Source organism: Cibotium barometz, chromosome 53, assembly GCF_041138505.1.
Source record: "Cibotium barometz isolate CiBa-2024 chromosome 53, ASM4113850v1, whole genome shotgun sequence".
NCBI lineage: Eukaryota > Viridiplantae > Streptophyta > Polypodiopsida > Cyatheales > Cibotiaceae > Cibotium > Cibotium barometz.
The window spans coordinates 35078662-35148732 of NC_141098.1; the positions used below are offsets into that span (position 1 = coordinate 35078662).

The 70071-nt window shown below is 40.2% G+C and overlaps 2 protein-coding genes across 4 annotated transcripts; both read left to right on the forward strand.

The window, feature by feature from the left end:
• Nucleotides 1–43491: 43491 nt before the first annotated feature.
• LOC147608561 (L-type lectin-domain containing receptor kinase SIT1-like) lies at nt 43492–48794 on the forward strand. Its single transcript, XM_086789463.1, has 2 exons — nt 43492–43592; nt 47873–48794. The coding sequence occupies exons 1-2, from the start codon at nt 43492–43494 to the stop codon at nt 48792–48794; spliced, it is 1023 nt and encodes a 340-aa protein (XP_086645589.1).
• Nucleotides 47824–57219, forward strand: LOC147608562 (pentatricopeptide repeat-containing protein At1g06140, mitochondrial-like). 3 transcript variants are annotated; one of them, XM_086789066.1, is made up of 4 exons: nt 47897–48118; nt 48226–48826; nt 54620–54653; nt 54926–57219. In XM_086789066.1, exon 4 carries the CDS (start codon nt 54953–54955, stop codon nt 57116–57118), a length of 2166 nt encoding a protein of 721 aa, XP_086645192.1. In that variant the 5' UTR covers nt 47897–48118; nt 48226–48826; nt 54620–54653; nt 54926–54952; the 3' UTR covers nt 57119–57219. The 3 variants fall into 3 exon arrangements, with proteins under 3 accessions (XP_086645190.1, XP_086645191.1, XP_086645192.1); XM_086789064.1 differs by having other exon boundaries at nt 47824–48826; XM_086789065.1 differs by lacking the exon at nt 54620–54653 and having other exon boundaries at nt 47825–48826.
• Nucleotides 57220–70071: the final 12852 nt, after the last annotated feature.

Consider the following 70071-nt stretch of genomic DNA (forward strand, 5'->3'; position numbering starts at 1 on the left):
CAACTTCAAGAAGATGAGGAAGCTTGAGCACAACACAGTAGTGTATTATGAGTGCCAAAAATGAAAGATAACAAGCCCTAGAAGATAATGGGCGTATATACAATGCACGGGGGAAAAAACCTCCTAGTGAGGGAAAAAGTGCCCCGGCGGTCCTAAGTGTGTTCACACACATCACTACTATAATATGGTAACATTTATTTCAAATGAGAAAAACGGTCAGATTTATTCCACCGGCACCGCCCGTTTTCGCTGCGCTGATTTCGGATCTGGTCAACTGCATCACCTGCTTCTCTTCAAGCACTCCCTCTTCCGGCTGTTGTGTAATCTTCTAAGATGTGCTGGGTTATTGTGATGTCATTTGTCATTGTTGTTCTGATCTGTGCATTGTCAGCTTCTCTCGTTGTTGTTGTCTACGCTGCTATCTGCTGCCTACACTACTGTCTATTCTTTAGATGCTCACTCTCTCTCTTCATGCGGTGTGTGTTGCTCAGTTATTTCCTGAAATTTCTTAGCAAGTACCTCTGGTATGGCAGAGCAAGCGCTCGTCTATGGTTATGGACTCATATCTTGATGATGTTTGTTGTGCGCAGGTGCTGCCGTGGTGATCTCTCCTTGCCTTCTAACCGGTTGGCTGTATCTAAGCTTTTGCGCAAGAAGCTTACTCCTCTTCTGAGATAATGCAGATCTACTCGTTGTTGCACTGCTATCAGTGTCGTCCATGTTCTTCTTGTGCTGTGCTTTTCCACCACTGCTAGCACTCTTCTTCTCTCTCTGCTATGAGCTATGGAGAACACCGCTTCTTTCTAATGACAGTGAGCTGGCTTTTGATGTGCAATGCGGGAACAAGAGCAAAAGCTCTCTCTACTTCTTTGAAATGAATGCAATGGACAACACCTAAGGAAACCCTAATGATGCAAAGACTAATGCAATAATTTTGCTATTCCTTCTTCTCAATGGCACTTCCTTTTGCGGGCACCATATTGAAGAGAAATGGCAAAACAACTAAACTAAGCTAAGCCATAGCCTACCAGGCTCTGATACCATGTTGGAAATCATGGATCTATGGCTAGGCTAGCCTATGGAGGCTCAAACATAATGCTAAACATGATTATAAACAAATGACAAAAAGCAATACAAAGCAACACACGATGCACTTACTTGACCAAGAGATTGTGTACTTGAGAATGAGTTGTTGTGTTACATTACATTGAAATGACCCTTTATATAGGTCCAAGTACCATATGGGCTTTGCCTTTGCATGTGGGATAACTCCTAGCCTTCACCACATTCATCCACATCCCTTTGACCTTGTCTATGATATGACATAGATCACTTTTTCTAACAAACACAACCTGAAATCATATTGGCAACCCGTTATCCAAGCATAAAACAAAGGCTAACACAAACTAAGGTACTCCTAGGAAATACATCTTGAAACGAATCAAGTATCTTCTATAATTCTTTACTTTCAACACACTTAATTCATTGACATCCATGGAAGGTATGAGAAATGAAGAAAGTGGGATCAATACACAATGGAAAGCGGTATACAAAGGATCCATCTGACATACCTCTCCTTTTTTAGCCTCCCAATGGCTTCCTCTATGTATTCAACAAACAGATCATCTCTAAGTAGAAGGTTATTAACTCTCAATTTCCTAGTAGTAGGAAACGGAGTCGATTCATCCCCTCATTCATTGCTTCTTCCCAATGTTTGTTTCCTTCAGTTGTGCATACCTTTGTGGCTCAGGTGTCTTCTTGATATTTTTCATCAAGGAAAAATGGCTTTTTTGCGTTAATCATCATTAAGCAGGCTTCCGCATAGTAGTCATGTTACGATTTGGCCACCCAATCGGTCCACCCTTGCTTTCTCATTATGTATGTACATTAGCTTGGCGTCCATCATCCATAGCAGTTGCATATGCCGGGGATTGATGCCACTCATGTGATACTGTGGACTTGGCTTTCTGTTGGGACTTGTGCGGTGAAGTTGTGCCTGTGTGTACATGCTCGGAAATGCCAGGAGGATTGGTGTTCCATTGGGTCTAGTATCTCGTGTACTTGCCTAGAGCACGTATAGTTTCATGAACATGGATTGTCCATACCAATGCTGCATTGCATAGCATCTTTATGTGCTTGGTTGCACTTGAATTTACATACTGTTTTCATGCTTGCCTGACCAATGTGTAGTTCGGGGTAAGGGGACGCCCGCCCGTCGTGAACCTTGTGTGTGAAACTGTTTGTTGACATGGTTATGTGATATGTGACAGGTGGTAAGTATTGGTCATAAACCTAGCCTTAGGAATCAGCATTAATTTATAAGTGAGTATGCACACACTTCATTAAGTTTTAGGAGGCGACCAAATTATGACCAGCCCTGTGTTCGCACACACTGATGTCCCGAGGTGAACAAAACCCAATGCCCACCGCCCATACCTTATTCTCTTTATACAAAGGGAGAAACCAACCATGAGTCCATCCAAGCTTACACCACAAGTCACTTGTTCTAACTACTTGACACCTGGAGTGGACATCTCACCATCTCTCTTCCCTCTCTCTCTCTCTCTAGAAGTAGGCGGCCCCTTCTTGAGGCCTTTTTAGCTGTATTTTTTGCATTGAGTGATCCTTTGACTGTTGGTCATTGAGATATTTCTTGATGGATCAGTTTTTCTCAGTTAGGATGACTCATATGGTCGATTATTCGAGTGTCCTACATTCTTGAGTAGTCGTGATTATGTTCTTGAGGATGTATACTACATTGACATCGGCACAAATGATAATGATGATGATGTATAACACCCACATACCTATGTTGATGTATCGTTGCTCACATACACATGATGATATTGATGTATCACACACACATACACATGATGATAGTGATACATGTGCACATGTTGCAATGACACATATGCACATGATGATGATGTATGTGATAGTGATAGTGAGACTGATGTGTGTCAGTCAGATCATGTGGGCATGATCTTGATGGGAGGGATGGTAGCGAGCATTGTGATTGATGATACACCTATGTCTACCTACCTTCCAGTGGATCTAGTGATGCATTAGGAGATAGTGACGTATTAGACTATCATGGGGATTAGCTCTTGATTAGTGATGCATCCATTGCAGTGTGTGAGATTCGGGATGATGATACTTCACATGTTAATGTTAATGAGCATACGATAGTGCATGAGGAGCATAGACCTGAGTTTCTAGTGCTAGATGAGTCAAGGTACTGTTTTAGCTCCTCTATTTCGGGTGATATCTATGATTCTATCTCTACTCATAGTTCTCATAGCATACGTGGTGGCATTTACTTGGGTTTAGTGCATATACTTGGGCAGTCATGCATTGTATATGAGCATAGTGATGATTTTGTTGAGGTGAGGGTTCGTAGGAGAGAGAGGATTATGCATATAGGTCTAGAGAGCTTTGCATTTGATCTAGACATCTCTTTAGTTCCTATATTGTTGGAGATAGATTTATCATGGGATATAGGTCACATACAAGCATCATGGATGGAGATAGACCATGTTTTTGAGGATGACCTTGGAGGCCTCGGAGATGTTGAGAAATGTGGTGCCAAAGTGCATAAGGAAGAGGTTGGGAGAGTGAGTAACGTACAAGGTCATCTAGCAAGCTGCCACATCATCAAAGCTAATTTATCCCGCATGAGCTCTCAAGCAACTTAGTAGCCACCTCATATAAAAGGGGCACCTTCAAGCAATGTAAACATAAGCAACTCATCTCAAGCAATATCAAGTAAGTCCATTTGGTTGCATATCGTGTTAGTCTCTTTTAATTAACTTTCATTTTTCATTCATGTTCTTTTAATCATGTTGTGTTTGCTATAATCCACCTTAGCCTAGTGTAGCCTTAATACATGTTTCTCAACATGGTATCAGAGCTAGGCCAGCTAGACTTGGCTAGGTGAATAGGTTAGACTTGCATTATTCTAGGTTGATAGGCTGCATTAGATCTCTCTCCTAGTGGTCTCCAAAAGAAGGACTGCTACACAAGGACATGGATGGTCATGAAAACATGAGAGGTTTTGCACTTGCATTTTAAGCGTTAGGGTAATCAAGAGAAGAAAGAGAGAGACAAGTAAAGGATCTTGCTGCTCATCATCAAATAGCTAAGAAGAAAGGAAGAAGTAGATGTTTTGTTCTAAAGAAATAGATGTTTTGTGCTGATTCATCAGCAGCTAACAAGCACTCGCTAGCAAGCTAGAAAAACAAAATAAGAGAGAAGTAGCTTCAAAGTGAATTGGGCCACAACAACCAGTGTGACTGTAAGAGAGAGCAGCAAACATGAAAAATAAACACCAAGAGTGGTGTCAACTTGGTAGCCTTAATCGTGGAGGTTAGGAGTTGTGCAAAGAAGTGAAGCACAAAACCAATGTGGTAAACTTCTATATAGCAGTTGTAGTGGTGGCGACAACCCCTACTACTACGGAAGAGCAACTATTAGAAAAGGAGGCCTCCAATGCCAAGTGCCTGTTTACTATCGACGCCAAGTGCCAGTTTACTGTAGCATATTTATTGTGGCTACACTAGATAACATAGGCACAAAAACTTGTTAGACAGAGAGAAAGAGGAAAGAGTGGGATCTCATGCTCGCAAGCAAGAAATTGGTGTGTGGCTAGCAGACGTCGATAGCCACACAAACACTCATCCCTCGTCGATGGTCACATAACGAGGATAAAAGGTCAAATTCCTTATTTTTTAAGAAAAAAGAGTGAAAAAAAAACATTCGTTAAAGGTTTTTAAAACAAAAGCTTTCCCCTAAGGGCATGGTCACATGGTCACATGGTCACATGAGCTACCACACAATGAGCCATCTAGGAAAGCATTTCACATGAGCTACCACAAAATGTATGAATCTACCATGGGTGTTGATAAGATGTGAGCCTTACACACCAATGTGTTGGACACAACACATGCATTAATGATTTCAGCATGGTTGTCGTCATAATTCATGACTGTGCTCCAAGCCAAAATTGCATGGAAGAGAAGAAGGAAGAAGACGACATGCTTTGGTGCCCATGTACTCAATTTGTAATCACACATTTTCTTGCATTGAAATTAGTGTGATCCGCATGAATATTGCATGTCCTAGTGACGCATATTTTATTTCCATGTTTTGTAGTAGGATTAGACACTGGCCATGCAGGCTAAGGCCTTCCCGTAAAAATATTTCATTTGTGTTCGCATTTTTTGGGGTCCTAGACACTGTCATCATAGAGACTCAAGAAGCTCATGGTAAGACCACCCCTTGCATGACATAATGTCACATCAGTGTGTACGAAAAAGAAACCAAGGCACAATGAAGAGGGAAATATCAAAATGAAAAAGAAGAAAAGAATTCAAGAAGAAAAAGCAAAAGAGATGCAGAAAAGAATGAAGCAACAAAGAAGCTACCAATCACTACCCAACTCTTAAACAAACATTTGTTGTAAAAAATCCTACTTCTTACAAAAAGTGCTTGTAACCAGCCTCTGGGACCCATGCCATACCCAAACTCGAAATTTATCTCTCACCTCTAGAGCTAAAATAGCATTAAGGGGGGGAAGTGCCAAAGTCGCACATGAGCCAAAGTTGCTCACAGCACATAGGGGAATGTAGAAAGTAAAAAGTCAAACAACATTTTGTAACAACCGACATCCAACCACTTTGAGTAGCCCAAAGATTTGGCACCAAGGGGGGGTGTTAATAAATGTGGTGCCAAAGTGCATAAGGAGGAAGAGGTTGGGAGTGAGTAACGTACAAGATCATCTAGCAAGCTGCCACATCATCAAAGCTAATTTATCCCACATGAGCTCTCAAGCAACTTAGTAGCCACCTCATATAAAAGGGGCACCTTCAAGCAATGTAAACACAAGCAACTCATCTCAAGCAATATCTAGTAAGTCCATTTGGTTGCATATCTTGTTAATCTCTTTTAGTTAACTTTCATTTTTTGTTCATGTTCTTTTAATCATGTTTAGTGTTTGCTATAATCCACCTTAGCCTAGTCTAGCCTTAATACATGTTTCTCAACAATAGATGATGATTTAGGGGATGATACCATTTATCTTTTAGTTAACTTTCATTTTTTGTTCATGTTCTTTTAATCATGTTTAGTGTTTGCTATAATCCACCTTAGCCTAGTCTAGCCTTAATACATGTTTCTCAACAATAGATGATGATTTAGGGGATGATACCATTTATCTTTCATGTGAGGATACCTCTTCATTTTTCAGTGATGATTATGATGATGTTGATGATTATATTGATATCTTAGATCATCATACACACATAGAGGGTTTTGCACATGAGGAGGTAGTGCATGGTTTGGCTTATGTCCATATACCTATTGATGTAGTGGATCATGTTTTTGACATTTTGAGTGATGATACATGGGATGACAGCATTGGTTCACTCTTACCCTCGTATGATGCCGACCTTGAGATGTGTTCTTTTGGCTTCTACAGATGTCAATGCAATCCTCTTTCTTTAGAGCTAGGGCATTTATTTTTGGATGTAGTATATATCATTTGGGATGTAGTATATGTCATTTTGGGATGCATGGTCTCTAATTATATGGTACATTATGTGGATTTACATGCATCACATCCAGATTCTCACCTGAGTAGTTATTTGGACCATGGATTTAATGGTATTTTTGGTGGTCATTTCACTTTGAACGAGGATCTTGGTTACTTCCTTCTCGATCCACACATTTGTTCCATGATTAAATAGTCTACACTTTGGCTATCCATTTTACCAAGGCAGATTTATAGCTTCGTCCTACATGACCTACATGTCTATCCATTTTACCAAGGCAGATTTATAGCTTCGTCCTACATCACCTACATGTCTATCCATTTGATCCAGGAGGATTGTCCGGCCACAACACTGACATTTGATCCAGGAGGATTGGCTGGCCATGATAGTGGCTCTCTACGTTTTCCATTTGATCCAAGCAATTCGAGGGTCATTGCTTTGGAGCCTACATGGTTTGGATTTACATTCCATCTATGTGGTCACACTTGTGTGGATTACCTCATCTTCAGAGTGACACTAGTGTCTTTTCCATTTGATCCTAGAGGATACTCGACTAGCTTCATTAGTGGTTCCTTATCTTTTCCATTTGAACCAGATTATCATGGGACCATTGCCTTGGATTTTGCATGCCTCAGATTTCCTTCTGATCCAAGCAGTTGCATAGATAGCCTCATCATCAATGGGATCCCTTTATTTTCTCCATTTTATCCGGGGATTCAATATATGTATTGGTATTGGTGCTCTACGATGGTGACATTTGGTCATGTATTTGGTTCATTGTATATAGCCTTTGTATTTGCTTTGTGCATGACCATCCTTCAATTTCAAGGATGAAATCAGGGTTAGGAGGGGATGGTTTGTAACAAAGTGTTCTTAGGATGCACATGCACATGGGATGGGCCTAGGCACATGGGCTTAGGGTCATTTATATGTGGGATTAGGGCACATGGACCTTGGGACTATAAAAGGCATGTGCTCTAGGAGTATTGTACCCTTTGAACCTTTTGGATTTTGACATCCAGCTTGTGATACTCATTACACTTTGCTTTCCATATTGCTTAGTGTTAATCTCTCTAGCTTTTTCCTAATCCAAGCTAATTAGGATAATCGTAAGTTAATCTAGATGCACCTTTCTTTTAACACTTAACTGAGGTAGTGTAAACCATTGCAAGTTTACTGAGACATCCAAGCTCTCTAGTTAAAACTCTAAATAAGTCAAATTTCTCCAGTCGCATGTATCCAGGGCGAGGTCTTCTCAAGGCACATTCTTTTCAATAGTCTTGGGATCACACCTAATTTTCATAGGAGATCACAAATCTTTTTCCTCTAGAGTCTTCTAGGATTATCATGATTTTTGTCTAAAGTCCATTCTAGATTCTTTCTTGGCCATTTTTAGTTCAAGTTCATAACCTTAATGATTTTTTATTAAAGTCCTCCTACTTAAATTGGCAGAATATACAACATTGAATTTAACTAACTCTAATTACATGTTTTCCATTTTCTTCCTAGGGTTTGACTAATTTTCTTCACTAATATCTAGAGAGATAAACTGTGAAATTGAACAATGTGAAACAAGGTCTTTTATTCATCATTTCCTTCCAAAAATTAAGATGAGGATTTCCACATTTTCTTGAAAAATATTTTTTGCATCCATGTCCTTAATTAATGAGATAATTAATAGCTTTCTATGTCTTAAATCCTGCATAATTGTTAATCTAATTTACCAATTAAAATTAATTATTTTAAGTTACTTTAAAGTCTAATTTCTTTGTAATAATAATCCCTTTTGAACCCTAAAATATTTGTAATCTACATGTGCATTTGGATTTTATTTTGCTACAATTATAGATGTTGCCATATATATATAGGCAGTGATGTGTGTGAACACACTTAGGACCGCCGGGGCACTTTTTCCCTCTTTAGGAGGTTTTTTCCCCCGGCTTGTATATACGCCCATCCTTCTAGGGCTATCTGATCTTTTGTACATTGACACAATCTAATACACTTTGTGTTGTGTGCATTCTTGCTTCTTCTTCTTCAAGCTTTGTGTGCTTTCGTGCAACCCTAATTCCAACAATTGGTATCAGAGCAGGCATCGGCTCCCAGGGCTACACCGCCAGCACCCTCCGACTCACGTTCTCCGATTGAGGTGAGTATTCACGAGCGCTTGCAGGTCCCTATACTCTGCAAATAGGCCCGTGGGGCTTTGCGTTCTCAGAAATCGCATCTGAGGTCATTTCGGTCTCCGTTTTTGCATTGCAAGTTCTGCACAGGTGTTTTCGTCATTTTTTGCAAAAAATTTGACAGTGCAGTTTTTTGCAAAACAGGCATACGTATTCTATTGTGGACCGTGTTACATAGCACGAGTTGTTCTCTCTTCAGTCTTTGCTTCATTACAGGTAGCTTTTGCATCAGTTTCAGTCAGTGGCCATGGCTGATAACAACAATGATGTATTTCGCATGTTGTCTGCTGTGATGACAAATTGGATGGAGACAGCAACTACCCACTTTGGGCATACATGATGCAGCATGTTTTGGTTGCAAAAGGAGTGTGGAACATTGTGCAGGGTATGGATGTACGTCCAGGTTCTGTGGATGTAGGATCTGTTGAGGATGTTGCAGGTTCTAGCAGCTCTACTGTTGCTGCTGTTTTACCCACTGCTGAACAAGCTCGTTAGGATGGTAAAGATGCACAGGCTCATGCCTTGATTGCACTTTCTGTCAAACGGAACATCACCCCACATATTCGTTCAGCTAAAACAGCAAAACAGGCTTGGGATATTCTAGCTGGTTTGTATGCAGGTCGTAACGAGGCAAAAATCGCTTACCTGCGTAAAGAGCTAGAATTGAAGATTATGCAGGAAGATGATGACATGAATGTTTTTCTTGCTGAGATTAAAGATCTCAAAGAACAGTTGATTTCTGCAGGTGAGATTATTCTTGATCATTCTCTTGTGCAGACTGTTCTTGATGCTTTACCTGAGACATATCAGACTTTTGCTTCCACGTGGAGACTTCTTAATGAGGACAGACCTGATGCTGTCAAATATGATACTTTAGTCAATAAGCTCTTGCAAGAAGCGCAGTCCAGGCAAAATAGGGCCAGGCAGCGTGCAGTTGATCAAGCATTTATGGCTGCCCAGCAGCAGAGAAGAAGTGGTAAGGCAGCCCCTTCCACTGTTTCTTCTCCTATTAGTAGGTCTGCAACTTCTTCTACTTCCACAGGTGGCAACAATAAGTCTGAGAAGGCTCTTGATAAAGGCAAGAAAAAGACCAGTGCAACTATTGTAAGGCAAATGATCATGTCATTAAGAATTGCCCTAAGCTAAAGGCTAAAGAGGCAAAGAAGAAAGAGTCAAATGCAGCCACAATAGCGGATGCTTCTACAAATGCAGATTCTGCAAATGTTGTGCAGGATACAGAATGGGCGTTTAGCGTGTATTGCCAGTATGACCCATCTGTACATGATGCATGTTTGGCAGCTTCTGTTGACTCTCATGTTTGGTATTTTGACAGTGGTGCTACAAAGCACATTACCTCGCATCGTGATATGTTCACTTCTCTTGAGGCTGTCCCTAATGGGAATACTGTCACATGTGCCAATAATGCTTCTTACCCAGTGAAGGGCCTTGGTAAAATTATGCTTACTACTGCAAATGGCAGCGCTTTCACACTTTCAGATGCTTTGTATGTGCCAGGGATAAAGAAGAATCTATTGTCTGTCTCTGCGCTTGCTAGACTTGGATTTGTAATCAAATTTGTGGATGACAGATGTACTGTTCATGATTTGACTTCTGGTGATACGATTATTGTATCTGGCACCTTGTTTCGTGGGCTGTATAGGCTCAATTCTTATGACAAGTGTGTGGAAGATTCAGCAAATGCAGTTTCTGATGAAAAGGCAGTTTCAGATGCAAAACTATGGCATGCTCGTTTTGGTCATTTGAACTTTGCTAGTTTGCTGCATTTGCAGAAATTTGATATGGTTGCTTCATTGCCCCCTCTTGAGACACCATTGAAACATGTTTGTGAAGGCTGTATTTTGGGCAAAATGCAGCGTTCTGCGTTTCCAAAGGATGGTTCTGTGCGGGCCACTCGCAAATTGCAGCTTGTACATAGTGATGTATGTGGGCCTATGCAAACTCCATCATTTGGTAAACACTTGTACTTCGTGACTTTCATTGATGACTACTCAAGGCATGCATGGGTATATCCACTGAAGGCAAAGTCCGAAGTGTTATTGTGCTTCAAACAGTTTTTTCTTATGGTTGAAAATGTATCCAATTGTACTGTGGGCACCCTCCGTACTGATCGAGGGGGGGGAGTACATGTCTAAAGAGTTTGATGCATTTCTGGCTAGTCGTGGGATAAAACACCAATGTACAGTGCCGTATACCCCTCAGCAAAATGGTGTTGTTGAGAGGAAGAACAGGTCACTTATGGAGATGGCACGATGTATGGTCAAGAGCCAAGCTTTGCCACATGCATTTTGGCTTGAGGCTGTCATGTGTGCTGCATATGTACTCAACAGGTGTCCCACTAAGGCCTTGCAGTCTATTACTCCATACGAAGCTTGGCATGGCAGGAAGCCTTCTATTGGTCACTTGCGTGTCTTTGGTTGCTTGGCCTATGCTTTAGTGCCTGTGCAACAACGCAGAAAATTGGATGATAAGGCTGTTAAATGCATTTTTGTTGGTTACAGTGCTGAGAGCAAGGGTTACAGATTGTATCATCCGCAGTCAAAGCGTATCTTGATTAGTCGAGATGTTGTTTTTGTGGAAGATGCTATGCAGCCCTTGTTATCAAAGAGACAGGTGTGAGCTCACGGGATGTATTTGATACGTTGTTGCCTCTCTTTACAGGTCGGAATTCAAATGTAAGTCCTAATGAGGCAAATATTCAGCCTACGCAGATTTCAAATGACATCATAGATCAGCCTATTTCTGATGCAGATTTACAGGATGTAATTCATGAGGATAGGGCTGAAAATGAGTAGGCTAGAGGTATGCCTAAATGGCTGGTGCAAACCTTGCGTGATAGTAAGATTGATGCACCTATGTCTAGTCGTACTCGTTCAGGTTTTCAGCATGCCTCTTATACATCAGATTGTTATGCTTTGGCTGTGTCTAGTATGTGTGAAGAGAAAGAACCTCTTTCATTTGATGAGGCACAAAATTCAGAAAATTGGTTGGCTGCAATGCAAAGTGAATATGATGCCATAATGAAGAATGGTACATGGTCTTTGTGTGATTTGCCTATTGGTAAAAAGGCCATTGGATGTAAGTGGGTTTTTAAGTTGAAACGAAAGCCAGATGGCAGTGTTGATCGCTATAAGGCTAGACTTGTTGCAAAGGGTTATGCTCAAGAAAAGGGCATTGATTTTGATGAGACCTTTGCTCCCACTTGTCGTATGACTACCATTCGTAGCATTTGTGCATTGGCAGCTCATAATGGTTGGAATGTACATCAGCTGGACATAAAGACTGCGTTCTTAAATGGAGATTTGCATGAGGAGGTGTATGTATCGCAGCCTCGTGGTTTTGTTCAAAGAGGGCAGGAAAACAAAGTGTGCAGGTTAAAAAAGGCTTTATATGGTTTAAAGCAAGCTCCACGAGCTTGGTATGAAAAGATACATGCATATTTGACTGCACATGGGTTTCAGAATAGTCCAACAGAAAGCACTTTGTATGTTAAACGTGTAGATGGTGTACATCTAATCATTGCTCTCTATGTCGATGACATGCTGCTCACAGGACCAAATGAGAGTCATATTGCTGATTTTAAGGCTGATTTGAATGCCTCTTTTGAGATGTCAGATTTGGGGCATTTGCATCATTATTTGGGGATACAATTTAAGCAGTGTGATGGAGGTATTGCTTTGTGTCAGACAAAGTATATTGAGACATTGTTGCGGAGATTTGGCCTTGAAGACTGCAAGCCTATTGCTACTCCAATGGAGACAGGTTTGAAGTCGAGTCCTCATGATGCTGGAGATCACTTTGATGTCACACTCTATCAGACAGCTGTTGGTTGCCTCATTTATGTATGCATTACGAGGCCGGACATTCAGTTTGCAGTCTCACAGGTGAGCAGGTTTATGCATAGCCCAGGGTCTCAGCATTGGAAGGCAGTTAAACGCATCTTTCGCTACTTGAGTGGTACCATACATCTTGGGTTGTTTTATCCCAAGGGGGGATCGTTGCCGCCAGATTTACATGCTTTTTCGGACTCAGATTGGGCTGGTTGCTATGACCAAGAGTGTCCACAAGTGGTTTTTGTTTCATGCTCGGTAGCTCATGCATATCTTGGTTGAGCAAGAAGCAACCTACTGTGGCCACTTCTAGTTGTGAAGCTGAGTACAGGGCAGCTTTCACAGCTACGGTTGAGTGTGTGTGGCTCAGATGGCTTATGGTGCTGACTTGGGTGTTGGACGGGAGTCTGCCACCTCTATCTTCACTGACAGTCAGAGTGCATTGGCAGTTGCGAGAAACCCAGTTTTTCATGCTCGCACAAAGCACATTGAGGTGCATTATCACTATGTCAGGGAGAGACTCTCAGCAGGAGAGATCAGCTTGGCCTATGTGCCAACACAGGACAACCTCGCCGATCTTTTCACATAGGCGCTTCCTCGTGAGAAGTTCGAAGCTTTCCGCAAAGCTTTGGGCTTGCTTCCCTTTGTGGACTGATCTACTTCGGGCATGGCACTCCCCTATACATGAGTGCCAGCTCTCGTTCACACCATCACTCCCAGGGGGGATTTGTTGCCATATATATATAGGCAGTGATGTGTGTGAACACACTTAGGACCGTCGGGGCACTTTTTCCCTCTTTAGGAGGTTTTTTCCCCCTGCTTGTATATACGCCCATCCTTCTAGGGCTATCTGATCTTTTGTACATTGACACAATCTAATACACTTTGTGTTGTGTGCATTCTTGCTTCTTCTTCTTCAAGCTTTGTGTGCTTTCCTGCAACCCTAATTCCAACAATAGATTCAAACCTAGACTATTAATCCCAATCCTAAGGTTTGAACAATTCATCTTAGCCTAACCCTACCTTGGATTAATTTAAGTGCAAAATAAAACACAAATCCTATGATAATAATTCTTCAATAAATATAAGGCTAATGTATTAGATAAAGGTCAATTAATTTTATGTTATGGGATTCGTATAGAGACCTAATATTTTAATAAAATACTCAAGCCTTTATCTAATTTATATCCCCTTCAAGAAAAAGGGTTAATTTTGACTATTTAAGCCTTTCTTGTCACACCATAGCCTTAATAAAATCCTATCCTTTGGTGTTGATATAAAAAACCTACAGTGTTGTGTATCAATTAGACTAAGAATTATTCATCTATTTATTCAAATCGAATTAAAATGATCAAACCCACTCAAGAAACAGAAAAAATACCTCTTAGCCTAGCTTTGGGGGTTAGAGCAAAGCCCAAGAGTGCAGTAGATGTGCTACATAGCTTCCTAGAAGTAGATGAGTTTTGATGTAGCGTCTCAAGGTGCTATTATACTCCCTAATCTCATGTAGAAGTGAAAGTGAAGTACTCAACTACAAAGTAATGATTATGCTAGGTAAAACGCAAGTGTAGGCATTGAAATGATGCAAAAGTACTCTCTCTTGCTCAAAAAAATTTGTGTATTTCTAGAGGGTTAGAGGCTCTATTTATAGTTGAAAATGATGGATGGATAATCCACACACTCCTCTAGTTAACTCCTCACGGTTGTTGGTAGCCCACCATATTTTATATAACTAGAGCTAGCTATGTATGTAACCATTCAAATTTTCATAAAACTACTTCTACCTCATGCAACTAACTCTTACACTTAGTGAACTAGCCCTTCCCATGTATAGTTCACTTCAACAAATAGTCCCCACCATTATCTCTTTATTTAATTAATTTTCTTGGCCCCAAAATTTACCTTAGCTTATTGGCCTTACCTATTTAACCTTAGACAAATTATTGTACACATTCCTAATTAAAATTGCCAAGACAAATATTTTACACCCAAGCATAGGTTTAATTTTTAATGTGCATGGGGAATATTTTATTTATCATTTTATATTTTAGTTTGCTTATTGAAATTTATTACATTTTCTAAAGGCATCTTTTCTCTTTAACCTAATCAATGTGCTAGGGGTACACATCTACACATGAAGGATCTCAATAAAATTATGCACTCATTGCCTTAATCTAGTTTACTTAAAATTAATATGAATTACCACCGCCTTAAAATTATTCACTCGTCAACTTAATCTAGTTGCTTAAAATTAACCCTTATCATTTATCTGATTTTATTTTCTTAGCGTTTTGAGATTTTTTTATCAATGTGCACTTATCTCACTCTATATTTATAGTCTCTCTCTAAAATATGTACAATCATAAAAGCAATACCCCTTATTAATTTATCATATAGTAAGAGGTAGCTTATAGTATGTGAGCTTTGTATTGATGGATATGTTTTGAACCAACATGTTATGCAAAAACATGCCAAAGTAACAAATGAAAAGAACTAATGGAGTGAGGAGTATAGATCCTTCTTGACTAATAACACATGGAAGCCTATCCTACTCCTAAAAAAGGTGATATGAGAATTACTCTTGTTTACTCGGAATTATATTTCTTATTTTATATCGGGGACGCCCGTGTGTGCCATGCCTGTTGATACATATGTAATTTGATTTTTTATGGTTGCCTATATCTTATGACGACGCTAGGATTACTTGATGTGTTCAATTAATTGTTTAACTAACGTGGATTAGGTATGTGGATTGTGTCTATGAGTATAGGTACCAAAATGTGCGAGGGTACCGATTTAAGTGTTACATGGCATGAGATGTGTGAGGGTACCGATTAAGGTGTCGCACTCTACGATGGTACCAATTGAGGTGTCGTATGGATGGTGGATTGAGTGGTGGCGTGAAGATGGAGATCATTTTGCTAAATCATGTATTATAATTTCATAAATTATTTATAGCCTTTCATGTGGCTAGGTTATTTTACATGTAAAGGCCTATTAGTATTTATATTTGGGCAAAGGTTTTGATATGTATAAACCCTAGGAACCTTGATATGGTTATTAATATGTAAAGCAAAGCCCAAAAGTGGAAAAAGCAAGCCCAAAATTGTACGCGCCACTATTATTAACTCCTTGGGCTATTTTTATGGAATACAATTCTCTAAATTGTTGCCATATATATAGGCAGTGATGTGTGTGAACACACTTAGGACCGTCGGGGCACTTTTTCCCTCTTTAGGAGGTTTTTTCCCCCGGCTTGTATATACGCCCATTATTCTAGGGCTAACTTATCTTTGTACATTGACACAATCTAATACACTTTGTGTTGTGTGCATTCTTGCTTCTTCTTCTCCAAGCTTTGTGTGCTTTCCTGCAACCCTAATTCCAATAATTGGTATAGAGCAGGCATCGGCTCCCAGGGCTACGCCGCCAGCACCCTCCGACTCACATTCTCCGATTGAGGTGAGTTTTCACGAGAGCTTCCAGGTCCCTATACTCTGCAAATCATCTTGTAGGGCTTTGCGTTCTCAGAAATCACATCTGAGGTCGTTTGAGGCTCCGTTTTTGCATTTCAAGTTCTGCACAGGTGTTTTCGTCGTTTTCTGCAGAAATTTGGACAGTGTAGTTTTTTGCAAAACAGGCATACGTACTCTATTGTGGACCGTGCTACATAGCACGAGTTGTTTTCTGTTCAGTCTTTGCTTCATTACAGGTAGCTTTTGCATCAGTTTCAGTCAGTGGCCATGGCTGATAACAGCAATGATGTATTTCGCATGTTATATGCTGATGACAAATTGGATGGAGACAGCAACTACCCACTTTGGGCATACATGATGCAACATGTTTTGGTTGCAAAAGGAGTGTGGAATATTGTGCAGGGTATGGATGTACGTCCAGGTTCTGTGGATGTAGGATCTGTTGAGGATGTTGCAGGTTCTAGCAGCTCTACTGTTGCTGCTGTTTTACCCACTGCTGAACAAGCTCGTTTTGGGATGGTAAAGATGCACAAGCTCATGCCTTGATTGCACTTTCTGTCAAACGTAACATCACCCCACATATTTGTTCAGCTAAAACAGCAAAACAGGCTTGGGATATTCTAGCTGGTTTGTATGCAGGTCGTAACGAGGCAAAAATCGCTTACTTGCGTAAAGAGCTAGAATTGAAGATTATGCAAGAAGATGATGACATGAATGTTTTTCTTGCTAAGATTAAAGATCTCAAAGAACAGTTGATTTCTGTAGGTGAGATTATTCCTGATCATTCTCTTGTGCAGACTGTTCGTGATGCTTTACCTGAGACATATTAGACTTTTGCTTCCACGTGGAGACTTCTTAATGAGGACAGACCTGATGCTGTCAAGTATGATACTTTAGTCAACAAGCTCTTACAAGAAGCGCAGTCCAGGCAAAACAGGGCCAGGCAGCGTGCAGTTGATCAAGCATTTATTGCTGCCCAGCAGCAGAGAAGAAGTGGTAAGGCAGCCCCTTCCACTGTTTCTTCTCCTATTAGTAGGTCTGCAACTTCTTCTCCTTCCACAGGTAACAACAATAAGTCTGAGAAGGCTCTTGATAAAGGCAAGAAAAAGACCAGGTGCAACTATTGTAAGGCAAATGATCATGTCATTAAGAATTGCCCTAAGCTAAAGGCTAAAGGGGCAAGGAAGAAAGAGTCAAATGCAGCCACAATAGCGGATGCTTCTACAAATGCAGATTCTGCAAATGTTGTGCAGGATACAGAATGGGCGTTTAGCGTGTATTGCCAGTATGACCCATCTGTACATGATGCATGTTTGGCAGTTTCTGTTGACTCTCATGTTTGGTATTTTGACAGTGGTGCTACAAAGCACATTACCTTGCATCGTGATATGTTCACTTCTCTTGAGGCTGTCCCTAATGGGAATACTGTCACATGTGCCAACAATGCTTCTTACCCAGTGAAGGGCCTTGGTAAAATTATGCTTACTACTGCAAATGGCAGCGCTTTCACACTTTCAGATGCTTTGTATGTGCCAGGGATAAAGAAGAATCTATTGTCTGTCTCTGCGCTTGCTAGACTTGGATTTGTAATCAAATTTGTGGATGACAGATGTACTGTTCATGATTTGACTTCTGGTGATACGATTATTGTATCTGGCACCTTGTTTCGTGGGCTGTATAGGCTCAATTCTTATGACAAGTGTGTGGAAGATTCAGCAAATGCAGTTTCCGGGATGAAAAGGCAGTTTCAGATGCAAAACTATGGCATGCTCGTTTTGGTCATCTGAACTTTGCTAGTTTGTTGCGTTTGCAGAAATTTGATATGGTTGCTTCATTGCCCCCTCTTGAGGCACCATTGAAACATGTTTGTGAAGGCTGTATTTTGGGCAAAATGCAGCGTTCTGCGTTTCCAAAGGATGGTTCTGTGCAGGCCACTCGCAAATTGTAGCTTGTACATAGTGATGTATGTGGGCCTATGCAAACTCCGTCATTTGGTAAACACTTGTACTTCATGACTTTCATTGATGATTACTCAAGGCATGCATGGGTAAATCCACTGAAGGCAAAGTCCGAAGTGTTTTTGTGCTTCAAACAGTTTTTTCTTATGGTTGAAAATGTATCCAATTGTACTGTGGGCACCCTCCGTTCTGATCGAGGGGGGGAGTACTTGTCTAAAGAGTTTGATGCATTTCTGGCTAGTCGTGGGATAAAACACCAATGTACAGTGCTGTATACCCCTCAGCAAAATGGTGTTGCTGAGAGGAAGAACATGTCACTTATGGAGATGGCACGATGTATGGTCAAGAGCCAAGCTTTGCCACATGCGTTTTGGCTTGAGGCTGTCATGTGTGCTGCATATGTACTCAACAGGTGTCCCACTAAGGCCTTGCAGTCTATTACTCCATACGAAGCTTGGCATGGTAGGAAGCCTTCTATTGGTCACTTGCGTGTCTTTGGTTGCTTGGCCTATGCTTTAGTGCCTGTGCAACAACGCAGAAAATTGGATGATAAGGCTGTCAAATGCATCTTTGTTGGTTACAGTGCTGAAAGCAAGGGTTACAGACTGTATCATCCGTAGTCAAAGCGTATCTTGATTAGTCGAGATGTTATTTTTGTGGAAGATGCTGTGCAGCCCTTGTTATCATGTACCAAAGAGACAGGTGTGAGCTCACGGGATGTATTTGATACGTTGTTGCCTCTCTTTACAGGTGGGAATTCAAATGTAAGTCCTAATGAGGCAAATATTCAGCCTATGCAGATTTCAAACGACATCATAGATCAGCCTATTTCTGATGCAGATTTACAGGATGTAATTCATGAGGATAGGGCTGAAAATGAGCAGGGTAGAGGTATGCCTAAATGGCTGGTGCAAACCTTGCGTGATAGTAAGATTGATGCACCTATGACTAGTCGTACTCGTTCAGGTTTTCAGCATGCCTCTTATGCATCAGATTGTTATGCTTTGGCTGTGTCTAGTATGTGTGAAGAGGAAGAACCTCTTTCATTTGATGAGGCACAAAATTCAGAAAATTGGTTGGCTGCAATGCAAAGTGAATATGATGCTATAATGAAGAATGGTACATGGTCTTTGTGTGATTTGCCTATTGGTAAAAAGGCCATTGGATGTAAGTGGGTTTCTAAATTGAAACGAAAGCTAGATGGTAGTGTTGATCGCTATAAGGCTAGACTTGTTGCAAAGGGTTATGCTCAAGAAAAGGGCATTGATTTTGATGAGACCTTTGCTCCCACTTGTCGTATGACTACCATTCATAGCATTTGTGCATTGGCAACTCATAATGGTTGGAATGTACATCAGTTGGACATAAAGACTGCGTTCTTAAATGGAGATTTGCATGAGGAGGTGTATGTATCGCAGCCTCGTGGTTTTGTTCAAAGAGGGCAGGAAAACAAAGTGTGCAGGTTAAAAAAGGCTTTATATGGTTTAAAGCAAGCTCCACGGGCTTGGTATGAAAAGATACATGCATATTTGACTGCACATGGTTTTCAGAATAGTCCAACAGAAAGCACTTTGTATGTTAAACGTGTGGATGATGTACACTAATCATTGCTCTCTATGTCGATGACATGCTGCTCACAGGACCAAATGAGAGACATATTGCTGATTTTAAGGCTGATTTGAATGCCTCTTTTGAGATGTCAGATTTGGGGCATTTGCATCATTATTTGGGGATACAATTTAAGCAGTGTGATGGAGGTATTGCTTTGTGTCAGACAAAGTATATTGAGACATTGTTGCGGAGATTTGGCCTTGAAGACTGCAAGCCTATTGCTACTCCAATGGAGACTGGTTTGAAGTTGAGTCTTCATGATGCTGGAGATCACTTTGATGTCACACTCTATCAGACAGCTGTTGGTTGCCTCATTTATGTATGCATTACGAGGCCAGACATTCAGTTTGCAGTCTCACAGGTGAGCAGGTTTATGCATAGCCCAGGGTCTCAGCATTGGAAGGCAGTTAAACGCATCTTTCGCTACTTGAGTGGCACCATTCATCTTGGGTTGTTTTATCCCAAGGGGGGATCATTGCTGCCAGATTTACATGCTTTTTCGGACTCAGATTGGGCTGGTTGCCATGACACAAGAGTGTCCACAAGTGGTTTTTGTTTCATGCTCGGTAGCTCATGCATATCTTGGTTGAGCAGAAGCAACCTACTGTGGCCACTTCTAGTTGTGAAGCTGAGTACAGGGCAGCTTTCACAGCTACGGTTGAGTGTGTGTGGCTCAGACGGCTTATGGTGGCTGACTTGGGTGTTGGACAGAAGTGTGTCACCTCTATCTTCACTGACAGTCAGAGCGCATTGGCAGTTGCGAGAAACCCAGTTTTTCATGCTCGCACAAAGCACATTGAGGTGCATTATCACTATGTCAGGGAGAGACTCTCAGCAGGGAGAGATCAGCTTGACCTATGTGCCAACACAGGACAACCTCGCCGATCTTTTCACAAAGGCGCTTCCTCGTGAGAAGTTCGAAGCTTTCCGCAAAGCTTTGGGCTTGCTCCCCTTTGTGGATTGATCTACTTCGGGCATGGCACTCCCCTATACATGAGTGCCAGCTCTCGTTCACACCATCACTCCCAGGGGAGATTTGTTGCCATATATATAGGCAGTGATGTGTGTGAACACACTTAGGACCGTCGGGGCACTTTTTCCCTCTTTAGGAGGTTTTTTCCCCCGGCTTGTATATACGCCCATTATTCTAGGGCTAACTTATCTTTGTACATTGACACAATCTAATACACTTTGTGTTGTGTGCATTCTTGCTTCTTCTTCTCCAAGCTTTGTGTGCTTTCCTGCAACCCTAATTCCAACATAAATACTCAAGTCGTGGAAGTGGGAGCTACACGCTTGAGGGGGGAGATTGTACCTAGCATTGGTCTCTTGTGTGGTACCTTTTACTCTATCTCTTGTTGCAAATTTATTTCATGCATACTTTAGTCAATTTGTATTCAATTGAATGGTCATATTCTTTGTATTATTTGAGTTTTTTATTATTCTTCATCAAGTTTTTTAAGATCCCGTGGACAGTGGTATCAGAGCCTAGGCTACTTTGATTTGAAGAATAGGGAAAATTCGTTAAAATCCAAAGGGTAGAGTAGTGAAAGAATGAATAACCCATGGATAAAAGAATGGAATTTTTCTGAGTCCTTGGATGGAAATTGAGATCAAAGGGTATGGTTGAAAGAAGGCTTGCTTTTAACTATTGGACAACAAATCTCCATCAATAGTGAGTTTGTGGAAACCACAAAACCATTTTTTATCTCACTAATCCTCTTCGTAATCCATCTTTATGGATTTAATCAGCTCATTGAGGTGATCCTTGCTCTAGCTTCAGAATTGCAAAGCCTATCCTCAACTTAATTTGTATAATGGAGGGCTAATATAAATCCTACACCTTAGAGATTTTAAAATTATCCCTCTCGAAGAAAAACATATTACACCAATTTCAAGAGAGGGAGGAAGATTAAAGTCATATATAGATATATATATATATAATTCGATCGGACAGCAGTCTTTCTTCTTCCCCTCCATTCGGCAATGGAAAATAAGCACTATTTCTTTTTCTTTTCATTTTTTTTAAAGGAAAAGTGCACAGCGCTATTTTCAGTCCGTGTGGGGATACTTGTTTGAAGGCTTAAGTTAAGCTGTTAAAGCTTAATGATAATTTAGATATATATTTATATTTTAAAAAAGCCTTATGTTTATTAATGCTTGGCCACGCGGGCTAAATTTTTGCTGTGAAGAAAAGCCTTAATAAAAAGCTTTAGATTTAAAAAAATAACAAAATAAAAAAACTTTAGTTAAAGCTTTAATCTTAGAAGTTTTTATTTATCTACTCCTCGTTGGGAAGCTTTTACAAAAGCTTAAACAAACCATGACATCTTTCTAATATCAAAGCTTATATCTTTAAGCTTTTTTTAAATTAAAAAAATGTTCTATAATTATGTTATAGTTATAAGCTTATAAAAGTTTACAACTATCAAAAGTTATTTATATTTATATACATAAGATTTGAAAGCTTATAGCTCTTAAGCTCAAGATCTCTCAAAAACCAAGATGTCACCCTTGTCCAGGTCTCATAAATTTTCTTTGGTTGCATAATTAACCGTAGACTGTCTTGTTTAAAGTTTTCAAAAAGAAAGAAAGTTTGGTCAAATCTTTACTCCTTTGTCCTTTGTTTTATTAAATTGGCCACCTTTGGATTTTATCCCTTCCTTATTTTATCATCTTTCAGTGTTTTTTGACCACGTTTAATTTTGACCCAAATTACTTAGAGATTAAAGCATAGCATAAATAAAGAATTTAACTTAAATTTATATTTCTTGTTTACTCAATTTTCATATTCAAACCCTTTAAAACTTTTCTAGTTTATGTGATTGAAACATTTATGAGAACATTTTGTCATGAATTTGAGACGAAGCTTCTACTATATTGGCTTGGACTCTATTTTGACAATGGCCAATTAACCTTCGATCTGGCCACTCCTTTTGGCCCTTAGAGAAACCTCTGGACCTTACCTTTTGGTGGAGAAACTCATCGACCGTGAACCTCCTCCTTGGACTTTCCTTGATGGATGGGGACCTCTTATCTTATGGTCTTGTGGAATCAAATTCGACTATAAAGGTCATGGATTTTGACAACACAGCAGCCGTAACCCATAACGCTTTCCTAGATGCCTTATCCAAATTACACATTCTTTTCTTCTTTAATATGGTATCCAAAATTTGCATCCACATTCCCAATTACTTAGCATCATTCCTGATAATAGCCATTACCAATCTTATGAACACTTTTCCTCGTCACCTTTTTAGATTGTATGAGCAAGGCTCTTGGCACTCTTGGCTCTAGGCGAAAGATGTACACAAGTTTAATTTGTTTAACCTAGTTTTGAATTAAAGACTCTAGAGGATATGTTTTTATTCTTTATTAATCAAGATTGTTAAAATTATTGCTAGTTTTTCATGATATTCATGTTTATATTTATGCTTAAATTTTGGATGTATTGAAAAATCAATTCTGTATATTGTTTAATTACCATTTTCATTTTTGTCACCTCATGGAACAAATAAACATCATTTGGCAGATATAGCATAGAGGATGACTCATTAATATCTGATGAGAGGTTTATTACTCGACTTCATTACCTTAAAACCAAGTTACCACCCAAGAAAATAATTGTACCTGACCACATCCGCATTATTAGAGGATTGTAAAGTCATTATTCAACTTGTTAGTTACTTTTTTCCATTTTGGTATCAAATAGCTAGTAAACCATAGATTAAACATTAAATTTAGTTCAAATTTCATAACTTAATTTTTTAAGATAAAGAAAATTGTGTCAAAATTTAAGTCTCTGAGGGTTCTAGCCACTCCGTCTCAAACTTCTATTCTACAGGAGTAAAGGAGTGATATATGGAATTAATCTGGCGGTATGGGACATCAAATTCATTTCATATACTTACTCCAGACACATTTATGTCTTCTATCTTTTACCATATTATGTGTGTATGTGGAATGTGACTTTGTGGTATGGGACACTTAGACTCATTTCACATATATTCATTTAATTGGTTCATTGCATATTTGCATTCTATGTGTTGATCTAGTCTTCCACACCAATCATGAAGCCATCCTCTCATGGATTTATGCAACTAAGGATAGTTATAACCCCAGCAAGAGGTTGTATATTACTCTTGTTTACCACAGGAATTATATTTCTTATTTTATATCGTTTGGATACCATGGCATCAATATAAAAGCTCATTTATCCTAGGAATGGGGTGCTTATTTTTTATGGTTAATTAATTCAATCCCTAATAATCAATATATAGCCTAAGAGTTTCATCTTTCTTATTTTGGAAAATCATGAGCACACCTCATGGGGATACACACTGGGTCAAACAAAGCCCTGCTTCAAAAGTTACCTCAATTGTTCCTTGAGTGCAATTGCTTCTAGAATGGCCATCTTATATGCCCTCCTTGCAGTTGGCTGAGCTCCAAAGGTGTTAGCTCAATCTCACGAGTTGGAGGCATTTTAGTCAAGTCCTCATGAAATACATCATCATATTCACTTAACCATTTGGGTTCCTTGACATCAAATTCCTTGCCTCCTACAGGATTTAGCTTGACAACATAAATTGCATCCTTCTTCCTCAGTCCCTCCAATATCTTAGATGCCTTTACAAGTTCTAAGGTACGATATCCAGTTACTCCATTTCCTTACACCTTATTCTCATGAAGATCCATGGAAGAAATAGTTCCTTTAGCAATGGATGTCAGCATGATTTTGGGTAAGCCAATCTATCCTAAGAATTCCATCATATACTCCCAAAGGCAAACTTCTAAACTTACACTCTCTTCTGTTTCCATCTATTAACAACTAAATCATGTCCATCTCATAGCATGTGAAAAGAATTTTTCCACTAGCTAATTTCACTTACATTGGTTAACCTTGCTTTTGGTCAATTATATTAATATACACAAACATACAAGTGAAATGATGAATGAACAAGTGCTTCTTGAATCAACCAAAACCTTAAAATTCATACCTTGTTCTATAGAGATTACAAAAATTATTGATTTTGACCCTGACTCTCTCTTCTTCCTCATGGTCATAATGAATGCCTCTCTGTTCTTCCTCTTGGTTAGCAAACTGTAATGGCTTTAGCTACAATTGACTGGGTTGAAAATTGTCTTCTCTAATTTTCCCAACTGAGGGTCCTTAATTACTATGTACTAAGGCTGCAGATATCTCTAGCATCAAGATCTTGGGGCACTTTAAGCTAGAAAAGTGACAATAATAAGAGATTTTGAGCACTTTGAGCTAGAAAAGTGACACAACAATAAGAGAGTTCGAGTAATCACTCATCATCTGTCCCGGTTTGTTGGCATCTATAGCATTTGTGTTTCCTCTAAGTTGATTTTTTACAATTTTGATGGTAATTTGGAATAAGAATCATGTCCCGTAGGTCCTTTGGTTTTTGATCCTTGACTCTAATATTATCCCCCTTGGCTTGGGTAACCAAAATTTTTTATCAGGATCAAAGTTCTCTTTAGGGGAGGGGGCGACAAGGACTTTTATTGAGTTATCTCCTTTAGGAAAGGCCATGGTAAAGTCCTCGAAGTTCTCTCTAGGAGACGGTGGTAGCAAGGACTTCTATTGAGTTATCTCCTTTGGAAAAGGCCATGGTAAAGTCCCCGACCATCTTCACGGCTTCTGATATAGATGAGGATTTAACATTTTTCACTAGCCTATCCAATGGGGGATCCAACTTTGGGATAATTAGATGAAGAAGTGTTATATCATCCATTGCTCAGGCATAACGAACAAGACTCACATAGGAGTGATGGTATCCTTCAATAGACTTCCCTTCCTGAGATAGATCCAAGAATTCATTCATCTTGTCTTCATGTAATTGGATAAAATTTCTAATGTAGGTATGCTTTCATGTTTTCCCACCTAAAGCTAATCCTGATTCAAATGATTAGATTTAACATAGTTCCTCCAGCTATTTTGAGTAATTTTATTTATCTTGGTCGATAAGCAAGAGCCATCTTGCTACTACCATTGTACTATGCTATATTGAATTGAGTTGGTCCAATTCAAAATTGCTCACAAGGTTATTCCCTTCACCAAGAATTATACAATTCAATAGCTTTGGCATAACGAAAAAGATTTCCATAGGAGTGATGGTATCCTTGAATAGACTTCCCTTCGTGAGATAACTCTTAGAATTCGTTCATCTTGTCTTCATGGAATCACATGGAATAAAATCTCTAATGAAGGGATGCTTTCATGTTTTCCCACCTAAAGCTGATCTTGATTTAGATGATTAGATTCAAAATGGTTTCTCTAGCTATTTTGAGCAACTATCATTATCTTTAGATGGGCAAGAGCCATCTTGCATTATACACTATTATATTAAAATATTTATCCATAAAGTCAGTCCAATTCAAAACTAATTCACCAAGGTTATCCCTTCTCCTTAAAATGGACTTGGTTGAGACTTATGGAGTGCTTACTTATAATATCATTGTCCCAGTACCTCCATTACAGGTGTAACATTTTGAGCTTAACGCGACTTGGCTTCATGGTTTCTCTTTGAAAGAAAAAAACTCTCTTTTTACATCAAAATTTACAACAATCAAGTAGCCAATAAAAAATTTTAAGACAAGGAAACACTTCTTTTATTTCTTTAAATTTTATTACATTGCTTGAGGAAATCTCAATCCCTTAATCCAAAAAAGTTAAGAATTTTAGTACTAGACTACTATTACAAACTTTCTATATTGAAGATATGGCCTCAAATGGTTAATTATGGCTAGGTACTTATTTAAGGTAAAGAAACTTTCTATATGGAAGATACAGACTCAAATGATTAAGTCTGGGTAGGTACTTATCTGAGGTAAAGAAACTTCTACCATGAATCCTATATTTTTTACAAGATTTAGGTTTTCCACATAACTATCGCTCGATAGTCTATATATATTTCCATAATAAACTTCTCTTCATCTTCATCTTCCACATAATATGGAAGATAGTTTATATCCACAATAAAATTATCTTGATCTTCATCCCACTAGTGTCACCACACATATAACATTGGTTGATAGGGTTGACCAAAATAATACTCCCTAGATCTGAGGTACTAGGTTGTGGCCATTGCTCTATTATTGGCCATATGCTAGAATGCAACCTGAACGGATTATTGTTCCCTGAGTGGAAGGCAACAAGTTTCGGCCAGCCATTTTGCATTTTTGTTTACATATTATTACTACTTACAAAAGATAAATTTACAAACATGGAAACTTGATAACATCTCTTTATTCCAAGTATTTACTTATGTACGATGGCCATCAATGCTCGTGTCTCACTCTTATGGAGTGGTGATACATACGAGTAGACATGCCATAATTACATGCTCAACAAAAGCATGCTAGCAGTCATAATCCTATGACGGGGGATAAAGTTTCTAGTAATCTTATACATCTAGCATTGAACCCTAAGATCTCAACGTAGAGGTCCATAAAGTGCTACCCCTCTTTTTACATCTAATATTACGAGAGAGCAATGTTCTCTCTAATAAGATCTCATTCTGGCTGCAAAGTACTAGGATCTAGTATCCCAAAAAACATCTATGTCTCTACGCTGCCATGGTCAAATAATAGATATGCTTAAAATGTCAAGGTAACTTGCTCTGACAAAAGAAGATGTTCAAAGGCAACACTATATATTGTAAGCTATAGTTTCAAGTCATGAATCATGTGATGAAATCATATCCTAAGATCATATTCTCAAATCTCAACTAATATAACCCCTTAACACAATAATATGGTAGTAAAAACTACATTAAGGGTGGAGTGACTCGCTTGAGGCCTCACAATGTCCCAACACGGCTATCCCAATAGCACTTCAAGGTCTCAATAGACCAATCCTTATATGAGCAAATGCGTATGATTCCACCTAGTGTTTACTTGATAATTCACATAAGAAGGTCACATTGAGTAACTCTTTCTTTGAAGAGGATGAAGAGAGGTTGGAAATTGCGTCCTCACTTGGTCTTCCCCTTATCCTATCCTCATGGAACTTCATCTTCTGGTCTTAGGGGTAACTCTAGCATGTTTCAAAACTTCGTTGGCTGGTAGGACATGGGCCTCTTTTTGGGCCCTTTGAGTATGAGAATCTAAAGCTTGTGTAGCTTTATAAGTGGTGGCTCTCCTCCTGTTCTATATTCTAGTCACACGAAGAAAGGCTTGTACTTGGTTTCTGCTCTTGATCTAGACCTATAATGGATGCTCTTAATGGGCAATCCTTATACATGTGGTCAATGCCACAACCATAGTGGTACTAGCAATAGCTATGGGCTCGTTGGTGTGGCTACCATAGCCTTCTTGATGGGACACTCTATGACCCGATGAGGTCCCTTGCAATGATAGCCCTATAGTGGCATACGAGATCCTAAGGTATTGATGTCCCTCCCTCTATTTGATTATATTGTGACTATATATACATGGTAGACACTATTGCGATCTTAAACATAGTGACTTAGCATTCAACTTGGGGGACTCTAGACCTCTCATGGTTCTAGGTAGTTAGCATCCCCTCCCATTCCCTCTTCCTCACCCTCAAGTATTTTCATCAAGGTCAATTGTTGTATGGGGGGTCACTCTCCGCGACTGGGTGTGGTTGTTGTGGCAATATTGCGATCTTAAACATAGTGACTTAGCATTCAACTTGGGGGACTCTAGACCTCTCATGGTTCTAGGTAGTTAGCATCCCCTCCCATTCCCTCTTCCTCACCCTCAAGTATTTTCATCAAGGTCAATTGTTGTATGGGGGGTCACTCTCCGACTGGGTGTGGTTGTTGTGGCAATACTAGAGGCGACAAGGATAGTTCTTGAACTCTAAGAACTCCTCTTTGAGGCACATAATATCTCAAGTGAGGTGCGTTAGCAAGCATGGGTCTTGTCAATGGAGCTACCAAAGCCAGGTGTTGGGCAGGTGGAGTGAGTGTGACAAAAGCAGCTATTGCCTCTGAGGTTGACTCTTGTAGCAATGGGTAGTATCATGGTTTCCCATCCTCATGCAGTATGCACACCAGATTACTCATTATCTTACTATTAAATGGGGGAATTCTATGCTTGTGTGGTTATGGTAGTGTGGCATATTGAAGACCAAACCAACTCACATCTAGGATATAGATGTGCTTGTGTGGTTATGGTGGCGTGGCATATTGAACACCATACCAACTCACATCTAGGGTACATATGTGGTTGACCTATGTTATCTTTTCTCGCCCTAACCTTCCACTGCATGAGTGCCATTGTGCTGCTACTAGGTCTTCTATGGCTAGTGCGGCTACGGCTTTTTCCCTTTGTTCGTTGACCTTTAAAGGCAATATGCCAAAGGTTTCCATATAAGACCACCACCACCCACCACTATGTTGCTGAATTTGGCCTATCTAGACACTGCTCTATGCACCTACTTCCCTAGCCCTTGGGAGTTTCTTTTTTCGTTAAAAATCTTCCTCTTACTGCCTCTTATCTCCTACTACTACCCCCTCCACTCTCTAGTATTTTTGGAGCTCTTTTTGTAGCTAGAAGATCACATCCTGCTCTCCTCAAGTTAAGTTGTGTGTGTTATAAGTAAAATTTTGGTTTTTCTCTTAATTTTTAGTTATTAAACTTAATTAAGCTTTCCTTAGGGCTTGATTATGATGCTAATGTGCTATGGAGTGTTGTATAGTGCCCTAGGAGGCCAATTCTTGGAGCTTTCTACTCTTCTTTCTCTCTTTAACTTTCAATTTTTATGGTTATTCCATCAAATCCCATTAGTTTGACTGGAACAATCCTTATACATAAGGACAAGTGAATGATCCCTCAAGGTGTTTTTCCTTCATAATTCTCACAAGCAAGTCACATCTAGTAGCTCGACAAGATGTCTTGACTCCTTGATTATGAAGGCTTCTCTATCCTTTTTCATCATGCTGATCTAGACTACAATCCTAAGTTTCTTGTTCTAAAATATAATTTGGTCTCGTTTTGGAAAGTACCCACAAGCTCAGGTCCACCCTGTTTCTGGTGTTTGGTCCTTTTTCTACTTAGACTAGTTCCATAGGCTCAGATTAGCACCATCCAGTCCCATGGGTCTAGTCTTCTGCCTAACCATTGGACCTATGGAGACGGTGCAAACAAATTCATATACTCTTTTATTTGGTTCATTTTCCTATCTTTCCCTATTCATTTAACCAAGTCTTAGTCATTTTTTGATAATTTTCCTAGTGAGAGAATGTAAGCTTCTCAATGCAAAAATACTAGGGTTTCCCACTTTCAGGTCAATTTTCCTCCTCTTTTTAAATAAAAGAAAAAGATATTATACATTTCCTATGGCTAATTTGACTTAAGAATTTATTCAAACTATTTATGATATCTCTATTTAGACTTTCTCTCTCTATAACCAGAATCTTCTCTCTCTCTAGATATCGGTGTTTTTCATCTCCTAAAAGTCTATCCTAAATTTTATCATTTAGTCTTTAAACTTTCAAAAATAATTTGAGATTTTTAACTTAGCCTTGAGCATAATTTACTCGTGCACAATTAGCGCACACATATTCTCTCTTTCTCTCTCTATAATTAAGCCATCTCCAATATTTAATTCTACCTTAAAATTGATTTTATTCCTTCAATCTCTAATCAATTTTCCTATCCTATCATTTATTCAATTTGTGCACATTAATGCACATGTAGACCATTTTCTCTCTCTAGACTAGTGTCCTTTAGTTAATTAAGGTTTAATCATTAATTAATTAATTAATTTCTTAGAGTTCATCTGATTCTCCTCTACCCTATGTTTTCATTTTAAATATAGACATCAAAGGTTTCATCTATTTTAATGTGGAATAAAAGGCATAATTCTAAATTAAACTAACATTGTAAGATTTAATTTGGGACCTTAATATACCATGTTCTTAAGAACAATATAGTAAATGAGGGTCCTCTGTTAACATTTGTCCTATGCTTTCATCCCCATAAAAATTCCTAGCAATTTGCAAGGAAATGAGGGAATTTGTATAAATTAAATTAAAAGAGATAAAGTACCTTGATAGCCTAGTATTGGGATTGATGTAATGCTAATTTGGATGATGTTGATGCTCCCTCCTCTTAGAAAAAAATATACGCCTATTTTTTAGATCCCAATTATGCAAACAAAAACCCCAATGCAAACAAAAAAATAGGTGATTTGAAGTACTATGTAAAAACCCTATGTAATAGCTTACAAAAAACCCAGGCTAGATATTGAAAATGATGCAAAATGTACTCTCCATATGCTAGAAAAGCTCGTGTATTTGCAATGGTCTAAGGGGGTCCTTTTATTTTAAAAAATGATGGTAGGGGAATATAAATACTCTTTTACAAGACTCATGCATGTAGCCCATAAAAGTCCATGCAACTAAACCTTAATATTCATCCAACCACTCATTTTTCATTCAAACAACCACTCCCACACGTATCTACACCTTACACCAAGTTTACTTCCTCTCTCATGGTGGAAAGTTTGAGTTTTCTATTAGTTTCCAATATTATCTCATCCTTATTTAATTTCCACCCAAAGATAACCCTTTAGGCTTTACACCTTATCCATTCAACCTTAGTCCAAATAACGTGTGCACTCTCTTATTTACAAATGCCAAGCCTAATGTTATCACACCTAAGCACATGTTTTATTAATTATCTATTAAATTTACTCATTTATTTATTTCACCATTTTTTAATGATATTGTTCTCTTTCTAAACCTTCTATGTGATAGGGGGTTACACATCCCATGTGCACATATGTACATGGAAAGTGCCTCAATAAATTTGTGCACACACTAGCTTGGCCAAATTAACTTAAATTAAATTATTATCTAAATTTTATTTTTCTAAGAGTAAAGTTTTTTCATTTAAATGCACACCTTTTATCTCTTAAATGCACATTCTCTCACTAGAATATGCGTTACAAAAAAAACCTCATGTAAATTTATTACAGAGGAAGAGGGATCTTACATTTTCCCCCACAGAGATGTCCTCCTCTACACATATATCTTAGAATAATTGGCTCCATCGATGAGTATTATTGTCCTTTCACATTCACATTGAAAGATAAACTTTCTAAAACATTGAGCTTAATTGTTATCCTTTTTCTTAATGTCATATTGGTATGGGACTGTATAGATAGCAAGAGATTCTACAATAAAATTGCTCAATGACCCATTAGATACTTGATCATACTTTTATAATAGATTATTATGATTGTGACTACATATTTAGAACACTATACCAAATATTTATTGGAGTTTAAGAATCATTCTAGAAAGGATGCTTCTCAACAATTTTTCTACACCTGTCCATACCTCATTCACAAAAATAGCAAACATGAAACTAAGATTAGTTACAAATCCAAGCAAGAGGGGGACGTTAGAAATTCCACTCTATGATTGATCGGGGTTGCTTGAGATACCATTGTAGCATGATGGTAGTTGGTATCATGGGCGATACCATGATTAATAATATGGTATCATGGGCGATACCATATTAATAATGATGGGCTAGTGTTATTGGTATATGTATTTTGGGCCATGCTAGTGTTACTAGCATTACGACTGATCTCTACGTGTTAAATACTTGTTGTTAAATATTGTGCTATTTATTGGTGTATGTATTTGTGCCTATTTTATGTTGTCATGTTGGGATAGATTGTGTGGATTCTAGTCAATTATTTTAATTGACATGGTTGACGTTAGTAAGATAGGTGAGATGAGTAGTGCGATGGTGTCAATTGAGATGTTGCATTGATGATGGTTTGTACATAGCACATGAACACCATTTATGGTGTTAAACATAGTATTGTTTTTAAGTTGACCATGTGCTAGTCTTAGTGATTTGTTTGGTTTAAGACCTTATTTTGGCAAGCATTATATTTGTATAAGTGATATGTATAACACATATCAGTGGACCATGTGTGTATTACCTCATAGTATTTTTAAAAATATGTATTGTAAAGCTTAGTATGCTAGTGATGTCGGTATTTGGGAGCAAATTTTAATAATATAGTTAATCAATAAAGGATCCATTCCATAAAAAAAGAAAGGAAATGTGTGTGTGTGTGTGTGTGTGTGTGTGTGTGTGTGTGTGAGAGAGAGAGAGAGAGAGAGAGAGAGAGAGAGAGAGAGAGAGAGAGAATAACCATGCACATCACATGCATTTGTTCATTATTAAAGTGGTGCAAGTAATTTTTTGGGCATGATTTCTATAGCTATGCAAGTAGAGGAAAAGTAGCTGGCAAAGTAAAGATGGGATTTGATGCTAGTACTACTAGTAGTGCAAACAATAGAAAAATCAGTGCATAGAGTTAAAGCCAAGTTTTATGAAAAAAATAATACTCCATAACATTGGTAGTTGTGCATAAGGAGAAGTTAGCAAGAAGTCAATATTGATCTTGTATACAGGTGTATCATCAAGTTGTTTATTAACAAATAGGAACACTTAAACCACATAGATGGCAATAGATAATGGAGGGGAAGCATCAAAAACTCTCACTAAATATATAGCAGTAGCTATGGCTCTATAGAGTTTTTTTGGGTCCCAAAAACAAAATTTTTCTTCTTCTTAATGGAGAGAGAGAGAGAGAGAGAGAGAGAGAGAGATGTAATTTCCTTCTTCTTAATGGAGAGAGAGAGAGAGAGAGGTGTAATTTCCTTCTTGAGCATATAGAGAGTAGCAAATGTTATTACCATCTCTCTTTTTTTTTCTCACTTCTAATGGGGGGAAATTTTTTGGCGACCATTTTCCAGCGAGCGATTCCTCCAAAATGGCAACCGCTTTTTTCTCTCTCTACTCTCACTCCCTCACTCTCACACTCTCTCCCTAGGACCCTCTTTTATTCTCTCGATCTCACTCTTACATCCATGCTCTCCCTCTCTCTTTAAACCCCCCCCCCATCTTATTTTCTATCTCTTTACACCCCTGCTAACTCCTTATCTCTTGATGCAACTCAAAATTACTATACAAGGTACAAGATACACCCCTCCCTCTCTCTCTCTCTCTCTCTCTCTCTCTCTCTCTCTCTCTCTCTCTCTCTCTCTCTCTCTCTCTCTCTCTCTCTCTCTCTCTCTCTCTCCATGCATGAAACAATTACAATAGATTATGTCATGCAAATTACAATTGATGATTCAAAATATCAATTTAAATCCTCAATATAAAAGAATTACACTAGACAATGGCATGCAAACTACAATTAATGATTCAAAATATCAATATAAACCCTCCATTACTAGAGTCTCATTCATACAATGTCAAAAGAATATGCCATGAGAATCGTAGTTCAAAAGTAGATGCCATGAGAATATAGTTCAAAATAACAAAATAAAACCTCCATTCCTAGAGTCATTCATAAATTACAAAAGAAGATGTCATGAGAATTGTAGTGCACAATAAAACCTCCATTCCTAGAGTCATTCAAGTATGTGGAGGCATACTCGAGCTCCTAATTCTGTTATGTGGCCCTTGAGAAGGAAGGGTTTGTGATGGTGCTATCCAATTTGGAGGATATGTCGGGATTGGCATAAAAGATGGAGGAACATGGTAAGGAAATGGTGCATTAGATGGCAGTGGATAAAATGGAGGTGGCATAGATGGGAGGGATGTGCATGTGGCCTAAGACCTTGATTCCATGGTGGCAAAGGTCGCAGAGTTGCCATCATAGTTTCCACTTGTGCCCTTTGCAATGCCTCTGTCTCCTTGCCAATGAATTTATTGTCACCGAGGTCTTCAGGCATGTCTTCAAGCCCTCCCAACTCAATTTCATGGCATAGCAAATCATCCTCAATGCTTATACAATGTCGGAGCATCTTCTTGCATGCCTTTTTTGCCATGCTACATGTCCCTACAAAGCAATCAAGAACTAGGTCCCCCTCCATGTGGTGAAAGTTCCAAGAAACCACCTACAAAGTGAAAAAATTTCAAATACATTCCCTACCATCTTGAACATGATTTCACAAATTCAAATTATAAAAAATATCTTTCTTGTTTCATACCTTGCAGTAACCATTGGTCTCTTAACTAGACCTCATAGAGGCTTACAGTCCCTACACATTATCAGATTGGGTTCTTTCCTGTTGTAGTATTCACACTTTGAAACAGCAATAGAATGTGGCCCAAAACCTTTCCCATCCACTGCATCATTTCCATTCTCTCGGATATATGTTGGGCTATATCTACTTGGTGGATTGTGTACAAACACTCCAATAAGTATAATGGGCACCTACCCCACAATTACACGCTAGACATTTTTGTTCAAACCATTGATAAAACTATTATATACTTATATGTAAACATAGTTTGTGTAGGTCACCTCCTCAGTTCCATCATCATCAATCTAATGGTAAGCTCCTTGCATCTCTAGATATAGTGTTCGTCGGAGAGAGAGATTGTGAGATTTCGCGAACTCCAAAATGGTTGGAAGATGATTAGGATTGCTTGCTGTGACAAATTTCTCGTTGTCTTTTAAAAACTCATTGGTAACCACAAGCTCCTTTGTCCAAGCATTCCATCTAGGCATAATGAGATAATTCGAATCCACAATCAATGATGTTGGGAAATCCGCCCACACTAAAGAGCATTCCTAAACTGCCAAGGCCGAATGAACAATACTCCCATACTTGTTGAGACCCCCAATAAACCTTACCATATGTGTGGCCCTCCTACAAACAATCATAAAATGTCAAGGTCAATTGTTATTAGTTTCAGAAGACACAAAGCAATGATCTATTTATTTGAATAATTGATACACACACAATGAACTAGATCCTCTAAGAATTGTGTCGACCACATAAACTATGCTTTCTTCTATCACCATATGTCGTGGATGAATATCTTGAGATGCTATTTTAAATCAAAATAGAATATTAAAAACCCAAGAAAAGAGCATTGCATGAAACTTGCAATGATTAAATATTCTTAGAAAGAGAATGACTTACTAGGTGGAGGACCAGCAGAACTAGTTGTATCCCTATTGGAGTGCGATGCTCGAGATCTCGATTGTCTTTCTGTCGAATGCCTAGATTCAGAGTGCACTTCATCTCCCTTCTTTAATGGGACAAATTCCGATGGAGACTCCTCTCTCTCTTCTTCACTACTTGACTCCCCTTGTTGGCCTTTCCCTTTTTTCTTTTGAGTTTTTGCTTTTTTTGTTGGAGCTCTCTTGCCCTTTTAGAGCTTTTTTGGTTCTTGCTCTTTGCTCTTTGCCTTTGCCTTGTGGTACATGTGCTTTTGCTTTATCTTTGGAGCTTTTACTTCCATGAATCCCTACACCAATATTTATCATTATTATATGATGTCAATATGCATTGTTGTAAAGAAATGAATACTTCTTCACTTGTCCACAAATCTTTCTCTTTGGGTGGATATGTGTTGTTTTCATTTTCCAGCCACCATGGGCACAATTCCCATTCCTTAGTTCCTGTGAGATCTTCAATCCAAATCTCAGGATAAATGCCTCTCACGAAGGGGGGGGGGGAGAGAGAGAGAGAGGGGGGGGGGGGAGGGAGAACCTAGCAAGGGGGAGGGTTTGGAAAGGAGGTTACAATGGAATGAAGTAGTTTCTAGTGGGTTTGATCTATATTTATAAAGAATAATAGTCTCAATTAGTAAAAAGTAATAAGGATTAATAAAAATTAATAATAATTAAAACCCCTAATTTAACTATGGTTACTTAAACTATGGTCACACACAAGGCACAATATATGTGAAACAATGAAGTAATTGTTATCTACAGAACATCCAAACATGATAATGAATTACCCTCAAGTACTAGAACAAAACATAATTTAGGTGGTATTGCAAATCTGCTCTCAATACATATAACTTGTAGTGGTAAACAATGAGCATCACTACATAATTTAATATCTTTACAGATTGGTAAAGATACTTGAAAGGTAAATGGGCACATTTTGAAAAATTAAGAACGGATGCCCATTTCACTAAGGCCCATAAAAAAGGGCTTGTTTGGTGGGGAGATGTCTGTGAAGGCCCTTACACAAGCCATGCATTACTTAAGTGTCTTGATCAATGCATTCAAGCCATGCATTGAGTGTTGTGTTCCATACATTGAAGCCATGCATTAAGTGTCTTGATTAATTCATTTACTTCTTTTAACCAATTGAGGTTAAAACCGGCTTTACCTTTTCAATCTAAAGAAAGGCTTCAAACACTTTCATATAGTTCCCAAAAGGTGTCCCACCCATGGGTGCATATATTGGGTACCTTGGGCACCTGGGCCTCCTAAAATGGCCCATAAAACAGCCGCAAAATAGGCCGTAGATCCAAAAATGCAACTTATTGACATGTATTGCTCGTGTTTGGCAAATATGCCAGGACAAATTGCCGACGATTGGTAATCTGACATGGCACTACAAGCTCATGCGACAACGTGGAGGACATGGGCAAGCGCTCCCCTTTCGGACATGGAGGTGATGAAAAGCTCTTCGCAAAGGAGGACATCTGCCACATCAGATTGCCAACGACAATCGGTAATCTGACGTGGCACTACAAGCTCATGCGACAACGCGGAGGACATGGGCAAGCACTCCCCTTTCGGACATGGAGGTGACAAAAAGCTCTTCACGGAGGAGGACATCTGCCACATCAAATTGCCGACGGCGGGCAAGCGCTCCCCTTTCGGACATTGAGAACATCTACCACATCAGATTGCCGGCGATCGGCAATCTGATGTGGCACTACAAGCTCATGCAACGATGTGGAGAACATGGGCAAGCGCTCCCCTTGCAGACATGGATGTCTGCCACGTCAGCCTTGAGCCTGAACCGATGAAGCTTAAGAGAGGTCCTGAACCTAATATGCTTCGAGCCTGAACCGATGAAGGCATGGATAAGGAGCTTAATGTTGAGAGATGTAATCGTGGTGTTGGGTGTATGTGGGAAAGCACCCTAGAGGTGCAAGATATTGTGGCAAGATAAGAATGCCACATGTAATATTGCATGGTGTGTGAGAGTTGACCAAAAGAGTGGAAAAGGAGTTGCCACATGGATGATGATGTGTAAAGTGGGATAAGGCTAGAAAGCCTATATCATTGTATGGTTCATTGTGATATGCAATACAAGGGAATAGTGTTGAGTGTGCAATCTCTCTCTCTCATGGAGTTTTTAGTGTGGTTTAATCCACCTTAATCATGTTGCTTAATCTATGTCCTTCACCATGATCAATCCCATTTCTAGAATCTTAACATGGTATCAGAGCCAAATGGGCTCTTGGTCATGGTGATTATTATGTATATTAGCTTGTTTGTGTGTTTGTTTGATTAAGCATGTTATTATGGTTAATTTAAAAAAAATTATGCACACTCTATTATTGTTCTCTATTTGCATTTGAGAGAGGAGTTCAAAGCTGCCTATGAAGCTGAAAATTAAGATTTCAGCATTATGAAGACTATGGAGTCTTCATCAAACATCAAAGAAGCTGCCCAAGAGAGTTGCAAATGGAGTTTTGCAACATGGAGAGCTTGCTCATCATCAAGGAATCTGAAAATGGAGATTTCAGCATTATGAAGGCTATGGAGTCTTCATCATCGTCAAGGAGAAGCTGCCAAGAGAAGATATGCTGCTGGTTATGCCTCAAGAAGGTTGGTTTTGTGAAGTTTTGCCTCAAAGTTTTGTGTTTGAGCATGGAAAAATGCTCAATGTATAAGGGTTGCTTGATGGGATGGAAGAATCCCAAGGTTCTTTGCTTCCAAGCAAAGAGTGGAGGAGGTGCATGCTTGTCAAGATGATGGCAAGTGAGATGGTGAACTCAATGGAGTTCACATGTGTGTGCATCAAGAAGAGGATGCACTTGTGAATGTTTGCTCAATGAAGGAGAGCAAAGAAGGGGATGGAAACCTTGGCAGTTTCCACATGTTTATGCACCTATGGTTTCATTTGAGAGACCATGTGAAGAAGCACCCTTGAATAATGGATGCATGCAAGGGAGAAGCATGCAGTTTTTTTTGGCTCAATGAGAAGCTTATTATAGCCATATGGATGGCTGTGTAAACCTTAAGGAGGAGGTTCATTCATGTAAAAGGCTGAGGCAAGTTGAGAGCATCTACAATGCAGAGATGCGAATTTGAAAGAGGCACAATTTAAGGCAGGAAGCATTGAATGATGCAAAATGATGTGAGGAAGCACTAGCTGCACTAAAATCTGGTTCTCATGGCATGAAGGCCCATGATAGAGATGAAGTTGAACACAGAAGGAGCAGCCCATAGACGGGTTGAAATAAAAAGCACCATTGGGATTAGAGGTAGCTATGCAAGGGTGTATCGCGGTTCAGTGTGGCCAGGCGACAGCTAACGATTACTGTAGCAGAGGAGGAGAACCCAACTCATGCAGGCCCCCCACGGAGAGTCACGGTCGTGTCAGCAAAGGAAATACAAGACTCAATGAGCAGAAGGAGATGAAGCGTAGCTAAAGCAGCAGAAGGAGATGAAGCGTAGCTAAAGCAGCAGAGCAGTGATGAAGAGAGAAAGAAAGCAGGTATATCGAGAAGACGACAAGGCGCAGCCACAAGAAGAAGCTTGCCATTAAAGCTCAGATATAGAGCAGATAGGTTACAGTGGCACAGTCCAGATGAACAACACGCAACCAACATCAGGCAAGAAAATGGCCTGTCGCGCAAAGAGCACCATGGAAAAGACCAGATTACGATGAAAGGTTGGAAAGCTCCAGCTATGTCTCTTGAAGCTTGGAGTAGTGCAAGAAGGTTGGAGACGAAGACCACGTGAACAGTGGGCAGCAACGGTGGCATAAAGCTGCAAAAGAAAAGGCAGGTCCCGACTCTGAAAAAAGTCGGTGTAGTAGCAGAGATTCGCCAGCAATGAAAAACGAATAATTAATTTGTTTTTTTTAAGAGTTCATTCACATACCATATCATATGGTTTTTCTTTAACATAAGCCCTTGTTCACATGATAGAAGTGAAAACCACTATAAACTAGTCTCATATTTTTTGACAGTGTCAAAAGGAAATATCACACACATATGGGCCTACTGCCAACCAGCTTTGGCCAAAAGACATTGTATTTGTTTCACCCATGATTATGAGGGTAATCGTACCCGAGTTTAAAGCTCAAAACGATATGTATTATTCACCCATGGTACGAGGGTAACCATGCCCGAGCTCACCGAGAAGCTCAAAATGGTTGTTGTGATGTGTGCATGAGCGATGTACGTGTGAGGTGCATGCGCATGGGTTGGTTCCCACCCGAACTTCTATGTTCAAATCGGACTAAGTGGTTCCGATGTGAGCGAGTCGGCTCAAAATGGACTAGGTGTCTAAGATGGTAGACACGCGCACACATGTTTGGTTGATGGACACTCCAATGTATCATTGAGGGGGTGTGTTGAGAGATAGCGATTGCGTTTGTGCAATGCTACATTGATATGGGTGATGGATGATGGGTGAGTTGTGGAACACCTCGATTAAGAGGGGGTGTTGAGAGATGTAATCATGGTATTGTGTGTATGTGGGAAAGCACCCTAGAGGTGCAAGATATTGTGGCAAGATAAGAATGCCACATGTAATATTGCATGGTGTGTGAGAGTTGACCAAAAGAGTGGAAAAGGAGTTGCCACATGGATGATGGTGTGTAAAGTGGGATAAGGCTAGAAAGCCTATATCATTGTATGGTTCATTGTGATATGCAATACAAGGGAATAGTGTTGAGTGTGCAATCTCTCTCTCTCATGGAGTTTTTAGTGTGGTTTAATCCACCTTAATCATGTTGCTTAATCTATGTCCTTCACCATGATCAATCCCATTTCTAGAATCTTAACACTTAAGAGAGGGCATGGAGGATTAGGAGCCGATCGAAGAAGAATCCACTCACCGCGAAGTGAGCAAGGTGTACGATGGACCATGCAGAGCCAGCACTACAGCCGGAGACGGAGAGGACGACGAGCTAGCTAAAGAAGATAAGTAGGATGTAGGATGGTCTACCCCTGAATCCTTTCCACTAAATCATGGCAAAATGCAAGCATGAAGAAACGCTTGATGAAAGCATGGCGAAATGCAAGCATGCCACCCAAACTCTTGCCCATATTAACATGGCCATACTTTAACCATGGGTCTCAATTTCTCGATTGGTAATTGTGGAGCTCTTAAATACCCACCATAAAAATAGAACCCAAATCACATTGCCTATATATGTTAATATTTGTAGACACTCAAGATTCACTTATACAATAGTTTAATTTATGGCTTTGAGAAGTGGATGTCCCCAAGTGTATTTTCCATAGCCTAGGTGATACAAATTTGCATAAGCATCGATCCTTCCTTGTTGGCTTTGATTCTTCTCATAAGGGATGCTAAGTGCTATCAAGAGAGTGTGAAATGGCTAGTTTTTCATCATCAAATATCGCTATTGCTATTAGGTTGTACCCATTGAGTTCTAAGGTCTCTATCTTGTTGTGTTAAGGTGGCCACCCCAAGAGGGCTTACTCTCGAACCATTCACCCATGCTTGTAGCTAACTAAGGCATTAGTCATGCAAAGCCTTCCTGGTCGTGTGCATTAACATTGTGCTAGTGATCGTTTCCAAGTTACCTATTAGTGCATGCCCTACTAAGCCACATACAAGTAAGTAGCAGATAGCCATTGACACAATATGGGTGATGAAGTGGTGTTAAAGCGGCCTAATGTTGAAAGATAAGGATTTGCAAGGGCTTGGGGATAATTTGCTTACTAGTTCCTTATAGCCATTTCCTAATAACTCATAGATGCCACAAATTGTAGAAGGCCCTGGTTATTGTTGCAACAAGGACTCAATATCAAGCTATTATAAAATAGAGACTGATCTACACTCAAATTAGGGGTACTCTAGTAGAACCTTTTGACTTTGCTACCATTGATGTATCCATTGAGCTCTCAACTCTTTGAAATTGTTGATATTGATAAAACCTTATCAAGTTATCTAAATGATTTTCAATAGTTGAAGGTCCCTATATTTTGCACTATGCAATAGCACTAGTTCTCCTTTCTTGAAACCCATGGATTTTCAATTTCAAGTTTTTTCATTTATAAAAATTTTCATTGAATATACATCTTTTTAGAGAGAATAATATCCCTATGTTAAAAGTAACACAATACCAATATATACATCTCCAACTTCAAATATAAGAAATAACATCATCCTAAGGCTTCACAAATGCATTCAAGGTTAGACAATATCCAACCTTGGAGTATGCTCTAATGATAACATAAGTGGCTGGTTTACTTTGTATAGTCATCTATAAACAAAAAGAAATAAATGGATCATGTTAGAGATGGTGTAGGCATTGGTCCACACAGATTTGAATGAACCAATCTAGCTAAACACGTAAGAGGAGAAGGAGCTATGTCTCAAGACAAAGGTAAAGGTTTAGAGTGTTTCACTTAATGATGGTAACTACTAGAAGAACTCTGAGAGATGACCAATACCCTAATTTTCCCATTGTTGTTCAATAAGGCCTTCCTAATTTGAATGTGTTTCCTCACAAAGACATATGGGTGTCTACATTCATACTTGATTGAAGTGATGTGCCATGAGATGAAAATTGTAAGTTGTATAAATACATAATGATGCAATTATTTTGGATGCCACCCAATAATTAATTTATTAATTATATATTTAAGCACATTTTAGTCCCTAATTATAACCCTAAATGTAACCCTAACCCTAACCCTAAACCTAACCATAATTTTTTTAATTTAAATATATTAAGTTTCTTGGATTACCTCTCCCTTGCCCTCCCCTCCTCTCCCTCCCTCTCTCTCTCTCTCTCTCTCTCTCTCTCTCTCTCTCTCTCTCTCTCTCTCTCTCTTCATGGAGGCCAAGCTACTATTCCCCCAGCTTACTGATGCTGACATGTGTGTTCCATTGTGCAATGGAAAAGGTATTGTTAGTAAGGACTTTTTGATTAAAAAATCTTATCCCAAGGAGCTCAAGTCCTTAGATGCCATCATTCATAGAGAAGATGAGGAAAAGCATGTGAGCCTTATTCCACATCAAGATATGGAGGGTAATGACCTCTATATCCTTGAGGGGTCACTTTCTCTCTTGTATGAGGTGACATTCACTTCAGAATGTCATACACCCATGTGGGTGTTTGTGGATCTTGAAAGTCTCTCACAGTTTGTTGATGCAGTTCCCTTACGGACAGAGGTTCCTCAGACAGGATCACTTTCTCGACACAATAGTAAGAGTACCATGGATTTCTTGCTTACAACAATGAAGAAGGACAACACTTTGACAAAGCTTGTGGGGGTGAATTCAACGAGTTGTACAAGTTGAAGAGCTTCCAAGGTTTTATGATGGAGATGTGATATTCGAGTTTCCAAACATAAAGGGATCTAGTTCAACAATGGTGGCAGGGATGGACCACAAGTTAGATGGTCATATTTATGTGGACAAAGCTAGCCACTTCAAATGTTTCCTTTCAAGGAGTGTGTAGGATTAGCCATTCTATCAGCATAATGGAGTGCCCAAATACAACTTGTCCATGGTATTTAAACACTGGCATTAGCAATGATAGTTGTTTCAAAGGATGTATGAAGAGGACTTGCATAGTGGGCCTCCCAGCCACCATACATAATGGGAAGACCATTTGACACTATTGCAAAAAGCTAGCTACATGCAAGGGATCATGTGGTTGTTATGTGTATTATGTTATGCTTAGTGATGAGACCCTCACTCGGTTAATGATACACGTGGGCAATCATTCACACATTGTGCAGGTAGGAACATCGAAGAAATTATTGGACAATACAAGAGAAATGGTGGAAAAAGTGGTTAGTGTTGATAGGAATGTAGTCCAAGAAGGGTGAAAATGTGTGTAGCCAAAGAATTGGTTATGACATCATTGGTAAGGGAAGGGGGGCATGCAGAGCAGCTTGGAGAAAAGGAGTTCAGCGATGTGTTGGAAAAGCTTGGACCTCTAGTTGAAAATAATAAGTAAGTATGCATTGAGAATTACTTGAAGAGGTGGTTTAAGCTTATTTAACCAATTGTATGTTGTAGGTTTTGCAGGTCAGTATTGCAAGCATGTAAGGGTCCTCCAATCGGGTCTTTTAGCTATGATGATTTATTACGGTTGAAGAGGGATTGTACCTATGATTTCGTTCATGGAATCAGATTTCCAGGCCGCCAAGGGAGTGAATCTAATCGATGTTTTATCTTCAAGATGTCAACAAAGGGACTTGCATATCAGGTGTTGATCTTGTAAATAGAATGAGGCATTCTGGCAATGGTGATCTAAGGAGAGCTTGGATACAATTTGACCACACACATCGCATTTTAGATTGGGTGACAATGGCATGCCATGTGTACGATCCAAGGTATCAAGGAATTCATTTATGAAAACACTATAATAGCATTAAATGTACATCATGTCATCACTTTTTGTTGTTTTTGTGTGGTAGCTTGGAGGAGCTTCTTACAATAGCTACATGTGAAATGAACGAGAAGGATCAGACCTCCCAAATCTTATTTTTGGGAATGCTTGAATAATGTCATGGTGACACATGGATTTGAGAAGGCGAATTTTTTTGGGGTTCATGGCAGATGAGGCCGAAGCAAATTGGAATACCATAAGAGAAGTATACAATGAAGGGCTAGAGATGAAGGGTCGAAAACGGTCATGCTTGTTCCACTAGGCACAAAGCCTCAACCTTCATACCACAAAGTATGTCGTGAAAGCAGTCCAAGGTGTGCACAAGAATATGTGTGAGCAATGGCGAATGGCAATGACAAAAATAGTAGCACAAGCGCAAGCTCGTGTCATCCGACAATGGTGGCAAAGTGGCAATGTGAGTGATCGAGACATACCTGCTATGGACGTATGGTTTAGTTGGTGGAAAATTCATATTGCCCATTGGAAAAATATAATGATTTCTATATGACTACTACCCCTATCTCTTGTTAAGTTTAGGTTTTTGGAAACATAACCTTGGAGAAATTATTGTCATTGGCTTATTTGAGTAATTATTGCAGGTAGAGAAGAGTAGTGATCAAGCATGCACACCACGCTCAAACTTATCAGAATCCAAGCATGGAAGTTGGCTAGTCGGGGAGGGTTTCAAGAGCAAAGAATATCATTAAATGATGCTTGTGGTTACAGACATGGCCAATGCCCTCTTGCAAAGTGCAAAATAGAATTCTTACAACCTTGGCAAACACATTGGAGCAAGGCCTAGTCTTGAGAAGCTTGTTGAAAGGGAAAATTCCACCACTCCTAGTCCAGCACACGTCATATGGACTATGAAAAGCAGCACTGTAGGTACGCCCATGTACAAGGCACCAACTTCTTTAAATGGTGGCATAACAGGCAATCTTTTGTAGTAATTGATGTGGAGGATGATGCAAGCCATAGGCCAGAGTTCAATTTGCATATTCGAGATAGAAAACCAATTGGAAGACCTAGAAAGATTCATTTCTTAGATGAAGAGACAAGTGTGGGCAGTGAATCCACATATACTAGTGTGGTGGAAGCACTAATACATCAAACCTTCTGGGCAATTAGGAGGACTCTAGAAAACAATAAGGTCAAATGTCTGGGGCATTTAGGAAGGATGGGAAAATGTGGGCGAACTATTGTGGGATGTACAAAAGGGGACACCTGCTCCCTCGTTTTTTTCAAAAAGGTCTCATGTGGCTGGGAAGACTAGCCAGATGATGTGGTTTTGCAACACAGATGTAATGCACACATGGGCCATTGATAAGAACATTGATCATCCTCCACACAAAGTCCCTTTAATTTGGCATGTGGCAGAGGGTACCAAACTCTCAAAAGATGAGGTCAATGCATTGCTTCTTGCAAGTTTCAATTTGCAAATGAAGAAAGTGGAAGGAAAGATATCCTCCTCTACAATACAAGGAGTGAGCCAGGAGATTCGAAAGGAGGAAACAACAGCAGCAAAATGTCACATCTCGAGAGGGGCGACACATGAGATACAAGCCTAACATCTCAAAGCAAGCAGCAACAAGAATTAAAAGAGCGCTCGAAATGAAAGCAAGGGTAACACAAGAAATGAAAGCAAGGGTAACACAAGAAATGGTGATTGAGTCTAAACAACATGAAGTTTTCACTATAGAAACTTTTGGGAGGAAGGCATATAAATTGGTGTTTATGATATACATATCAAAGGCCATCCAACATGCACTTGTCCAGATTTCATGGGAAGGATTGAAAAGAGGAAGCCATATCTTGCATGCAAGCACCTATACTTTGTGTACCTGAGGGTTCTTGGCCTCAGCCAAAATGAGAATATGTTTATTCATCAACTAATGTTGACTGAAAGGGATGTCGTGTTATTGAGGCTCTAAATAGACACAAGACATACCCGGAGTTGGCCTAGAGTGTAAGCAAGTACAAACATTTGTAATAAGCTGACCTTTTTTTGGTTTTTTGAACTTGGCTTGTGAACAATATGGATGCAAAGGGATTCCAAAACTTCAATGGCTAATGTCCTTGTGTCCACTTAGGGTATGAAGACCTTTTTTATATGTAATGACATAACTTTTTATTAATAGATGGAAGGGATTGTAACACTTTAAACATTATGTGTGATTAATGGATGGAATAGAATGTTACACTTTCTTCACTAATTTATTTGTCCATTTGTCCACTTTTTTATTGCAAGGATGTTGTACTAACATTTTGTTCTAAGGGTGTGGAAGAATAAGTGAGGAGGAGAGAGAGGTGGTGTATAGAGAGATGTTGGAAAGAGGGGGGGAGAGAGAGAGTCTAAACTAGGGAGTGAGAGTGAGATAGAGTGGGACAATAGAAAGAGAGGGAGTGTAGGGATTGGGTATGGAGAGGAGAGAATGTGAGGGAGAGAGATACATCCTACGAAGAGATTAGAGAGAGAGACAGGAAAAAAGCTCTTGCCAATTTGGAAGATTCGTTCGCTGGAATTTACTCACCAAAAAAATGTGTTCCTTCTAATGTGTGTGCGTGCATGTGTCTCCCTTGGGGGTGAGTAGCAACCCCCTTGAAAGGAAGGATCTTACGCATCTATCCCTCCCTGATGGGCGAGTAACAACATCCTCAAAGGGCCGCTTGGGCTGCCTCGATTGTGCTGCAAGTTTTCAAATTTGTGGGTTTGACCACTAAAAAGGAGTTGGCAGGGTAGGACAATGTCATTGGGCGACTTGGAATCCGAACAAAAAGGATTGATGTGATTATTCAAGCTAGGTAAGGTCTTTGTAACTATGTAAAGCCATGCGCTTATTATCATGTACTCCTATTGTAGTATGCTTATTCTTATCTATATCTATACTCTTATTAAACACAAGATATTTCCCCTTCCACGTGGCCAGAGGAGAGGGAGGGAGAGGGCCAAGGGAGAAAAGGAGAGCAATTCACGTTGCCCCTTTTTCAAATTTGGCTTTTCTCATCTCTCAGGTTAATTTTTGAAGAGAGAGAGATAGAGATAGTTAGAGAGAGAGAGAGAGAGAGAGAGAGAGAGAGAGAGAGAGAGTAAAGTGTGTATACATGTATGTGTGTCTATTTTTATTTATGTGAGAGAGTGTATGCGAGATGGATATGAGGAGAGAGAGTGCATGTGCATGTGTATGTGTGTGAGAGAAGGTTGTGTGCGTGCACATGACAGAGACAGAGACAAAATGCATGTGAGAGAATCATACATAGACACATGCACACACGCACGTACATGCACACATACACACATACACACATGCACACAAATACACGCGGGCGTATTCAAACACATATGCATATACACTCATTCACACTCTTGCATATACACATACATGCATAGATACATATACACATACAATCGCACACATGTGTATATGTATCCACATCATAACTTCATAGACAAAATGCATGTGAGCGAATCATACATAGACACATGCACACACGCACGTACATGCACACATACACACATACACACAAATACACATGGGCGTATTCAAACACATATGCATATACACTCATTCACACTCTTGCATATACACATACATGCATAGATACATATACACATACAATCGCACACATATGTATATGTATCCACATCATAACTTCATACCTCAGCAAGGCGGGGTCATCTACTTGTTCTTACTTAAATTCGCGAATAGCCTCTAGGAAGAAATGATTCAAAAGAATTCTATCGAGTGTACCTGACTAACTTAACCTCATCTCCCACAGGGACCCTTGTCAAGTGACATGAAAGGGCTGTTCCTTTGAGACGACTGCTCCTTTCATTATATAGAAGAGGCTCAGCCGATGGCTTAACGGTCTTCCTGTTGCTCAACCCAAACTTTCTCCCTTTGAGGGAGAATGCCAAACGCTCCTGGCTCGGCTTGTTCAGCAGCGCCCCTAACCAGATCATCGCCGTACCTTCTATAACCCCGACTTTCTCCACCTCAAAGGCATCGATGTTATTAACATCATCTCAAGCTGGCGGGAGCCCAATCTCAATTTCAGTCTTGCAAGTTCAACCTCTGTCTACACCTGGGTACCGCACAAAGCTTGCTGGAAGTGTATGCTACCAAGCTCTTCAGCACAAACTACTCAATTGCAGCATCAACTTGACCCAGTATTTTCTCCCGTATGTGTATGTAGGGTTCTCGGCTGCCACTGGGGCGTATTCTGAATACTATTCTGTGCTTTCCTGGAGCTTCAAGGGTGGGCTCAGCCAAGCGAAGGGCTCCAAAGCCGGTTTGTTTGCCGGATTGGGTGCTGGGCTTTTGATCATTTTGACTCTTCTGGCGTTGCTTGGTCTACATATAGCAAGACAAAAGAGGAGGCGATTGGAGCGCCCATTTGACATCCCATCAGAGTTGGATCTGAGCGGATTGCCTTCCCCTTCCCCTGCTTATGGAACTCGGAAGTTCACCTACAGGGAGCTCAGCATCGCCACCAAGCATTTTAGCCAAGCCCAGCTACCAGACCAAGGTGGATTTGTGTACAAAAGGGTTCTATCTGAGGGTCAAAGCGAGGTGGCTGTCAAGTGCATCGCTCGGAAGTCTTTGCAAGGGGAGGAGGGGTTCTTTGCAGAGGTGAGCATCATCTGCCACATCCGGCATCGACATTTGGTGCAGCTGAAGGGCTGGTGTTGTGACAAGGGCAATCTCCTGCTGGTGTACGAGTTTCTGCCCAACGGCAGCTTGGACCCTTATCTCTTCTCTTAGGTGGCTGCATCAACACTTGACTTGGGCACTAGGTAAGCAAAAACATCCCACATTCTGCTTGGATCAATCATAATTAAGTCTTCTATGAGATCGGTTCACACCATGGCACATCACATGTATGCGCATGCATACTTTATGCCCACATGTATGTAACTGCATTCACCGGACGCTTGTCCGTTTGTAACTAATTGTAACCACCACCTAACTGTCAGAATGCAGTGGAAATGAGACAAACTTCTGTGAGAGAGAAAATGCAGAAGTGTAGAGAGAGAGAGAGAAGCTGTATAAAATCTGCTATATACACTGAAGATCCGGTACAGAATGATACAACATGGTGTGGGGGGCTAGGGTGGTATATATACCACCCTGGGCTGCTGGTCGGCCACAGCAAACAGGCTGACAGCAGCACCCAACTGGATAAATCCCAGTCGGCCAGCACATGATCAAGTCGGCCAGAAGAAAACAGTCGGCAAGTGAACACATCAAGTCGGACAGCAAAAGACAGTCCCCCACGACTAGAAAATATAGGGAAAAGACATGGAAAATGGGGAAAAATGGAGAATACTCCTAACTGGGTGGTTACACCCATAACAGAGGCCCTCACTCCCTAATGAGTAATATGGTACATAGAGGAGATGACTGCTAACACCCCCTCTCAACTCCTGGATGCGGAACCAACTCCAGTGAGCTAGAGTGCTGACGGAGCATTTGTTGAGGTAGAGGCTTCGTGAAGAGGTCCGTCGCATTGTCCTCCATTGAACAATAGATAAGCAAGATGTCACCAGCCAAAATCTTCTCACGAACAAAGTGATATTGTATCTCTATGTGCTTGGTCTGGGCATGAAAGACCGGGTTCTGAGCAATAGCTATACAGCTCTGGTTATTGCACTGGATGACCGTGGGTTCCTTCTACATGGTAGTTGTAGACCTATTGGTGCTATGAAAGTGTTAAGAGAAAGATGAAAAGTGGAAGACTTGTACAATCATACACTGGCAATCTACTCTAATCTTGTATTGATTAGAGTAGATTAGACTTGTACAATCATACACTGGCAATCTACTCTTATCTTGTTTTGATTAGACTTGTACAAGCACAATCATGCACTGGCAATCTACTCTAATCTTGTATTGATTCCGAGAACCCAAGCGCAATCATACAACAAGGAAGAAGAACAATGGCTGTCCCGAAGTTAAAAGAGATCAATGCTCGGATTGAAGAAGCCCAGTTGATAGAAGATGCTGCGATTCCCCAATGCTGGCTATCTTTTGCTGATTTCCAACTTCAAATGCATGTGTAGGCCCTCTCAGCCCGCCCAATTGGTGGAGGAGGAGGCTTGATTAATTGTGACTAAATGAGGGGAGGGGCCCCATTTATAGATCATTTGGGGTGCTTTCTTTTGGTAGGCCTGCTCAACCACCCATGACTGCTCCAAGGCTGCCCGACCTGCCTTATTGCTTGTCGGCTGCCTGGCTACAATGTTTGGACTGGTTGTTGGCACCAAATCTATCCACACAATGTACATGGATCGCATACTCCCCCTCTCCAATCTCAGCTGTCCTCAGATACCATGTTTATATGCATGCCACGCACAAGAACTGAAATGCTCCAACCATGTCTCGCCCAAGATATTGGATGTCCTCAACATTGAAAGACCACTTTGTGTCCCGTTTTGAAGCTAACATTGTGCCAAGTCTTGTCAACGCAAGAATCTGGTAGCAAAGCTAGATTGGGCTGTACACGCACCAAAGCTGTCGTTCTCACTCATCGTGAACCTACTGGCCTACCAACCTTCATCGCGCAGCTCAAGGCATCATCACTGGTAGCTCCTCGCCGTGGCTTGATTAATTGTGACTAAATGAGGGGAGGGGCCCCATTTATAGATCATTTGGGGTGCTTTCTTTTGGTAGGCCTGCTCAACCACCCATGACTGCTCCAAGGCTGCCCGACCTGCCTTATTGCCTGTCGGCTGCCTAGCTACAATGTCTGGATTGGTTGTTGGCACCAAATCTATCCACACAATGTACATGGATTGCATGCTTCCCCTCTCCAATCTCAGCTGTCCCTCAGATACCATATTTATATGCATGCCACGCACAAGAACTGAAATGCTCCAACCATGTCTCGCCCAAGATATTGGATGTCCTCAACATTGAAAGATCACTTTGTGTCCTGTTTTGAAGCTAACATTGTGCCAAGTCTTGTCAACGCAAGAATCTACAAATGTGGCTTCCAAAACTTCTGATGAAGCACATCCTGATGAAGTGCCTACTACTAATCTAACACCTCCCAATGGAAAACTGGCCCCAGATGAGTGTTGGGGTCGGGGATGCAGCAGCAGCAGCAACAAACGTTACACACAGTCAATAGATAAGCAAGATGTTACCAGCCAAAATCTTCTCACGAACAAAGTGATATTGTATCTCTATGTCCCGGGCATGAAAGACTGGGTTCTGAGCAATAGCTATACAGCTCTCGTTATCGCACTGGATGACTGTGGGTTCCTTCTACATGGTAGTTGTAGACCTATTGGTGCTATGAAAGTATTAAGAGAAAGATGAGAAGTGGAAGACTTGCACAAGCACAATCATACACTGGCAATCTACTCTAATCTTGTATTGATTCTGAGCACCCAAGCGCAATCATACAACAAGGAAGAAGAACAATGGCTGTCCCGAAGTTAAAAGAGATCAATGCTCGGATTGAAGAAGCCCAGTTGATGGAAGATGCTGCGATTCCCAAATGCTGGCTATCCAACTTCAAATGCATGTGTAGGTCCTCTCACCCTGCCCAATTGCTGGAGGAGGAGGCTTGATTAATTGTGACTAAATGAGGGGAGGGGCCTTATTTATAGATCATTTGGGGTGCTTTCTTTTGGTAGGCTTGCTCAACCGCCCATGACTGCTCCAAGGCTGCCCGACCTGTCTTATTGCCTATCGGCTGCCTGGCTACAATGTATGGACTGGTTGTTGGCACCAAATCTATCCACACAATGTACATGGATCGCATACTCCCCCTCTCCAATCTCAGCTGTCCTCAGATACCATATTTATATGCATGCCACGCACAAGAACTGAAATGCTCCAACCATGTCTCGCCCAAGATATTGGATGTCCTCAACATTGAAAGACCACTTTGTGTCCCGCTTTGAAGCTAACATTGTGCCAAGTCTTGTCAACGCAAGAATCTGCAAATGTGGCTTCCAAAGCTTCTGATGAAGCACATCGTGAGATGAAGTGCCTGCCACTAATCTAACACCTCCCAATGGAAAACTAGCCGTAGATGAGTGTTGGGGTCGGGGATGCAGTAGCAGCAACAACAAACGTTACACACAGTCAATAGATAAGCAAGATGTCACCAGCCAAAATCTTCTCACGAACAAAGTAATATTGTATCTCTATGTGCTTGGTCCGAGCATGAAAGACCGGATTCTGAGCAATAGCTATACAGCTCTGGTTATCGCACTGGATGACTGTGGGTTCCTTCTACATGGTAGTTGTAGACCTATTGGTGCTATGAAAGTGTTAAGAGAAAGATGAAAAGTGGAAGACTTGCACAAGCACAATCATACACTCGCAATCTACTCTAATCTTGTATTGATTCCGAGAACCCAATCGCAATCATACAACAAGGAAGAAGAACAATGGCTGTCCCGAAGTTAAAGGAGGTCAATGCTCGGATTGAAGAAGCCCAGTTGATGGAAGATGCTGCGATTCCCAAATGCTGGCTATCTTTTGCTGATTTCCAACTTCAAATGCATGTGTAGGCCCTCTCAGCCTGTGCCCAATTGCTGGAGGAGGAGGCTTGATTAATTGTGACTAAATGAGGGGAGGGGCCCCATTTATAGATCATTTGGGGTGCTTTCTTTTGGTACCCATGACTGCTCCAAGGCTGCCCGACCTGCCTTATTGCCTGTCGGCTGCCTGGCTACAATGTTTGGACTGGTTGTTGGCACCAAATCTATCCACACAATGTACATGGATCGCATACTCCCCCTCTCCAATCTCAGCTGTCCTCAGATACCATGTTTATATGCATGCCACGCACAAGAACTGAAATGCTCCAACCATGTCTCGCCCAAGATATTGGATGTCCTCAACATTGAAAGACCACTTTGTGTCCCGCTTTGAAGCTAACATTGTGCCAAGTCTTCTCAACGCAAGAATCTGGTAGCAAAGCTAGATTGGGCTGTACACGCACCAAAGCTGTCGTTCTCACTCATCGTGAACCTACTGGCCTACCAACCTTCATCGCGCAGCTCAAGGCATCATCACTGGTAGCTCCTCGCCGTGGCCTTCGCTGCCCCCTAGCACACCAATTCAGCCAGCCACGTCACATGAATACATTTAAGGTTTTAATAACCTTAAATGATACACTTTAGCAGTGGACGCCGCTTGTTGTCTTCTCCTGTGCTCGAATCTTCTGAGCCCACCGCCTGGAGTCCTCTCTTGCGCTGCCTCCTTCGATTGGTAGTTGCCTAGCGTGGTCTCTGGGAATGCTGCGATCGGGAGCCAGAAGGGCCTGGGCGCGTGGGCAAATGACAGCTGCGTGTAGGGCAGCGAAGACAATCACAGAAGCCGAACAATGTAGTAGCCGCAAGTCATCGACATCATCATCATTAGCAGTGGCAGCAGATGACAACAGTAGCAGCAGGCGTAGAAGTCTGACGACAAAAAGCAAAGGCAACACAATGAATTAGGGCATTTTTTGAAAATTTCAACAATCAGAAAAATCAAGTGACGTCCATGGATTAAATTGGAGCTTCTGCACCTATAAGAATTTGGGCCTTTTTCAATTTAAGGCAAAATCATCAAATTAAGGCTTCCGCAAACTCAAAAAATTTAGAGTTTTTCAGATTTGGGCCTTTTTGAAATCAAGGTGATAATCCTCTAATTAAACACTCTAGCATTCAATTAATTTGGGGGTTTCAACAAAACTAATCCGTTAACATCAAATTGAAGCCTCAGCAAACCCTAAAAATTGGGGCTTTTCTGATTTTCTTTACAAAATTAACTAATTAAAGCCTTATACGACACATTGAGAGTCTTCCAGGTTCTCTACCTTGACCCCCGGGCCTAGAATGATTGGCCAAGCATCAATAGCTTGGCACCGGCACCACAAACGGCATCTGTTAGAGGGAGGTTTTCCATCAATATCTATCTCCGAAAGAGAAAGATCAGAGAATGTGGCAGTGAAACATTTTTCAGGTGCTGAAGTAGAGGTTTCCTGCTTCTTTGGACCATCTTCAAACTCTTCATCTTCATGTGCATTTTTAGCCACCAGGTTGGTATGATTTTTGATGCAACGGTCTTCTGTGTGACCTAGCTTCTTGCAGAAGGTGCACTTCACAGTTTTCCCTTTGTTCCTGCCCTTTTGTGTTGTGAAGAAACCCTTCTCTAAGTCAATGCTGGTAGCAACATGCCCTTGAAGTCGTCTATCCTTTGTCAATGAGGATAGCCACCATGTTTTCATGCAGCGTCTCCCGAGATAACCCAAAGTGTGGATAGCACTTCTTTGAACCTCTCAATCTCTTCTAGGTTGGAGAAGAGTACCGCCGTTTTGTCATCTTCATCAATGTTGACCTTTAAGGCACCCAGTTGTTGCAAGAGAGTCTATTGTGCTGAGGTGCTCTTGAAGAGAATGGTGCTCTTTCATTTTGAGATTGTAGCATTTTTGCTTGAGAAAGATTCTAGAATTGTTAATTTTATTCCCAAATAGACTCTCAAACTTATCCCATACCTCCTCTAAAGTTTTGTTGAAGTCAAGGTGATGTGTGCTAGTCCAAGACCTATATGTGCCAAAGATCATTTGTTCTTGTTTGTTCCAGGCTTGCACAGCTGGCGATGTAGCGGCACCTTCAGGTTTCTCCCCCGCTCTCTTGACGTCATTCCGCAGCCCGTCCTGCATCAGCAATAACCCAATCTTGGTTTGCCAAGTGGGGAAGTTGTTTCTGCTGAATCTTTCTGGGGCTAAGCTACCTCTATTTGGACTCCATCATGCTTTATTTTGGAAAAGGCCCAATTTATACTACTATTAGAATGTTTAATTAGATGAATATCACTTCATTTGTGAAAATACCCAAATCTGAATTGATGTACTGAATCTTTGATGATGACCTGCTGTTGATGTGCAGAGGCGACAGAGGTCACAAGTTGGTGACATGTGGACGAGACAGGTGTGGCAGGCTGCTGAGGCACGGGCTGACTCCGTTGATTATCTTCTCCAAGAGTGTTCAAAACTGCCAGATCTGGCAGCTTGCAGGCGTGTGCATATTGCTTTGGCTGACATTGGGCTTGAAGCTCATGCCTTTATAGCTGATCACCTTATCCGCGCATTTTCCCTACATGGGAGTTTTTCAGAAGCTAACACAATCTTTTGCAAGGTTCTGAAGCCAAGTTTATATACATGGAATGCAATCATCTCAGCTCATGCTAACCTTGGAAATTGGGAGAGGTCTTTTGTAATGTATCAGCAGTTGCAGCAAGAAGGCCTAAAGCCCGACAAGTGCACGTTCCTGGCTGTCTTGAAAGCATGCAGTGGAGGAGGCCCAATACAGGAGGGAAGAGTAATTCATGAGCAAGTAATAAGAAGTGGGCTTGCATCAGAGGAAGTGGTTGGCATTACTCTTGTTGACATGTATGTCAAAAGTGGGTGTCTAGAAGATGCGCACAGAGTGTTTGAGGGATTACCATATCAAAATGTGATATCTTGGAATGTGATGATCTCAGGGTATGCTCAGTATGGCGAAGGCCATCGTGCTCTCGAACTCTTCAAGAAAATGCTTCCGAAACGTGTAGTGCCTGACATTGTTACCTTTGCATGCATGCTGAAAGTGTGTAGCAACATTCGAGCAAAAGGGCATGGCATGTTGATACATGTGGAGGCAATCAAATTGGGAGTGGAAACAAACGTGGTAGTCGGGACTGCGCTCGTTGACATGCATGTCAAATATGGGAGCCTAAAGACTGCATGCATGCTGTTTCATAAGTTGCCAAATCCAAATGTGGTGTCGTGGAATGTGATCCTTACAGGATATGCTCAATCTGAGAATGGAATCTTGGCTTTCCAGCTGTTTGAGAAAATGCAACAGCAGGGTGTGAAGCCGGACAAAGTTACATTTTTATGCATCTTGAAAGCATGTGGCATGGCATTGAATGTACATCAAGGGAAGATAATACATGATCAAATCATGACCTGCGGGTTTGAATCTGATTCGTCTGTTGGAAATTCCATCATTGACATGTATATCAAGTTGGGCAACTTAGAGGAGGGACGCAAGGTGTTTGACAAATTGGAGAATCGAGATGTGGTGTCGTGGAATGCCTTGCTTGTAGGGTATGTTGAACATGCAAATGCTTTCTCTGCCTTCGCTTTTTTTGAGGAAATGCAAAATGAGGGTATAAAAGCTAACCAATTCACGTACGCATGCATTATCAAAGCATGCTGTGTCACAGGTTCCATAGATTTGGGCAAGTGTGTTCATGTGGAAATAATGAGAAACAGAATCAAAATAGATGTGGTTCTCGGAAACACCCTTATCGACATGTATGCAAAATGTGGAAACCTAGAGGTAGCCCATACAGTGCTTGATGACCTACCAGCACCAGATGCATTGTCTTGGAATGCACTCATTGCAGGGTATGCCCGGCTTGGGAATGCTAGGATGGTGGAATGGTGCCTCAAAGACATGCAAATGCAGGGGTTAAAACCGAGTGGTGGCACTTTTACCAATATTCTTGTGGCTTGCAGTCATGCAGGCCAAATAGAGGTAGGCACCAGGTTTTTTTCTTCTATGAATGAAGACTACGGCATCGTACAGAATATTGAGCATTTCAACAGTATGGTGGATCTCTTTGGCCATGCGGGTTGCTTGAAGGAGGCAGAAGCTTTACTTCAAACAATGCCATTGCTGCCTGATATAAGTGGGTGGAGGTCTTTGCTAGCTGCCTGCAGGATGTATGGTGATACCAAGCTGGCAAGGCAATGCTTTGATAAAGGTGTGCGGCTTGATCCTACTGGTTCTGGAATTTATGTTCTCATATTGGATATCTATACGGATGCACACATGTGGAAAGACTTGCTAGAAGTTGTAGAGTTTAAGAAGTATGCTGATGCATGGAGGATCCCTGGCAAAGCCTGGATTCAACTAAGCAGCAGCAAGGTGCAGGAGTTTATTGTTGGAGATAAAACCCATGTATCAAGTGATGAGATTTATGCCAAGTTGATTAGAGTTAGTAAATTAAGAGAATGTGAAGGTTACTTGCCTCAACTGACAATCACAGAGACATTTGATTCATTGCTCCAAAATAAAACACACATTTCTTAGGTTTTTAGCACCCAAAAAAGTGAATGGGATTTCAAATTTTGGGTTGTATTAGTCTACAAAAATTTGATTCATCGTGAGGGTGAAAAACCAGGACCCAGAAATTTACTGACCTGTGCACCTCTCTCCTCTACTTCTTTACCTGCATCTCCTTCTGCCTGCCATATCCCTCTGTGTGCATTTCCCTCCTGCCCGCATTCACCCACCCCTCTCCTCTTTGTTCGCCCGCCCTCTTCTCCCTGCTTCTATGTAGATAATCCCCTCCTCCTTCCTCTCCCGCTTCTTTGCTTGCGTCAACATACGGAAAAGTTTTTACCTTGTTCAAGTTGGCCGCCCACCTTTTGATTAGCATTATGGCTTCTGCCCAAGTCAATCATCCTCCATCCCCACCGGGCAGGAGAACAATCCTTTTCTCTGAAGACAAGCTTCGGACCTTACAAGCAGATTTTGATAAACAAGTCAAGACCACTCATTGGAAAGATTTTCAGGTCTCATCCTTCTCGCTCTCAAGCTAGGGATTGAATCATGGTGGCACTTCCCACAGAGCTTGGCTCACATTTTACTGATGCCTACTTGGAAGGGGCTTTTTCCAAGAAGATTTCAATTCGGCGGAGGTTACCTTGAGAGCAACCCGTTTCTTCTCGGCCCAAGGAAACTACTCTTCTTTCGATATAGCTGGAACTTCGATCTGGTGCTAGAGGACTGCAACTTTTGTACGATCTTCCTTAGGTTTCCTTGGGTTCTCACAGATCTATTGGTAGTGTTCGGCTTCCACCCTGCCCTTCCAAAGATACCTTCAACACAGGTGCAGCAGCTGTCATGGCTAGCATTGATGGGGTACCATGCGCCATGATACTCGTCAGTGACCCACCTTCCACTACTTTAGCAACTGTCACGGCCAGTGTTTTGTCAGAATATGCAGCGGAGATGATGACCAAATCTGGGAACACAAGAGCAAAAACGCAGGCAGAAAAAACAGCACAAAAAGAGAGAGATGTAGGCGTGTAACTCTGCTCTGATATACACAAGAAGATCCCGAGGAATGATACAAATGAGGTATGGGGGCTGGGGTCCTATAAATACCCCCCTAGAGGGCAGTCGGCCAGCTGAAGAGAATCCCACGACTGATAAATATGTCCCACGACTGCATACAGGCAGTCGGCCAGCATACAGATGCCTCCGCCTACACAGAACAAGTCGGCCAGCACTCTGACAGCCCACGACTAATGTAGATCCAGTCGGCCAGCTTCAGAGTGCTCCTGGCATCACCTGGCAGCCCTCCCAAGCCTCAGAAAAAATGGGAAAAAATAGGGGAAAAATACGGAGTGTGGGGAAAAATGGGAAAACACCTCATAAGGGCGGGCACACCCACAACAAAGGCCCTGGTGTATAAAACTGGACAGGAGATGACTTCTAACATGTTTATGGGGGGTACCACGAGTCATGATACTCATCATTGACCTTTGTTTTACAGATGATCATGTGATGCTGCCAGGACTAGATGGCTCTTTATTCAGACAACGGATTGAGATCGCCGGTAGATTAGACCAATGTTGTCTGCTGACAACAGGGCCACATAGCCAGACACTGTTCCAGAGCCAAGGGCCGCACTAGAAGACGACACAAAAGCGCCCGCGGCCCCTCCAGCCCCCGTTGCTCCCAAACCTCGGCCTGTTTAGGTTTATAGACGGGTTGATAGACATTCACCCACTCCTGATCCACCTGATGATCACGTGAGATCTAATTATAATGGGACAATTACGGATGTTGGGGGATGGGATCACCTTCGCAATAGGATGTATTACATAGGGATTTATTGCATGAGGATGTATTGCATGGTGATGTACAGCAGAGTCTACAAGTAGATGAGTCAGATGTTCATGCTTTGCAGCCTCTTGGTGATGGTCCATGTTGACGAGGATGTCTTGTGCTCCTCGATTGTCATCACAGCTGATAACTTTCTGCCCTGTATAGGGGTAGTGCAAACCTATGAGGAGCATCAAACTAGATCTGGCACCATGTTTTCTATCTCGTTACCATGAGAGTTGTCTCATAGAATGTGCAGGGCCTTGGTGGTGTCTGCTCACCGCTGGAAGCAGGGTAATCAGGAACCAGCTTCACCCTGCAGTTACGGATGGTCCCGTGGATATTTTACTCATGCAAGACCATAAGCCTGATGCCAACCGGTGCACTAGATCTGGCAAGCTTTTATCTGGGTACACTTTTTGGTCCACTGTAGATGAAACGAAAGGTAGAATATGCACTTCAGTAACAGCATCATTTATTCTCCATATCATTGATCATGGAGTTATTATCCCTGCTAGAGCATAGTGGATTATGCTTATGTTGGGTTGATTGAAAATTGGTGTGCTGAATTTGTATGCTCCCAACCTCATAGGAGAAAGGATTGTTTTTCGGAATGCCATCATGGACTATCTTCCTCAGACAGATCATTGGATCGTTGGAGGTGACTCCAACATGGTTGAGCAACTTGCAGATAAGAAGGGGGTACATGCATCCACTTGAAAGGGCATCTTGGGAGAGATTTATCTTTTCCTTTCATGGTAGGGACAATTAGTTAGAGGATGACTTCCATAGGAAGTCAGGTTCACTCGTCTTCTCTTGGAGTAATTGTAGGGTTGGTGCAGATTGCATTTATCCCTGCGAGCTTGCAAACATGAGCTTGGAGGCGTGAACATACTGATGTTAGCTTGTAGGCGTGAGCTTGCGGACGTGAGTCTAGAGGTAGGCATACCTAACTTGAACACGTGGGCTTGGAGACGTGAGCTCGCAAGCGTAAGCCTAGACACGTGAATCGACATACATGAGCTTGGACATGTGAGTCTAAAGGTGTGAACCTAGAGATGTGAGTCTAGCCAAAAATAAATAAAAAATCAAAACACCAAAAAACACAACAAAAAAAACCCTTCATAGAAAGAAAGCATAAAGGTGTAGTCAAAGGAGCATTAAGCAAGTCCATGGTAATGTTTAGCATAAGGATGTAGTCATAGAAGCTATGAACTATAGATAAATTGCCTAAATCTATATTAAATGGTTGGCTAAATCTAGTGAGATAAGCATAAGTGAAGTTCCCAATTTGAGTGAGCTATAAATTATAGATATATTTGAATTGTGTAAATCTTTATTGAATGGTTGACCAGATGTAGTGATAGGAGCAATATGCAAGTCCCCAGTCGATTGAGACAATTATTAAAATCTACATTTAATGGTTGGTCAAATATACATTTAATGGTTAGCCGAATGTGGTGAGAAGAGAATTAGGTAGGCAAGTCCCTAATAGGAGTGAACTATGAATTAATTATAGATTTGGAAAATTGTCCAAATTTACATTGAACGGTTGGCCAAATCTAGTGAGAGGAGCATTAGTCATGTCCACGGTTAGGGTTACCATTAGGCCAATCCCCATTAGGAGTGAGCTATGAAGTATAAATAGATTTTGAAAATTGTCCAAATCTTTATATTGAATGGTTATCCAAATCTTGTTAGAAGAGCATTAGTAATATGAGTGAGCGATGCATTGTAGATAGGTTTGGACAACTATTCGAATCCATACTTAATGGCTCTAGTTAGAGGAGCATTAGGCAAATCTCCAATAGGAGTGGTGTATGTATATATATAAATTTATCCAAATCTATATCAATGAATGATTGGGTAAATCCAACAAGAAGAGCATTAGACAAATTATATCAAGGGTTGTTGGCAGTAGGCAAGGTCTTTAATAGGGTTGACGTTCACTGAGATGACAATTATGGAAGTACCCAAAAGGTTGACGTATGGATTGTAGGTAGAATAAGACAATTATCAAAATCTATATTTCATGGTTGGCCAAACCTACATTTGATTAGTTGACCACATCTACGTTTAATGGGTTAGCCAAATGTTGTGAGAGAAGAATTAGGTAAGAAAGACCCTAATATGAGTGAACTATGAATTAAATATAGATTTGGAAAATTATCCAAATCTACATTGAGCAATTGGCCAAATCTAGTGAGAGAAACATTAGTCATGTCCATGGTTAGGGTGAACTATGAATTAATCATAGATTTGGGAAATTGTCCAAATCTACATTGAGCGGTTGGCCAAATCTAGTGAGAGGAGTATGTCATGTCCATGGTTAGGGTTACCATTAGGCCAATCCCCAGTAGGAGTGAGCTATGAACTATAGATAGATTTTGAAAATTATCCAAATCTGTATATTGAATGGTTATCCAAATCTAGTAATATGAGTGAACTATAGATAGATTTTGAAAATTGTCCAAATTTATATTGAATGGTTAGCCAAATGCAGTGATATGAGTATTAAACAAATCCCCAATAATAAGGGTTAGCCTTAGGCAAGTGTCCAGTAGGGGTGAGTTCTAATGGGAGAAGCATTATGGAAGTCCCCAATAGAATTGAGATATGGATTAGAGTTTGATTAGGACAATTGTCCAAATCTATATTGAATGGTTGGCTAAACGTAGTGCTATGAGCATTAGACAAATCCCCAATAGGGGTGAATTCTAGTGGGAGGAGAATTATGAAAGTCCCCAATAAAATTGAGATACAATTTATAGTTAGATTTGGAAAATTTTCCAAATCTAAATTGAAGAGTTGGCCAAATCTAGTGAGACGAGTATTAGACAAGTCCCCAATTGGGGTTAACATTAGGCAATTCCCGAAAAGAGCAAGGTCACATGTGATGGTCATTATGAATTTCTATTTGATATAGATTTGGATAGTTGGCCAAATGTATGTTGGTGGAATTTAGATAAATTGAATGAATGTTCATATCTTTGTCCAACTCCCATATCAAGCTAGAACCATCCCCAAGGGTTTGGTAAAGTGGATACCTAACGATCGGGCTAAGTGGGTGAGAAAGGTTATAGTCTAGGTTCCATGGATACATAAGGTATTTTGGACAAATTTAATAGTTGTCTATATCTTTGTCCAATTCCCATGTCAAGCCATTATGGTATCCAAGGATTTGGTTAAGTGGATGCCTAAGGATTTGGCCAAGTTGGTGACCAAGGTAATAGTCCACTATCTAAATCTTCATGTTATGTATGAATGGCTCTAGATTGAAAGAGGCGGTTATAACTAATGCTCTTCTAACAAGATTTGGATAACCATTCAATATACAGATTTGGACAATTTTCAAAATCTATCTATAGTTCATAGCTCACTCCTAATGGGGATTGGCCTAATGGTAACCCTAACCATGGACATGACTAATACTCCTCTCACTAGATTTGGCCAACCGCTCAATGTAGATTTGGACAATTTCCCAAATCTATAATTAATTCATAGTTCACTCCTATTCGGAACTTGGCTACCTAATTCTCTTCTCACTACATTTAGCTAACCAATGTGTATATTTGGCCAACCATTAAATATAGATTTTAATAATTGTCTTAATCCACCTACAATCCATACCTCAACCCTACTGGGGACTTGCATATTGCTCCTATCACTACATCTGGTCAACCATTCAATAAAGATTTGGACGGTCCAAATATATCTATAATTTATAGCTCACTCAAATTGGGGACTTCACTTATGCTTATCTCACTAGATTTAGCCAACCATTTAATATAGATTTGGGCAATTTATCTATAGTTCATAGCTTCTATGACTACATCCTTATGCTAAACATTACCACGAACTTGCCTAATGCTCCTTTGACTACACCTTTATACACCTTTATACTAAATGCAGATTTGGCCAACCAATTAAATGCAGGTTTAGCCAACCATGAAATATAGATTTTAATAATTGTCTTAATCTACCTACAATCCATACCTCAACCCTATTGGCGACTTCCATGATTCTCCTCTCAATAGACCTCAACCCTGTTGGAGACCTTGCCTAAGACTAACCCTTGATACGAATTTGTCTAATGCTCTTCTCGTTGGATTTAGCCAATCATTCATTGATATAGATTTGGACAAATCTATACACATACATACACCACTCCTATTGGCGACCTAATGCTCCTCTAACTAGAGCCATTAAGTATAGATTCGAATAGTTGTCCAAATCTATATACAATGCATAGCTCACTCATATTACTAACTAATGCTCTTCTCACAAGGTTTGGATAACCATTCAATATAAAGATCTGGACAATTTTCCAAATCTATCTGTAATTCACAGCTCACTCCTAATGGGGATTGGCCTAATGCTACCTACCTAATTCTCTTCTCACCACATTCGGCTAACCATTAAATGTATATTTGGCCAACCATTAAATATAGATTTTAATAACTGTCTTAATCTACCTAAAATCCATACCTCAACCCTATACTGGGGACTTGCATATTGCTCCTATCACTACATCTGGTCAACCATTCAATAAAGATTTGGACAATCCAAATATATATATAATTTATAGCTCACTCAAATTGGGGACTTCACTTATGCTTATCTCACTAGATTTAGCCAACCATTTAATATAGATTTGAGCAATTTATCTATAGTTCATAGCTTCTATGACTACATCCTTATGCTAAACATTACCACGGACTTACCTAATGCTCCTTTGACTAAACCTTTTCAATCCAAATCTCTCTACAATTTATAGCTCACTCCCATTGGTAGCTTGCCTAATACTAACCCTTATTGGGGATTTGCCTAATGCTTCTCTTATTACTTCCAGTTTATAGCTCACTCCTATTAGGGATCTTCCTAACACTTCTCTCATTATTTTCAATTCATAGCTCACCCAATTTAGGAGGGTAATTGTCTAAATCTAACTGCAAGTCATAGCTCATTGTGATTGGGGACTTCCAAAATGCTCCTCTCACTAAACCTCTCTTATTGGAGACTTATCTAAGGTTAACCCTTATTGGGGATTTGTCTAATGCTCCTCTCACTGGATTTGACTACCCATTCAATATAGATTTGGACAATTATCCAAATCTATATACAATTCATAACTCACTCCTACTCGGGACTCACATAATGCTCCTCTCACTAGATTTGACCAACCATTCAGATTTAAACAATTCTCCAAATCTATAAACAATTCATATCTCACTCCTAATAAGGACTTACCTAATTCTCTTCTCAATAGATTTGGCCAGCCATTTAATACAGATTTAGACAGTTATCCAAATCTATTTATAGTTCATAGGTGACTCGTATTGGCGGAGACTTGCCTAATGATCCTTTGACTAGACCTCACCCCCATTAAAGGATTTCCTGATACTAACCCTAACCACAAACTTGGCTAATGCCCCTCTCTCACTATATTAGACTAACCACTCCATGTAGATTATGACAATTGTCCAAATATATATATAATTGAAAGCTCACTCCTATTAGGGATTTGTCTAATGCTCTTCTCAACAGTTTTGGTCAACCATTAAATGTAGATTTGGACAATTGTTCAAATCTACCTACAATATATACCTAACTCCTTTTGGGGATTTGCCTAGTGCTCCTATCACTATATTTGGCCAACCATTAGATATAGATTTGGACAATCCAAACCTATATATGATTCATAGCTCACTCCTATTGGAGACTCTCCTAATGGTCATCTCGCTAGACCCCATGTCCCTATTGGGGGCTTGCCTTATAATAACCCTTATTAGGCATTTTCCTAATTCTTATCTCATTATTTTTAATCAATATCTCAACCCAATTGGATACTTGGCTAATACTAACCGTGGGGGCTTACCTAATACTAACCCTTATTAGGAATTTTCCTAATGCTTCTCTCACTATTTTCAATCCATAGCTCACCCCAATTGGGGATTTGCCTAATGCTCATCTCACTAGATGTGGCCAACACAACAGTTTCAATATAGACTTGAAAAATTGTCTAAATCTATCTACAATTCATAGTTCACTTCTATTTGGGGACTTCCATAATGCTCCTCTCACTTCACATCATCCCTTTTGTGGAGGCTTGCTTAAGGCTCACTCTTATTAAAGATCTTATTAACAAAAAATTTAGCCAGCTATTAAATTTAGATTAGATAATTTTCCAAGCATACCTACAAAACATATATCACTCCTATTGAGGACTTGCCTAATGCTCCTATCACTATATTTAGCCAATCATTCAATACAGATTTGAACAATCCAAATCTATCTACAATTTATAGCTCACTTCTATTGGGTTCTTGCCTAATACTACTCCTTATTGGGGATTTGCCTAATGCTTCTCTTACTATTTTCAAGTTATAGCTCACTCCTATTGGGGACTTCCTAATGCTTCTCTCACTAGACCTCACATCCCTATTGCTAGCTTGCCTAATACTAGCCCTTATTGGGGATTTGCCTAATTCTTCTCTCACTATTTTCAATTCATAGAGCACCCTAATTGGGGACTTGCCTAATGCTTTTCTCACTAGATGTGGCCAACCATTTAATATAGATTTGGACAATTCTTTAAATCTATCTACAAATTCATAGCTTACTTCTATTGTGGGGAATTCCATAATGCTCCTCTCACTACACATAACCCCTATTGGATTTGCATAAGGCTACCCCTTTTTGGGGACTTTCCTAATGGACTTCCAAAAGGCTACTCTCACTAGACCTCACCCATTTTGCAGACCTACCTAAGGCTAACCCTTATTGGGGATTTGTCTAATGATCCTCTCATTGGATTTGACCAACCATTTAATATAGATTTTGACAATTCATAGCTCCCTCTTATTGGGGACTCACATGATGCTCCTCTTATAGATTTGACCAATCGTTTAATATAAATTTAGACAGTTCTCCAAATCTATAAACAATTCATATCTCACTCCTATTAAAGACTTTCCTAATTTTTTGACATGCTTCTTGCCCAATTTTCTATAGACATATATTGTAGGAGCTTGTACACAATTTCTCACTGGGATGTGGAAAGTATCTTGTAGTCCAAATGGGTAGTATTGCTCATAAGTGACCAACCCAGAACGACCTTCACTAGTCTTTTTTACAAGCTTCTTCTTTGTTTAATCATAGTCCACCACAATAGTAGTATCACCAAATGGAACAATGGCAGAACCTTCAACTGTATTTGTCGCCAAAGTAGATGATGTTTGTGGTTTTTGATTCACTATTTTTGTTTTACCTCTATCCTCATCCTTTGAAATATTGGTTTGAACCTTGTAAATTCCATCTATGTATTGTTTTATGATAGTCTCATCATCATCCTCCTCTTTATACACCAACCAATTGTTAACATAGACTGAGCACCATCGGTCTTCATCTTTGTATCATCATAAGAAAATGCATCCAACAAGTATGATTTATTAGAGTCTCTAATATCCACACGAATCCATGGAACTCCTTCTTTTCCTGCAATCCCCTCAGATAATGCTTGTACTGCACCAAGTTTTTTGTATGTCTCTTTCTTCAGGTAGTAATGCAAACAATTGTACATGTTTCATTGGCTTCCCCTCTTCATTTTAGAAGTCAAGGTACCAAGTCCATGCCTTGTCATCATTAATGCCGTAAAAAATCTCAAGCCTTGAGCTTCCCTTGGAACTTTTAGCAGCAGTGGCGGCGGATGATGTCTTCCTCTTTGACATTTTGAACCTATTCAAAGTTTTATGTTATAAACTTAGTTTCATACATTTTCTAGATCTTTAAATTTTTTAATCATTTAGCATTTACCTAGAAAAAATAATCTATTAGTCACATCATGATTGGTTACTCTAGAGGGATGAAGTTAAAATATTATACTTAGAGTGTGGAATTATCTTGAATGGCAAACTTATAATCTCAAAATATAATGCGACAATATCCATATCATGATAATCTAATGCAAGTAAGGGATCAATGGATTTCATGCAATAGACTTGCGAAGCCTCACCAAGGAGTTGCAAAGGGAAGTGAACAACGTGCAGAATAGGATGTAAGTAATTATCAACCTTCAATATTTCTTTTTTCTAGAAATACCTCAATATATTATTGGCTATCATTGATAAATTAGTTCGTGACATTGCCTAATGTTGAGAATGTTGTGCAGTAATTTATCGAGCTAGCATGAGTTACATTTGGTAATAGTGTTGCAACAAAGGATGCACACATGATAATATGCCCAAATGAGGATTTTGGATGTATACAGAGATGGATCACTACCTTATCGCATTGAGTAATGATATCAATAATGGTAAGAGAAAACCGACTCCTGGCATGTTCAGGTGTTTACAGGGTTTTAGTTGAGGAGAATATTAAGATCATTCAAGAAGAAATATTGGATTCCAAGATTGTTCTAGTTAGGGGAAAGCATGATATAGACAAGATGGATATGACAGAAAAATGTCAAATGAAGGAGGATAAGGTGTTGCAGGAAGAGCTTGTGAAGGAGTTCAAGGAAAGGTCAAGTGACAAGGTTGACATGCCATGGGATCAGTATGTGACTTACTACAACATCCAGCAACAATACTATGAAAAGGTAGTTGGATCAAGTCAAATATGGCTGAAAAAGAAGCTTTCTCATAGAGATCATAAAGATGCATTGCCTCCATCGGCACATGCATACATTCAATGGATTATAAACTAAAAGGAGGGAACTAGTTTGTATTCTTTAAGTATCCTTGGAGTGTATACCAAGTTGGACCAGACATGGAAGGGATGGAGTTCATGTGCAACACATTCAAGGAACCAATTACCATTGGCACAGTGGTGATTGATGTAGTTCATGGGGTTCGTAGCATAACATGGAGCTCAAACATGTTTGAGATGATGTTGCATGGATTGTTAAAACTAGTTGTTGAACCTGCACAATTTGTCCTCGTTACATTTGTAACATTCAAGCAACTTGTAGCCTTGGAGAGTGCTTTAGAGAAGGTAACTGGGAAATACAAGATGGCAATTGGTAGCGTGGATATTAACCCTCCTAATACAAATCATGTGGATGGATCAATCAATATTTTTTTGGCACATATATTAGTGAGCAAAGAGAAGGAATTCATAGACAATCATCGCTACCAAGATTTGGAGCATAATTTCGGATACTTCTGACAATAGTTATAGTGAGATAATGGTGACTCAGATGGACATGAAGAGCAAGCCAGTGCACAAAGACTATTACTAAAGATCAAAAATGTTATTTCTGCAACTATAAGATCTTTTTGTAGGGAGGATGAGTATGTTTTTGATGTATTTGCATTGGGAAGTGCATGTAGAATGGCTCTTGCAAACAAACGGTGCAAAAAAACGGAAGACAGTGGAAATGGTTTCAAGTTTACAAGAATTACGTGAGATTAAATCAATGTGTTCAAGCTTTGTTGCGGGGAATCTTGAAATTAGTTCATGGGTTGGAATCACAAAGCAAGGAGATGATTCTATGTTTACAAATGAGAAGCTTCTGATAGAAGCCCCGCACCAGAGCATATATCTACACTTACAAATGTGAAAGATCCTTGCCCCCTCCACACAACGAATTCGGGGGTGCTAGCAGCGGAAGTAACACTTCTTGCGTGGGGCAGAGCCTCTCACTCGGGGCCTCACCATGGATATCCAAACAAGAGACTAATCCCTCGGTTCTTCCAAAACCGAACCCAAAAAAAACTTTCCTCGCCCAAAAGCACGGGTGATTCCTCCAGGATATTTCTACTCTAACGTAGTCAAGGTCATCACTGACCAAACTGATCCGACCGAACCTATAAGTCACTTGGTCAGATCAAGGAAGAAACTTGCACTTGGATCATAGAGACCAATGCTTTTTCCTCATCAAAGAGGCACAGCCGTTGATTCTTTTCCATAGAACAATTACTATCTGGGATTTACTTCATCTATCGTACCATAACAGAATTGAGTCTCATTTTAGGGATCCATCAGTCCAGCCTAACCCCATCCAGTCCCATGGGTTAGCCAATCGCCCAACCACTGTATAGCGATAGGATCCATTTAGGAATTTGGTTATGTTTTGTTCCGGGTACCAAGGAAAAGAGTTCCCAGCCCGCCAGCGCTTCATGCAAACTTCAAGATAGTCACACCACTTACACACCCAATATAAAATTGCCTTTTTTACAGATTCAGCTGTCTTTAAAACAATCTTTCAATGAAACCATAGTATCACTGATCGTAATCCTGCAAAATATCCGGTTGAATTCTAATTTTCAATCATTCCTTCATCGGTGTACCTATGGCATCATTGGTAACCAGAATGCTCACCACCTGTCCACTCAGGGGCCTTTTCAATAGTTCCTAGCTCATAGTACCAAGCAATATATTCACTTATAAAAATCTAGATGGAATCTCCGTTCAAGATCAGCAAGATCAACCAACAGATCCATATAAAAGAGTCATGGACTCATCCGTTGAGGAGGACCAGCAAGGTTAATCAACCAGATCCATGCCCGAATTCAGAAAACAACTCTTACTCCTTGTTCCAATATCTTCCTTGACGCACGCGTGGGTATCTTCGGCGACCTAGAGCCCGAGCACCGTATGGTCAGCACCCTATAGGATCCTTCGCAGGTCACCCACCAACGCTTCACTCATAGGCCGCTTCCTTGGTCCCTCATCCACTGTACCGGAAGCTCACCATTTAAATCGAACCGAGGCTGGTCAAGACCTCGGTTAACCTTGCTATGCGAGACATCCTCCGTTGACTCTCCGTCGGCTGTTGCAACTTTATCAGTTAGGTCTCCACGACCTCATTCACAAGATGGTCAAAATGCTTCCCTAGCATTATTGACATAAAACAGTCATTTAAAAACAGGTCATAAATACAGTTTCTATAACGAACTCTCATCTTTCCACATTGTTCCACATCAATCCACATTACTTAATCCACATCCAATCATATGTATTCCCATTGTTCTTCATCCATTCTCATCCAATCACATCATTTTTCATCTCATCACATCTTTCTATCTCATCACATTACTTAATCCACGTCCAATCATATGTATTCCCATCGTTCTTCATCCATTCTCATCCAATCACATCATTTTTCATCTCATCACATCTTTCCACATTTATCCTCATCACATCTT

Bases quoted from the DNA above. Each gene is read 5' to 3' on its own strand.
- LOC147608562 (XM_086789064.1), top strand. From the start codon at position 54,953: ATGTGGACGAGACAGGTGTGGCAGGCTGCTGAGGCACGGGCTGACTCC.
- LOC147608561 (XM_086789463.1), top strand. From the start codon at position 43,492: ATGACATCATTGGTAAGGGAAGGGGGGCATGCAGAGCAGCTTGGAGAA. The intron at 43,593-47,872 runs GTAAGTATGCAT...TTCATTATATAG, and splicing joins CCTCTAGTTGAAAATAATAA to AAGAGGCTCAGCCGATGGCT.